This window comes from Pleurodeles waltl, chromosome 3_1 (genome assembly GCF_031143425.1).
Source record: "Pleurodeles waltl isolate 20211129_DDA chromosome 3_1, aPleWal1.hap1.20221129, whole genome shotgun sequence".
In the NCBI taxonomy this organism is placed as follows: domain Eukaryota; kingdom Metazoa; phylum Chordata; class Amphibia; order Caudata; family Salamandridae; genus Pleurodeles; species Pleurodeles waltl.
In genome coordinates, this window is record NC_090440.1 from 197,821,601 (window position 1) to 197,893,689 (window position 72,089).

Below are 72,089 nucleotides of genomic sequence, written 5' to 3' on the forward strand. Positions count from 1 at the left end.
CCAGGCAGCCTCAAGGGAAAGGTGCCTACCCCAGCTGCCAGAAAGACCAAGGAGCCTGCCCCAGCAGGCAAGAAGGGAAAGAAGCCTGCCCCAGCTACCGGGAGGACAGAGGAGCCTGCACCAGCAGACAAGAATGGAAAAGAGCCTGCCCCAGCAGCCAGGAAGACAAAGGAGCCAGCACCAGCAGGCAAGAAGGGAAAGGAGCCTGCCTCAGCTGCCAGGAAGAGCAGGGAGCCTGCACCAGCAGGCAAGAAGACCAAGGGGCCTGGGGCAGGAACTGTGACGAAGCCCCCACCACCAGCCATGGTTGTGCAGCCATCCGAGGTGTCAGGGGATGGGCAGGAGCCTCCCCACCCCCAGCAGCACCACCACCTCCTCTGAGCAGCCGTCCAAGGTTGCAGGGGATGAACAGGAGCCTCTCCCCCCAGCAGCACCACCACCTCCACTAAGCAGCCGTCCGAGTTTGCAGGGGATGGGCAGGAACCTCCCCCCACCAGCAGGAGCACCACCACTAAGCAGCCGTCACCGCCGGCGGGCGGCATGTAATCCTGCCTCCATGGGCTGCTGTGCGGCCTGCCCCCTTCAAACCCAGTGGCTATGACACCCACCTGAGAGACTGTGGCCTTGCACTCCCCAGGACCAATGCACGGGCATGTTGCCCCCTCCAGAACCAGTGGGCAAGTCACCCACATGCCCAACACTCCCCAGGATCAAGAGCACAGGACACGAGGCACCCTCCAGAACCAGTGGTAAGACACCCACATGCCCAACACTCCCCAGGATCAAGAGCACAGGGCACGAGCCCCCCTCCAGAACCAGTGGGCAAGACAACCCCATGAGAGACTGTGGCCTTGCACTCCCCAGGACCAAGCACAGGGCACAATGCCCCCTCCAGAGTAAGTGGGCAAGTCACCCACTTGAGAGACTGTGGCCTTGCACTCCCCAGGACCAATCACAGGGCACGTTGCCCCCTCCAGAGTAAGTGGGCAAGTCACCCACTCAAGAGACTGTGGCATTGCACTCCCCAGGACCAAGTACGGTGCATGTTGCCACCTCCAGAACCAGTGATCTTGTTCCATCTCCCGGCTGAGGTGCCCCCCCGGTCCCCCTGAGGTGCCTGTCTATTTACCAACTGATGCCCCTGCAGTGTTCTCTCCATTTTGAAGCAGGTGACGTGCGGCCTTGGATTTTGGCCTGTGGCCATGTGGCCTACGAACATTGTGGACTGGGCAATGTCCCTTTTTGTGTACATACGTATATATTTATAATCTTGCCTAACTTATTTTTCATGCTGTGTTGATCTCATTGCATTCACTTTTTTGAAATTGTTTTGTCCTTGCATTATTCATCTAAGTTACGGGGTAAAATGGTTTTTGTAATGCAGCTGATTGTGTGTATGGTGGGGGTGTGGGGTGCGTATGTGTGTCACTCTCTTTTTCCTCCCACCCTCCCTTGTGTGCTAGGTGGCTGTACTCACCGTTGTCGTCTTCGTCTGCGTTGTGTTCGTGATGGAACAGCACGTAGAAGATAATGGTGAAGACATGCAGTTCAGGCTCCATGGCGGCGTGGTTGTTCCCTGTGTCTCCAATGGTGAGTCTTTTCCCTTCTGAGCTCAGTTTCCGCCAGGCTTTTGATGTTGTTGGTACTGCCCCGGAAAAGGTGGCAGTTTTCATGGTCATATTATGATGGGCAGAACATTGACTTCCGCCTAGCTGTAGGTGGCTACCACCATGGTGCCTGTTGTTTCTGCCTGGGTGGTCGGTGTGGTACATTGGCTGTCTTTCAGAGATCTTTCCGCCATGGTCATAATTTGGCAGTAGGTACCGCCGGCTTGTTGGCGGTATTACCGCCACTTTATCACCAACCTCCAGGGTTGTAATGAGGGCCATAATGTTCTAACCTATACCTTGCAGCTTGCAAGCAGCTCTTTTATGACAGTTGATAGCTCAGCGTACTATATTAGAAGTGTAATATATGAACTACATATAATAAAAGGATCTCTGTGACAAAAGCAATAGCCCACTGAGCTATCTATGTATAATAAAAATCTTAGATCTGCATGGTACACGTTCTTGGCAACCAGTATATTAACCCTCTGTGCTACTTTATGGTGAATCAAAGCTGCCTCTAGACAAAACTCCAATCACTCTCCAGCAGATATATCAATCATCAGAGTTATCTTGGCATTGTTATTGTTGCCTGAAAATTACTGGACACACAAGGAACTCTGCAGCAGGTGCTCTTAAACCCTGAGAAATGTTTAAAAGCCAGCAAACCCTGAGCTCGGCGCCTGGTGTGGCAGCACCAGTGTACTGCCTTAAAGCCGGCCCTGGCACAGTGCTTCATTTGAGCTGGTGATTGCCAGTGGGGGCCACTGGTAGTCATTTCTCGGGACTGGCACTTATTTTTTCACAAAAGACTTACTGAAAGCAACAGAGGGAGAACATGCAAAGCAGAAAGATGGAGTAAGTTAAAACAATAAATACTGTTATAAAGTAAGAAGCAGAAGTCAGCGAGAGTGAGATGTGGGTAGGGACTGTCTGATATTGGATTAAGGAGGCGTGAGGTGGATTTATGACTATACAGCCTTAGTATTCGGTGCACAGACATTTAATTGCACCGGCCACTGGCTTCTGAGCAGACCTTCGGGTACCAATATTCATTCTTGTACAAATTAAGCACTGCCTTGCCACGTACTACGCAATGTTGGTTGGTCTAACACATTTTGTGCATAGATCGCAGCACCGCACAACAAATAATTGTATTGCATTGTATTTAGTTTACCTAGTGCACGATGATGAATAGTGAGGACGCTGTGTTACTTATCAATACAGCCAACGCTGATTGATCTCCTGAATGTGCCTCAGACAGTGTGAGCCAGACCCAGAGAAGAGGTGACTGTAGTTTCCGTGGAAACCATTTCTGGGTCCGGCTTGTTTGTGACAAAACAGTTTGGCTTCCCCGCGTCTTTACTCTTGTGCCTCATTGCATGGGATGTTGCAGTACGACTGACTGTCATGGGCATCTCTTTCAAATCCAGGCAAGATTATAACATCGTGCAGCCCAACACTCAGGCTCATTTTAATTTCTGGGTGACCATGTGTATTAGCGGCACAGTCAGTTGCCCTCTGCAGAGCAATCAACAGCTTTGGAGGTGTGCGATGCACCAACCAGTACCCAGGCAAGTACCAAGTAATGTCAGGAGCTAGGTAAATTCTCCCGTTTAAAATTGCCCCGGTTTCCATAGATGGTATTAGGGAAATATATACCCCGATTTTGTTTTTTCAAAATCTCCCACTTCTCAATTTGAAAATGTTGGCATGTATGTGAGAGTTGAGTTTAGCTCAGCCAGGGCACACCCAGCAGAGACTTGACTGTTAGCCTGCAAAGCCCCCACCCATGGAGCATTATGCAGCTGGGTCCTGCTGTTGATAATTTGTGACATATAGCAGTAAAGATACTGTGATACTGTAAGTAAATTTTAGTGGGGCGTGGCTTGGCTGCCAACGAACATGGCTGCCTAGGAGAGGAGCTCCACGCACCATAGCGAAGCGAGGGCTACGGAAGCGGACTTCGGTGATAAGGGGGCCACAGCGAGAGCTCCTTCAACACCCTGACCAGGACACCGGGCCGCAAGGGGCTATGTGGCCACGTGGTAGCACCGAAGGGACCATGGAGGAGGAGTGGCCTGTCCCGGCATCCGAGGCGTAAGCCTCAATTTTTACCGCGATGCCGGAGGGAAGCACTGGGGCGCGTTGCACAAGATGGCGGCTTGCCCCAACTGCTTGAGTACATCTCTGATGCCCCGCTCGGGAGAATTGAGGACCCCTCCCCTCCTATGGCTGCGCGGAGGACGAGGTGAAGGCCCCTGCAGATCCAGAGGGGCCCGGAGCGGGAAAGGCGACCTGGAGGGCATGCTGAGGTGTGGCATCCTGTGGGGGGTTTACCCCACTGGTAGAGGATGATGACTTGTGTTCCACCGGGGGGGAATAGGGACCGCTTCCCCCCCACAACAACACGGAGTGAGCGACTTGGACCCCTACAGCACTCAAGGGGCCCAGAGAGGTGCGAGGAGACCAGGTGGGAGCACTGGGGCACAGTGTGTGGCGGGGAGGCTTGCCTGGTCGTCAGGAGGGAGTGACCGGTGTCCCGCCCAGGAGAACTGGGGGCCCCTTCCTTTCATGGCCATCCGATTAGTGTGGTGAGGACTCTTGCTGCCCCGAGGGGCCCAGACAGAGGAAACGAGACCAGGAAGGCCCACGAGGAACTGCTGGGTGGGGAGGCCCCCCCGATCCAGGCCCCTTCACCGTTACTCAGGACTCTGATATCGATGCTGGGACCGGTAGCACGCACAGTGGAGTGGTGCGCCCGACCCGATGCTGGTCTTCTGCCCTCACCCTATACTACAGACGGCATGGAGGAGTGTGAACCCAGTGAGTGACATCTTCCCTCCTTCCATCAGACTACACGTCCTATGGAAACTTAGCCGAGCAGGCCGCGTTGTGGAAGAGCGCCAGCCAACTCGTATACCACCAAGCGACAAGGTGACATAGGCTTGAATGACACTGGTACGGACTGCCTCCCGGTCTGGGGCGACGGCCGTCCTCTTTGGGGCTGTACGGGCGGGCCTTTCCGCTGTTCTAATTAACGCCCCCCGGATGGTCCTTGATGGTGACAGAGCAGGCATCTTGGTGCACAGGTAGCAGGCATAACTTCACCTTCAACAGACTTTGGCCTGTTCTCCCTAGGATTCCTCATCATCGACGGCGATGCCCAGTGGAAAATCCTCAAGCAAGCACTCCCGTCAATTGCTCTTCTCCGAGGCCATAGCCCAGCCAAAGGTCATGGCTGCCCAGCAGTCCTCCTCCAACCCAGCGCCCGTCTCGGCGGACTCTCGACCATTAGATTCCTCTGACCGTATTTTGCAGGAGATCACGGCGGTCGGCCGGCGCCTGGAAGTGATGGACTTGAAGGTCACTGAGTTATCCGCGGCCTCCGCTTTCATCAGGATGGAAATAGCCTGCTTCAGTGAGAAAGTAGTAGATTTTGATCAACACCTCTCAACTGTAGAGGACCACATAGGGATGCTGCCAGGGCACAATGCTGAGCTACTTTCTCTGAGGGACAAGATCACTGACTTAGAGGACTGGAGTCGAAGAGACAATGTCCGCTTTTTTGGTATACCAGAAAAAAAGGAAGGCACCAATATTAACCTATTCCCTCAGAGTCTGCTGCCTGAGCTTACAGGTCTAACCGTCTCGCCACCACTCGAATTTCAAAGAGTACATAGAGTCGGCCCTCCTCGCTCCATATCCTCGGGCGGCCCGCCCGATCATTGCGTGCTTCCTTCGGCATGAGCAGGCTCGACAGGTCCTCTTGAAGGCGCGATCCCAGGGTCCATTCCTGTTGGAGGAGCAAGAGATCAGAGTGGCAGCGGATTTCTCCAAGGTCACCAATAAAAAGCAAAAGGCGTTCTTGGCTCTCCGGCCCCAACTTCGTAAGCTGGACATTAAATTTGGGCTATTCGAGCCAGCAAGAATGTGGATCACATACAACAGCAAGTCGAAGGATTTCCTGGAGCCCACGAGTCTTGGCTCATTCTTGGACGACATCACACAGTGCTCCATGGACTGTACTCCTGCACCCACGGGCCCGGATTCCCCGACGGGGGAGAAACTTCTCTGGCCCCCACTACCTTTGCACATCCTCCTGCTTTCTCGCAGAACAAAGGACGGGTATACGATCGACCAGCTAAAGTGCAGGAGGGGCAGGACCATGCACTGCAAGCAGTGATTGCACACACACAAGACCAGGGCAGAGACAAATCCCGATACCCCCTAAAACCGGTAACCGTTGACCACACCTGATGTTCTCACAGCGCTTTTGTGGTTCAATTAGAACTGGGGTCTTCAGGCGAGACCAGCGTCTGCGACGGACAGCTAAGTGAACTGGCTATGGACCTGTTCTGTGTTTCTTTAACTAATGGGGGAGGACGAGTGTGGGGGTTATACAATGTTATGGTATTAATGTTTCGGTGTGCTGGTGATGTTTTAATGTTTTAGTGTTACCTCTGGGGATTGCTGGGTTTACCTTCAGGTCATCTACTTGTAGGCCAAGGGGAACACATAATGAGGGTGGTTCCTTTGCCCTAACACGTTTCCTAGTTCAGAGATAAGTACACACCTTCCATTGCCTCGATCCGATAGATCCTTTAGACTCTTCTCCCCCGCGGTCGCGGCTCAGCTGGGTTCAGCCCTTTTAATTTGTTACTAGATGCATGACCGCACCATCTTCTCACCCCTTGACTCGTGTTGTGTGAGGTGGTGGCCGTCCCGCTCCGCCCACTCCCTCCCATTTATCCCATTATGTTCCCTGACTATCAATGAACCGTGTGCCCGGTGTCCCCCCCACCTCAAGGGGGTTTTGGAAATTGAATCACACACTTTTGCTTGTGTCCCCCCCGCCCCTCTGCATTAGCTCGGCGTGTGGACCATGTCGGAACCGATCCACGGTTTAACAGTACTTCCGGAGGCAAGGAACCTTTTCGTATCTTTCACAAGTATAGTCTTGAGATCTGTGCCTCCTCTTTTCTCTTTCTTACTCTGTATAATTTTTTCTTCCTCTTTCTTTCTTTTTGGCATCTGTTAGCTTTTGTTTTTGCTCTTCTTGCTCTCCTTCATCCTTTTTATCTACTGGATAGTTCTCCTCCTCTTCCCCGTATATCTTTCCTCCCCCTCCTTTGATAGATCCTTGTCGTTACACCCATCTCTGGTGTCTTAGATTGCCCTCCCTATAGTCTCCTCAGTGAGTATATTTCCTACCCAGAGATTCTGCATATCTTCACATAGCTGCGCCCTTAATACCTACCAATAAGCTCCACTACACCATTAAAGATTCTTTCCTGGAATGTCCACGGTGTGACCCTTTATACTAAATAACAGAAGATACTGTCCTATCTCAGATCCAAACATGCTGATATCGCTCTTTTGCAGGAAAATCATTTATCCTCCTTGGAATCAGACAAACTGTGTAGGGACTGAGTGGGTCGGGTGCTTCACAGTGGAGCGCCATCAGCACGAGAGGGCATACAGGGCACAAGGCATAAGTGCGGTGTGACGATTCTCATTCATCGCTCATTGCCGTTTAGACTCCTCAGGACCTGTAGCAACTTGGATGAACGCTATGTCCTTGCCAAGTTAGCACTGGGCTCCTCTACCGTATGTGTAGGATCTATCTATGCCCCAACAGGCTCTAAACGCTCCTTCTTCCTATCTCTCAATAGAATACTGACCGAGATTGGTGCCTCTCAATACCTCCTAGGGGGGATTGGAACCTTGAGCCTGATGCCATTCTAGATAGATCAACCGGCAATGACGTGGGTAATAATGCAGACAGATCCCTCATGGGGGACATCATTTCCGACCACGGCCTGCAGGATTGCTGGCGCCTTTCACACCCTACCGATCTTGAATACACTTTCTTGTCCCCAGTACACGGAACTCAATCCAGACTAGACTACTTCTTAGTTTCGCACCAGCTTTTACAAGCTGTCCATGAGTCTGAAATCCTTCCAGCAGCCCTGTCGGACCACTCTCCATTTTTTCTGTCCCTACGACTCGGGCAAGTCTCACCCGGTCGTACGCCGTCATGCCTTAATATCTCACGCTACCGTACCCCTGAGGGGAAAGAGAAGCTTAGTTCCCACATCACAGAATATCTTCACAATAATAAAGGCTCGGTGGCTTCGCCTCAACTGCTTTGGGCGGCAGCTAAGGCGACGATCAGGGGTCAACTCATGAGAGACACCGCCATTGCCAATGCTCAGAAACGTGACCAGCAGAAGGTTCTGGAGGACTGTATTCTGCAAACTAGGCGTGACTTTACCCGTTCCCCCTCCACACCCCTCCGACGATGACTGGAGCACGCTAAAATGGAACTTAACTCTTTCTACACTTCCCACGCGGAGTATGCTCTCCAACGACTTAAGGGCCGCCATTATGAGCATGGGGAGAGGGCAGGCCGTCTATTGGCCGCCCAACTCCGGCAAAGAGAGGCGACTCTGGCCATTCGGCTATTTACAACACACATGACTCACTTATTACGCACCCCCAAGAAATTGCCAATGAGTTTGGTCACTTTTATCGGACCCTTTATGTTCCAGAGGTGGCGGTGGATCAGAGTAAACTATCCGCCTTTTTGGATAAGGCAAATTTACTGCGACTTTCGGAGGAAGGACGGACTCTACTAACCGGTGGCATCAGTAAAGATGAAATCAGGCAGGCAATCGCTAATCTGCCATACCACAAGGCACCTGGTGAAGATAGATACCCAGCAGAATTTTATAAATGGGCGGGGGAGCAACTGGTGGACACCCTCTATGAGGCCTTCCGAGGGGCCTCGCAAACTGGTTCCTTACATCCGTTATCCAACAGGGCCTCTATTGTAGTATTACCCAAACTGGGCAAGGACCCCCTTCAGTGTGGCAGCTATATCCCTATCTCCCTCCTCAATGGAGATACTTGCGACACGTCTTAAGAAAGTCATACCCTCCCTGGTTCATCAAACGCAGGTTGGCTTTGTACCAGACCGATCTTCCAGAAACCACCTCCGCACACTATTTCATGCCATTTGTGCGCCACGGGATTCACGCGAGGAAGCACTAGCCCTCTCTTTGGATGCTGAGAAAGCATTTGATCACATAGAGTGGTGGTACCTCTTCGAAACACTGAAGCATTTTGGCCTCGGAACGGCTTTAGCCACATGGTGCGTCTGCTTTACGATTCTCCATCTGCACAGGTCAACTGCGGGGGGTTCCTATGTGACACGTTCCCTGTGAGCAGGGGAACCCAGCAGGGCTGCCCTCTATCACCCCTGCTGTTCCTTCTGGCAGTGGAACCCTTGGCGACCACGATTCGTGGCTCGGGGGACATCTCTGGGATACATGTCCCGGGTGGAGATTCTACAATTTATTTATACGCAGACAATATCCTACTCACCCTTACCGACCTGCCCAATTCCTTGCTGGCACTGCACACCATCCTCTCTGAGTTTGAGCTTCTGTCGGGATACAGGATTAACTGGGATAAGAGTGAAGCCTTTCCGCTTTCCCAAGTAACAGTGAGCTCATATCTCCTAGGTCTTTCGGTCAAATGGAAAAGATCGCATATTGGTTTATCCATGTGGGGCAGAGCCCAGGCGGTACAGATGGTGACCCTGCCACGTTTCCTATGTGTCCTAGGCATGATACCTCTATAGATCCCCCTGTCGACACTCTGGGAGATAGATTGCAGCATTCGGACCTTCGAATGGGGGGTCAATGCACCCAAAACTACCCAAAGCGGCATTGCTAGCAAGACGGGAGTGTGGGGAGCTGGGTCTCCCCTCCGTGGAACACTATGCGCTTGCGCTACACCTCTCGCAAGTAGTGTGCATGTTGCCGAAGGTACGTGATCCGCCTCCCCTGGGTGGGGATGGAGAGAACTCTCTTTCGTCCCTTATCGGGATTGCAGATACTCTATGATGCAATCCTTCCTTCCTTGCTCTCGGCCAACCCCATGGTCAAAGCCATGCGCAATACTTGGATTACTCAAAATCGCCCCTCGGATCCATGATGGAGCACCATTTTGGGGTAATGGAGGATTACTTATCGGGAAAAAAAATGTTGTCTGGGAAACTTGGCGCTCGAAAGGCCTAGGTCGATTGGATCAACTCTTGCACGGGGGCACCTTGAAATCCTTCTCAGAGCTGAGAGAGGAATTTGATCTACCTAGGCACCACATTTGGCGCTTTGCTCAGCTTCGCCACTGTTTGGAGGGGCGACTCGGTAGACCCCCATGGGATCTTCCTCAGTCTCCGATACTTCAATAGTTGGAGACTTGGGGATCTTTCCGGGGCGCTATATCCAGGCTCCATGCCCAACTAAACCGTCATCTCGTCTCCCTCCCACTTTTACTCTGCACTAAGGCAAAGTGGCAAACACGTCTTCAGACTGAATACGAATTGGAGTAATGGGCTGAGCTAATAGCAGCCAGAGACCGGGGGCTAGAGAGGCTTGCATGAAATTCAGCTTATTCAAATCACTGCATGATTGGTACTGGACTCCTCTGAGGTTGCGCTCGGCTGGTTTATTATCCCACGCCTCTTGCTGGAGATGCCCTCATGATCAATGTGATCTCCTCCATATTCTGCATGATTGTCCTGCGATACAGTCTTTTTGGCGGAAGGTGGGGCATACCCTCAGGGAGATACTTCCATTACCGGCCTCCCTGAACTCCACCCTCTTATTGTTACATGACACCAGTGACTTAAGTTGTCACACGACCACAACAACACCTACTACATACTGCGCTTGCCTCTGCTAAGGTGTGAATACTGAGGCACTGGCGATCGACTCAGGTCCCTCTTCACGGGAATGGATTACTGCTATGTACCAGGCAGCCTCACATCAGAAACTAATATATAGTCTCCAAGATCAACTGGAGGTTTTCCTCCAGACATGGGCACCCTTTTTTGCAGGTGCCGAGTGCATAGTAAGCTACATGCCCACACACCGAGTTATCTCCATGTCCTCCCATTAGGAGATGTTGACCCCATCTCTTTTGATTGCACGTGAGATTCCCGTGGACTGATGTGGAGGAGATGAGATGTGATTTTCTGCTATGTATCTCTGGGTTCCCAGCCTCTCCAGCTTCTACCACCCCTGCTACGATTCAGTCATTCCTCCACATTTGTTCAACCAGGACTCGCTGTAGATAATTTTCCCATGCCTCCCCTCCCCCTGATGCATCTACATATCCTCTCCCAACTCTCCCCCCGGCCGATTCACACATACATACATACTTATTTACTCATTTATTTGCTTACTTACTTTTGCTCTTGCCTCTTCACTTGCGCTTATTCTAGTTCTTGTTTCGGTCTCAGTCTGGTTTGCCGTTCTATGTTCTTCTCATAGTTCCATAATTATGCTTCATCTCTCCGTCTCTTGCTTTCTTTTCATGAATAAAGTGTCCCTAGCAGTGTCCTACCTCTTAGCTCTGGTTCCTCCAATACATCATCCAAGTTTCACCATTGAGCTGAAGAACAACATGACCGACATTCAGTATCCTAATGGTACCATGTCTCCTGATAACTGCTCTCATGCTTACCCCCAATACGTACTTTACTGTTTCAAACCCCAGGATTTAAGTGGGGGTGTCTTGGACACCTCATTACTCATCAGGGAGTACGTGGCAGTGTAATAAGTCAGGCAATCTCATTGCATATTCCCCTCTCTAAGACCCTCATTGCATGTTCCATGGCCTGCCTCCCCGGACCTACTGACTCGACTAATCCCTCCTTTGACCTCCTTCCCTCTCCACTGTCACATAAGTCTGTCTAGGGGGACTCTGGATGTGCATAAGCTGTGCACCATCTTCTTCAGGGCTCCCCAGCAATAACCCTACTTCACACAACTCCCATTCATGTTGTCCAGGGGGCTAGTCATAGTGGTATGGGGAGGTGGGAGATACTTTTTCACTGTACGGGGAGGGATTTAACAATGTGGTTTAGCAGTGTCCAAAATAACTAGCAACACTACATCCTGGGTTGGTGGCTTAGGTTGTTGATGTCATATCTGTTGTTCATTTGCATATGAATCTGACAAACATTTGGGTGATCTTAGCCTTTCACTCCCTTGACTTGGGTTGGGGAAGGAACGGGGTCTGAGTAAGGGACAGAGCTATATCACTTTTTGTATTTTTGGTGCGGATGAAGAACTGCATTGTTTTTCTGTTCTTGCTTTGTCTGGCTTTATGAATCTCTAATAAAGAATTACAGAACAAAACATTTTTTTAGTGCACCTGGGTCAATGAGAATTGAGGATCGCCAGCTTTTTTTCTGCTGAATGATATGTTTCTGTTTCACCCCATAGGAAAGTGTAGTATTAAGCAGTAATGCTGGGTAGGCCTCACTATGTAACACCCTCACAATACCCCAAAGATAGTCTCTCGGATAGTAATAAATTCTTATCTCGGTCCTGGTAGTGTGGTAAAGAGCAGTCAAGCTTTAAAAGAGGAACATGTGTTAAGCATTTCAGAGTACCAACATGGACAATAAGTAATTGACAAGACTCAAAAGAAATCCGACAACAAACTTATAAACATAGAACAGATTTTTATATCATTTTAGGCACCAAAACAAAGCAGATCGGTCATGTATAACTGGAGTTATGGATTTTAAAGCAGAAATAAAATCAGTGCATTTATAAGCTGTCAAATCTCACCATTGCGGTCCGTAGGAAAAGTCACTAATGACAATCACATGCAGCGTGACCTCAGAGGAGCTCACTGGTGGTTAAGTTTGTGTGGGTCCCAAAACCAATCTATGACAGTCAGTCCAATTTTACCTGGCTTGTGGGGCCTGTGTGTAAGGGTGTCCTGGCTGTCCTTGGTGCTGAACAGGGGAGCCGCTGGTGATCAAAAATTGTACTTCTGACACTTGGTCACTTGCAGGTCGAGTTCATGGGAACCCACTGGGGGTTAAGCTTGAGTGGGCCCTGGTCCTGGATTCACCAGGCAGAACACCTCCACTTAGCCTTGGCGTCTCAGGTACAGAGATGTGCTTGGCTATCCTTGGTGCTGAACAGGAGCTACGATTGCTGATTTTACAACTGAGGCAGTGCAGGTGAGGAAACGGATGGTAAGTCTCGACAACGGAGCCACAGGTGACGTCGGCTGAAAGTGTTGCAGAGTGCCCTAGAGTTGAAGCGTTGAGTAACGGTGGTGATGACCGATCTGTCCACCTACTAGCCTTGGCAGTGGTAGGCTGGAGGAGAAGCTATCTCCTTTTCTGGAGGTCCAGTGGAATAAGGTAGCTGACTGTAACTTGGCAGGGAGGTGAACTACACTTCCCACAATGCCTTGGACAACCTGTCTTTGGGGGATCACAGAGGGCCTGATGGCGAGTGCTTCTTCGGATCCAGTGAGTACTTTTTTACCTGAGGTGGGCAGGAGGCTAGTGCCACTAGTCCAAGGGAGTCCGTCCTCACCTGTGACTCACAAAGGATTCCCTCTTGCTGGAGGAATCAGTCTTTGGCCTAAGACGAGTCTCAGTGAAGCAGCTCCAGGGGGTTCTCACAGGTTCAGGTTTGTTAGTGCAGGTCCCTGGTGTCGTCGATGTGGGTCTCCTCTTGTTCTCTTGTTGCAAGTTGTTGCAGATCTACGGTTCTGGTGTCAGGGATTCTCCTTAAGTCCTACATTTAGGGCTGGTAGGGGTGTGGGTGCAAGTAGCCAATGGGCTACTAGCCCAAGCAGCTAATCTGCCCCTGAGGTGGCCACATTTGCTGGGTTTTGGCACCTTTTTCTAACCAGAACCCTCTATCTTTTCTCCTTCGAAGATGGTAGAAGTCGTCTTCAGTTGTATAGGCCATGCTGTCCACACTAGAGGTGTGGCTAGCCTTCGGGCATGTACACCTCTTGACTAACGAATTTCCTTCCTGCCTGGGTGCAAATGTGTTTGGAGGCAGGGGGATGGCTGTGTACTCCACGGGGGAAAGCCTTCTTGCATATCTGAGGTGTTTGAAGCTCACCGCCTTGATGTGTCACTTCACTAGTCTTCATGGGAGAGAGGGAGGTGTGACCTTCCCATCCAGGCCATTGTCCTGACTCCTGGCAGTGTGCGCACCTCTGCCCAGGAGGTCACAATCCTGTCTTGGTGGCAGTAGCTGTGAGGTGGCAGCCAGGTCACAGGAAAACAGGGGTAACTCGATGGGAAACCTCTAAGATTGCTTTCTGGGTGCATGCCAAATTGACCTCAACACAAGATTTGTGTCAGGGGTGAGAAGGCAAGTTGTTTGATACCAAACATGACCCATTTTGGCAGTATCATAATGGAGCTAGCAACCTTGGGTTTGCCCGGGTGCCTCCCCACATTATCCTATGGACCACTGGTGGCCTTCAGTGGAAGAGGTCACTATAGGACATATAAGCTTGCACTTATATGTCCACACCTTTAATATGATGCACCCTACGTCCTGGGCTTTTGAGGCCTTGCTTATGAGTGACAAACATGCATTAATGGCAGTGCATCAGCTGTGTCACATATGGTGTGGATGCAGTTGAGTTCAAGCAGATTAGACTGCTCTTGCAGTCTGCATTGGCAGGCCTGCTGTCATAGTTTGCTTGGATCATGCAGGGTGGCACAAACAGTGCTTCAGACCCTGGTGACCACTTTAACACTCATGCCCTGAATTCCACTGGTACGATATACTAGAGATTTACAAGGGGGTTAAAGTACTTGCCAATTGGGGGTACCAATTCACAGTTACCAATATAGGGAGAAAGCACTGGCACTGGTGCCTGGTTAGCAGGCTCCAGTGTACTTTCAGAGTCATTACCAACAGCATCTAGAGCAAAAAGTTGGGTGGGGGGCTGACCATCCAAAATGTTTTTTTCCTACAGCCCCGCTTTCTGTTTTTAATTTAAAACATTATTAGATAGCACTCCCTTAGTTTGAATCCACTGCCAAAGTGCAAGTGCATCTGCACTGGTTAGAGAGGGATCCTTATAGTTTTATAGGCGTAGCATTTCTAAAGTGTTATTTTCCGTGCAACATGTTAGTCAGTGACCCTTGTATAGCACCTGTTGCGAGGTGTGTCCTCTCTAGGTGGTCTGGATAAGATTGTGCAAGTTATGGAAGGTGTGGAAGATGGGGCACGGTTGAACTTTGGAACTGAAGCTGAACTCAGTAAGAGTTTCTCATAGTGCCTGTCAGTGGGTTATACAGGTGTTCACTACGGCTGTGCAATATTTGTGCAGTTACGCAACATTTCTGCAGAATTATATGACATTATGCATAGTTACTAGGCCTGGGAGTAACAATCATAAATTTACCAGTAGTTTATTGATAGCAGAAAATATGATTTATGATCAAAAATGTTTTTCCAGGTAATATTGTAGATATAACTGTATGTGAGTTAGCCACAAATGTTCCACCATTACCTTCACAAAAATGTTATAGAATAAATAGCTACTTGGTGGATTTATTAGTGTGAACATTTCAGAAGATTGCCACCTACAGCAGACAGCAACCGGGGGTGGGGTAGCTAGGTCAATAATATTGTGGGGTGTGAGCCTAAAGTCTTTCAACTAGTATCAGGGTGTACCCACCTAAAGAAACAGGCTGGTGGGAAGGTTAAGTGGTGGGGTGGTTTAGGATGAGTAGGGTTAAGGACATTCGTTCAGAGTTATTAAAAAAAGTAAGAAACATTCCTAGAATCATTAATATATACATAAAATCATAAGCTGGTAAAAACAAAACCATACTATACAACCATGAAGCTCAGCTATACAGTATATGAAATAGATACTTTCCAATAAAGTGACCACTTCACAATGCCATGTTTACAAAGTGTCATATTGCAATGCCACATCCACATGAAATACACTGGTATGTTTGCATTTGAGTCATCCACTGTGCCACCTTCCACACTATATTGTGCGCTTGGGTCACTGAACTTTGAATTTTTAAAATGGGTGCTATAAAGTAGGTCCCAATTCAAATAAGCATTTAGCAAAGCAAATAGGTCTTGCCTTTTGGACCATTTGGCTTTGCCAATGGTTTAAGCCATGTTGTACAGCGTCTTGATCCTGTGCAGCATGGCTAAAGAAGAAAAAAAAAAAATAAGATGCTGTTGGCCAAAATATTTAGTAGGAACAAGCACATGTGCACGCTTACCCTACAAAATGATGGAGGCATTTTTTTTATTTTTGTTTTCCCAATCCGAGTTTGATTTGTAAACAAAAAGAAAAAGTAGTACAAGAGAGTTTTTGAAAGTGGGTAAAAGATGGTTGAAGCAATATGGATTGCAGAAGCAACATGGAAGATGGTGGATAGGCAGAAGCAACATGGAAAATTTGAGGTGGAAACAACACAGATAGCAGGCGGGAGCGACACAAGAGAGAGAGCAATGCAGAGCATAGGGGTACAAAAAAAGCATACAGGTGGGAGAACGCAGTGTGGAGTTGGGTGGAAGAAGCACATAGGCAAGAATGTAGCGTGGGAGAACATGATTGAGCACATTGTGGAGGAGGGCAACAGAGATGCACTGCCCTGTTTGATCCTACAGTGTACACTTTAATGTGTGTTCTGGGTGCAGACCTTGTCAGTCCACCCTTCTACAAATAATGTTCAGCCCCTAGGGCAGCTGCAAACCATGTCTGCCCTCGTGGCTTTACATAAGTGAAAGGCGGCCCAGCTGTTTGAAGCAACTGATCTGAATTTCACAGTACAGGGTGTAAATGGCACTGAGATCACTCACTGCATCCACCTGCGGGGGCCCTTGTGGGGGGCACAAGGGAATCCATTTCCCACACTGTCGGGGTCATCTTGGAGGGTGCATTGAGTGTGCACCACCTCTTTGTGAGCCTTCTGATGGCCTCTTTTCCTCTGCGCCCGCGGTCATAAAAAGCATAGGCGCAGAGGCAAAGTTTTTCTACTCTTTAGCATGCGGCATGGCCTCATATTATTAAGGAAATGTCCCCATTTTATTTTCTCTAGTGCTATATGTGTACTGGCGTCATAAAAGGAGCAACGCAAATGTCTACGTGAGGAGCACATAGTGTGAGCATCCACTCCTGTTGCACCCCGTGAGGCACTGTGCACACTATGGCCACAGTAGTTCCTTCTGTTGGAAAGATGTCACCATCACAGCTGTTTAGTCACAATCTGTTAAGCACACTTAGGTCCTGATTTAGATCTTGTTGGTGCTACCGCCAAACTGCTGCAGCGGTGGGCCAGAGAAGACCAACAAGTCAATGGTGTTCTGCTCGCCCTATATTTAGATGTATTGTGAGCCGCCGACTGCCATGACAAAGTGCTCTTCCTAACCATCAGGTAGGCAGGTTCCTGCCGTCCGTATTTAGATGTTACACTCCTGCAGGTGGTGTACAGGCGGTGGTTTGCTGATGGAGGGAGAACATCGCAGGACCCAATGGATATCGGAAATGGCAGTGGCTGTGGAACAGAAGTAAGTCACACACACGCACCGTACCCTTGCCATATGTGTCCCCAATGAATCACACACGACACAACCCACCACATACACACTGTTATCCATTGCCAGTCCACCACAACACAACATGTACTTGTGACATGTAATGCACATTGACATACATCCATGACACAACATACACACACTTTTGATGCTGCACCCACATACGACACAACCACAACAACCAATACAACTACACACTCATCTACACAAACACACTCACACAATATCACCACTACACACATCACAACAATGACTGCCATACAACACTCGCCTGAATGTTGCACACTGCAACACAACACATAACACAACATACACCTCAACATCAATGCCAAATACAAGTGGCACACATACTGACACAACCACATCACCCACTTCAGCTTCCTCCACCTCTACCACTCAATTGCATTGCACGCACTCATACACATACTGAGTCACACACACAACTCAAAGCACAACATGACAGGTGCAGGTCCCCTTGCAATGTGCACACATGGACACAGTTCCTGGCGGAGTCAGCGGGACAAAGTCTATGGCCCCGGCAACATCTAAATCAGGTGGGTGGACCGCCAAGCCGGCGGACTGTGTTTCCATTAAAAAAGTGTTTGCGGACCCGTTACAAGCCCTCCATCTTCTGTGGTGGTTGCCAAATAGAAGTTCAATCCTGCCAAGTTTGCTTGGCTGAGGAGTGAATAGTTACTTCAGTTTAGGTTTCCTTTGAGTTCTGGTACTTATAGTCTTCTTCATCTCATTAATGAACCAGGACTATTTGACCCAAATTGGAGAAAAAAAATGACAATAGCAGCGAGTCAAACACAGACTTGGGAAGCTTGCCAACTATGGGGAAATACAGTGCATGAATATATATATATATATATATATATATATATATATATATATATGAATTCACTTCAAAAAACAAAGGTTACAGGGACGTTACAATTAGGCTCATATTTTAAACATACCAAACCATAGATATTCACCTGTCAGAGTTAGAGTTATCTCAAGTAACTATAACTCATGTCTTAAGGTAACTGTAACTCGCGCACCCATGCACATTTTTTTCCTCAAAAATGTTACTTTAACTATCACATTGATATTAGCAATGATGTTATCAAAGATGTCATGAGTGCTGTAATTTGTGGGGTAATTAGGAGTGCTTGGTGAGGGCATGAGTTATAGTTACCTTCAGGCGTGTGCAGCAGCGGATGGCCACAGCCTGTCTCTCTGGGTGTGAGAATAGGTCTGAGAGGGTGTATCCGGGTGTGAGAGTGGCTGTGAGAGTGTCTGTCTGGGTTTCAGAGTGGGTGCATCAGTGCCTTAGTGGGTGGGTCAGTGTCTGTGTGAGTGGGATCGTGAGGGTTTCAGTGTGTCTGTGACTGGGTGTGTGAGATTCTGAGTAGGTCTGTGAGTGGGTGTGTGTCTGAGTGGGTCTATGAGTGGGTGTGTAAAGGTCTGAGTGGGTGTGAGAGTGGGACAGAGATTGAAAAAGAGAAAATGAGAGAAAGAGCATGAGAGGGAGAGATAGAGAGTTTTTAGGCTTTGGTGAATGATATAATTAGAATGAGATCTTTATGGACACGTTGAAAAGAAAAATGTATTTGTCAGTTAAAAACAGTGAGATCACCTTTCATTATAAACCTTAAACCTTTGAAGTTAAAAATAAATTACAGTAGGGAAATGACTACAGACACACCTGTACTAGAACCCTCAACTTTCATTGTGAGGGTCTGTGACCTTAACTATTATGCCACAGGTGACTCTTTCCTGTGCTGAAAGTCATTGCATTGAGAGACCATTGCAATAACAATCTCTCTCCCTTCCTTTCATCTCACTATGGAAAGGAAGAGAGAGAGTGACAGGACTGCGGGGGATCTTCAAGCCCCCTGTTGTCCCAGCTGGCTCCCCACGTCCTGTGGGAGCCAGCATTGCTCCCACAAGCAGGGAGATGCTTTAAAAAACACCTCCCTGCTTGTGTGAGCAATCTTTTCATCTGTTTCTCTGCATGCATTTTAGCGTGCAGGGAAACAGATGAAAACTCTGCTTTCTGACAGCGTGGGCTGTTTGACAGCTCCTGCTGTCAGAAAGCAGACTTTGTTTGCTTTTGCTTGGTGGGAGCTATGTCCCTGGAGGGGTGACGTTCCCCAAGGCTATCTGCGGCTCCTTGAGGGGGCTGCATGGCCCCCTCCAACAACCTTTGCCCTGGAGAGATGATGGTCCTTGGAGTTGTGGAGGAGCTGCGTAGCCCCCACACACTGTATATCTGCAAAGCTTCAGGGAGGTGGTGATCCCCGGGGCTGCGGAGGGCCATGTGGCCCCCATCAATTTAGTTTAAAACCCCGGTGAGGTGGCGGTACCTGGAACTGTGGGGGGCCTCGGTTGCCCCGTGCACTAAATTTGATGCGATCCCTGGGGAGGTGGCAGTCCCCAGTGCAACGGGAGAGCTGCATGGCCCCCCAACATTGAAGTGGATGAAAGCACCGGGGAGGTGGCAGTCCCCAAGGCTGCAGGGAGGTTGGGCAACCCCCAGTATTGAATTAATTAAAAGCATTGGGGAGGTGGCGGTCCCTGGGGCAGTGGGGCGGCTCCCCGCATTAAAATGGCAAGGCCCCCAGAACTGGCCCACACAGAGGCTGTTTATAAAACAAGCGCGGGAGCCTGCGCTTTTAAAAAAAAGAATTGCCGGATCTACCGTGAATCGCTGCACAATATTTTTAAAAAAATCATTTTTGTCTGGGGGGGTCCCTATCCTGGCCTCATTCATTTTTTTAATTCTTTTTTTCAGGGACTTGGCTGAAGCCGAGCCCCAACATGGCTGTCAACACTTCCTTGTTGAAATGTTGGCAGCCAATCAGATCTCAGCACAAGGTCGGGAGGGTTTGCGGAGCATTTGCATCCCTATATGTAAAAATGTTGATTTTCTTTATTATCTCAAAAAATACTAAATGGATTTTCACCAAATAACAAAAAGGCCTCTTTCCGGGCAATAGCTACATTTCTGCCAAATTTGGTGTAATTCTGTCCAGTGGTTCGGGTGCTATCACTGTTCAAAGTTCCTATAAAAAAATGAATGGGGAAAAAGCGTTTTGGGACCTCCCCCTTTTCCTTGGCCCTTGCTTGACAGCTCACCCCGAAGCTTTCCAGACAGCGGCCAGGTTTGGGCTAGCAAATCAGGGCCTTGCTTTCTCCCCTTTTCCTCAAATCAGATCTCCAACCCTAAATATCTATATTTTTTAACCTTAAATAACTCCAAAACTACTAAACAGAATTTCACCAAATTATAAAAAAACACGTTTTCTGGGCCAAGATTTACCTTCTTGCCAAATTTGGTGTAAATCCATTCAGCAGTAGTCGTGTTAATAAATTCAGAAAATCCCACAGGCATGGAATGGGGCAAAAGTGTTTTGGGACCTCCCCTTTTTCTTAGCCCCTGCTTCATGAATCACTTTGAAATTTTCAACACAGCAGCTGAACTGACAGTTGCATTCGTTTTTAAAATTTTAAGAAGATTCGTCAAACGGCGCCAAAAGTTATTGGCAGAACAAAAAGCACTCCGCCTATGGCAAAAGTAGGTCTTATCTATAACTACCTACTGGCAAAAGATAATTTTTTCTGTGTGTTTGTGTGTGTGTGTGCGCATGCGCGCATTCAGGCACATTAAATAGACTAAATACTATTTTATATAGATTAAAACCTTTGACCTGATATTAGAACTCTCTGACTCATGCTGTAATAAAGTGAGGAAACTAGTACCACTGGGCAAACACCAATCATTTACAGAGCTTTGGTATCCTGCATCATGAAGAATCTAGCTCTACTAAAAAAACACATTTTTATTTCACGTCTTTGATTCTTGGTTAAAACAGTACCTATAGCCAGAGGCCTGAAATTATTAATTGTACTTTAATGTTTAGACTCCACGGTCTGTCTTTACATCAGGTGCCTGAGGTCACAGTGGTGATAGTGTGCATGACACAGGCCCAGCTGAGACCCATTCAAAATCAGTCCTCTGCCCTGACGCTGTGGACCCTGCCAGGAATTTAGAAGCTTGCCTTCAACAATGTTAGCGCTTACCTTGCTGCAACAAGCTTCAAATAGTAAATGAAAAACAGGACCCTATTTTAGTGAATCAGGATGTGACCCAACTGCAAATATATTAGGAGGGGTGTTCCACTTCATACACCCCAACTATAAACATGCCCAACAGTGGCATGAAGAAACTTGAGGGAGGCCCTCTGCAAAGAACATGGAGGGAGCCCCTTCCAGGCTCAAACAGGAGCTCTCAGGCCAGGGTACTGTGCTGAGGGGCGCCTCTGGAGCTCAGGCCTCCCCCCCATGCATCTCAGGGGCTGCTGGGGCCTTTGTTATGCCACATATGCCCGACAGCAACTTTCCTCACCCTACACTCAGCCAGACCAGTCCAACCATGGCTCCACTCACTTTACTACAGATCGGCCATTCATACACATTGCTTGATTTGTAAAACAATGAGGCTCTCAGTATGACTTCGGCAGTCCCACAAGCCACAAGACCGCCAGTGATGGCGGTCATCCAACCGCCATATTATGACTGCTGGCGGCTCTCCGCCATAATTTGGGCGGAGAGCCGCCAGCAGCCATACTGGCTGTTGGCAGTGCAGTGGAGGTTGCTCTGCTGGCACCGCCATGTCGACACAACACCGCCAAGCCTATTACGACTTAGTAGTAGGCATGGCAGTGTTGTGTTGGCGGAGTGCTGGCGGCAGAGCAAACGCCGTGGACCCGTTCCCTCCCAGACGACCACCAGGTAAGGTGATCGACCGACAGGGGAGGGGGAAAAGGGGTGTTGAATGTTGTGTCTGTGAATGGGGGTGTGTGTTTGTGTGAGTGTGTATGCAAGTGTATGTTTGCGTGTATGCGTGGGTCGGGGTGTTGTGGCCGTGTGTGCATGTGTGTGTGAATGAGTGTGCGTGTATGTGTGCATGTTTGTATGTATGTGTGATGTGTGTCTGCGTGAATGTACGGGGTGGGGGGTTTGGAATAGGGATCGGGGTGGGGGGTGTCAGGACTTGGGGGTGGGGGCTTCAGATGGGGTCGGGGTGGGGGGGATGCTACATGGAGGTGGGGTTGGGGAGTCCTGCAGTGGCGACAGGAATGAGCATTCCTGGCGCCAGTATCGTTAACACCAGGGATTCCGTGGAGGGGCTGCCACCACGGAATCCCTGGCAGTAAGGATGCATAAAATACAGCGGGTGGTGTTAGGTGGACAGCCGGGTCGAGGTGGTCTACCTTCGGCCAGGCAGTCCTACCAATACAGCCAGTTCACTGCCATTGTCAAAATGTGGCAGTCCTGCACTGCCATGCTGTCAGTGGTCTGGCCGCCACCACCGGCGCGGCGGTGCAGGACTGCCAGGGTCATAATGACCCCCTAAATGTCGAACCCAAAGCTTTGTTCAGAAGCACGCTGCTGGTGGTATTGAATGTCGATGTGCCAAATGCAAAGGTTGCTTAGCCTTGATTCAATCTCATGCCTCTTTAATCCACAACCAGACACTTCTTGCTCCTTTATCTCCCTCTCCCAGGTTCATTTTTCATCCCTTTTTTCAACTTCCCCCTGTCTCTTTTTCCATTGTGTGTTTTTTTATTTTTTTCTCTCTTAATCTGGGCCAAACTGATGATAAAAAATGAGTGCCAGTGGGCCCGTTTCGCAACTGCAGGCTCAAATTAAGCAATGCATGCCTATGTGCTGCTTCTGAATTCAGCCAGCACAACTCCACACTTTACTGGTGTGTCCATTTTAGACACCAGTACATCCCTTGGTTTACCCTTGCACCTCTTTTTTTTGTGAACCCCTAAATGCCACAGCACATTTTGACAGCCTGCTGATGACAGAACCAGGTCGGAGAAGGGGTGCTATCCATCCTAAGTGCACAGGATGCACTATCAGCAATGGTTAGTGAGGATGGTGTCTATGTGGACGTGGATGTGGATGTAAGATAAAAAAGGGGCAGATTTGTGATTTTTCACTTTACTAAAGAAATGATTGGACTTTGAAACTGTTCTGGGAACATCAGGTAATATAGGATGTTATTAGATGTCTTATGCGGTCACCATCTCCGAGTAATAAAAGCAAAAGGAGAGCTTACAATGACCAAGCATTGGCAAAGCCAATAGGTCTTTTCTATACAAGAGCTATTGGATTTGGCAATGTGTTTTTGCCATGCTGTACACCAGTGTGGCTTCTGTTCAACATGGCTAAATGTTAATGGTGAGGAGTGTCATAGAATGGAGTGGGGGAGTAGGGTGTTGTCAATTGAATTTTTTGGACTGTCGTAGAGTGGAGAATCGGAAGTAGTGTATCATAGAGTTGAGTAGAGGGGAACAGAGTTCAATGGTTCAGTGGCAGAGAGTGTCGTTGAGTGGAGTGGGGTAGAATAGGGTGGAGTGGGTGGGAGCGGACTGAGGTGGTGACCTAGATTTGACTGGAGTGGAGTGGAGTGAATTGGAGTGAGGTAGAGTGGGGTGGATGGCACTGGGATAGAGTGGGGTGGATTGAGTGGAATGGGGTGGATTGGTGTGGCGTCGATTGAATTGGAGTGGAGTGGATTGAAATTGGGTGAGGTGGATTACATTAGGGTGGATTGGAGTGGGGTGGATTGCACTGGGGTGGGGTGGATTGGAGTGGGATGGTGTGGGGTGGATGGATTGGATTGGATTGGAGTGGGGTTGACTGAACTGGAATGAGGTGGGGTGGATTGGATTGGGGTAGAGTGGAGTGGATTGGAGTAAAGTGTGTTGGAGTGGAGTAGGGGTAGATTGGAGTGAACGGGAGTGGGGTGGATTGGATTGTATTGAGGTGGATTGAAATGGGGTGGGTTGGGATGGGGTGGATTGGATTGGGGTGTGGTGTGGTGGGCTGGAATGGTATGGATTGGATTGAGGTGGAGTGGAGTGGGGTCGATTGGATTGGGATAGTATGGGGAGGATTGGGGTGAAATGGATTGTGCTGGGGTGGATTGGGCTGGGGTGAATGGGGATTGGAGTGGGGTGGATTGGAGTGGGGTAGGCTGGATGGATTAGATTGGGGTGCTGTGGACTGAACTGGGATGGGAGGGGGTGGACTTGATTGGGTTAGAGTGAGGTAGATTGGAGTGGAGTGCTGTGGATTGGAGTGGAGTGGGATGATTTGGAGTGAAGTCAGGTAGATTGGAGTGAGGTAGGTGGATTGGAGTGGAGTGGATTGAAATGGGATGGGGTGGATTGGGGTGTGGTGGACTGGAGTGGGGTCAATTGGAGTGAGGTAGGGGGGTTTGGAGTGGGGTGGGGTGATTGGTTTGTGTGGGATAGGATGGATTGGGGTGGGTTGGACAGGATTGGGCTGGTTTGGTGGATTGCATTGAGCTGGGGTGGATTACATTTGGTGGAGTGGACAGGATTAGCATGGGGTGAATTGGATAGTATAGGGGTGGATTGGAGTGGGGTGGACTGGAGTGGGGTGGGGTGGATTGGAGTTGAGTGTAATGGAATGGGGTAGATTGGATTGGGGTGGACCAGCACAGGGTGGATCATACTGGGATGGATGGATTGGAGTGAGGTGGATTGGATTGAGTGGGATGGATTGGATTGAGTTGCATGGATTGAGTGTGGTGGATTAGGGTGGGGTGGGGTAAATTGGATTGAGTGGGGTGGATTGGATTGGTGTGGATTGGATAGGGGTGGAGTGGAATGGATTGTGGTAGGGTGGATTTGAGTGGGGTGGATGATGGTGGATTAGACAGGAGTGGTTGGATGGGATTGGAGTGGAGTGGAATGGATTGGAATGGGGTGAATTGAATTGGAGTGGGTGGGTTGGACTGGAATAAGATATGTTGGATTCAAGTGGGGTGAATTGGATTGGTGTGGGGTGGATTGATTGGAGTGGAGTGGAGTGGATTAAGGTGGGCTGGATAGGACTGGAGTGGAGTAGATTAAAGTGGATTGAATTGGAGTGGGATGGATTGTGGTGGTGGGGTGGATTGGATTGGAGTGAGGTGGATTGGGTTGAGATGGACTTGATTGGCGTGGTGTGGAGTGGATTGGAGTGATATGGTTTCGATTTGAGTGAGTGTGTTGGCTTGGATTGGATTGAATTGGTGTGGGGTGGGTTGGATTGGAGTGGGGTGGAATGGACTGGAGCTGGGTGGGTTGGGCTGGGGTGGATTGAAGTAGGACGGGATTAATTGAAGTAGGGTTGGGTTGAGTGAATTTGAGTGGGCTAGATTGGAGTGGAGTGGGTGGCATTGCACTGGAGTAGGCTTTATTGGATTGAAGTGGAATGGATTGGGGTTGTGTGGGGTGGGGTGGCAGGATTGGATTGGGGTGAGGTGAGGTGTATTGGATTGGAGTGGGCTAAAATTGGACTGGGCTGGATTTTGGTGGATTGGATTGGTGTGGATTGGATTGGATTGGTGTGTGGTGGATTGTATTGGAATGGACTGGATTGTGGTGGATTGGAGTGGGGTGAAATGGGATGGAGTGATGTGGATTGGGGCAGGGTGAGGATTGTCTTGGGTTACAGTGAGAAGGATTGAAGTGGAGCAGGTTGTTTTAGAATGGAGTGGGGCAGATTGTTTTGTATTGGAGTGGGGCAGATTGAAGTGGGGCAGATTGTTTTGGATTGGAGTGAGGCAGATTAGATTGGGGCAAAAACAAAAGAAAACATGAGTGCAAAATGAGAAAGGACGACTTGGCAAAATAAAAGAAAGTTAGCTTTAGGAAATAAAAATTTGCAATTTAATTTGCCCTGTTGTGCACGTTTTTACCAGTCACACGCCTTTTGTTTGCAGGGCAGTAGAAGTTAAAAAGAACAAAATAGTACCTCAGTAATGTCTGGAGCAGTGATTAAGTGAAATCAATCAGTGATTGGTCCTACCCTCCCCCCTTCTAGATCACCCTAAAAAGTAATCTCATAAATCACAGACTCTTTAAGCACACCTTATAACACTGATCTCTGTTTCCCTTATAGCTTATTGAACTTCGGCTGCTTCAATAAAATCTGAAAAATGTAAATGCAAAAACTTGGATGGTGGTCTGCTGTTCTTATGTTTGTAGTAAATCATAGTGGGTCGCAAATTGCGGCCTGCCTAGTTTATATTCATTAGGCAGGTCATTCTGTGAATGGTGATTTAGTGACCTGACCTATTAGTAGATAGCTTGTGTCACAAAATAAAAGTCTGTGTGCAAACGCCTATGCGTAATTTGCAACCTCTTTTGTGAAATGACTGAACATCTGGCCCTCAGTACTTTAATGGCTTATTCCATGTGAAAAATACATGCTGTTGGTAGACACAGGAGAAGGTGGGCATTCAATTTTTCTTGGGTGACTTCAGCGAATCACAAAGCAATCAACACAAGACACATTCAACATATTGCAGACCTAAGTCATTAGTTTACAAATGGAGAAGATATCTCTAGCCATCAAATGCATACTGGAGAGTAATAGCAACATATGCTTTGTAAGATACCTGCTTGCCATGTGATCACTATCTCTGCAGAAGGTACAAAATCAACTGACTTTCTGCTTTCTAAATTTGGTGAACAAATTTTGCTTTTTTACTGGCCGAAATCTTACTAGCAAGCAATGAATGTTAATATGCATATTAGGGGGTGTCTCTTGTAGATTTTCTACTACTTACTGTGATCCTGCACAGATTTTTTGGGAAGTGTATGAATTGATTAAATGTATTGAATAATTTCTAATGTGGTAAAAAGGTCATACTTGTTAACTTAGGCTCTCTGACATCATCATAAAACATGGAGCTAAATGCCCAGTGGGTTGTAAATTTCACCAGACCTATTGATAACTCTGCTGGACAATAATACTTTGTTATCCATAGTGCAGTTAAGTGCCACATGCTACATTTATTTTCCTATTCATTAATTTCGAAATTCATTAATTAAAGTTTCACATATGTTAATTGAGCTCTATTTACTTTTGTTTTTGTTACAATAAAAGGCAGAATTAAGAAAATCGTTGAAGGATTTGTGGACATTTCACTGCTCGACATTTGCCGACCTTCTCTCTCTGTCAGTGTTTGCCCCAGTCTGCATGTTTTTTTTCTGACCTCCCCCATTCCAACTCTTTGTGGCCTGACTTGACAGCGCAAAATGTTGCCAGACAATTATATGAGCATCATTGGAGAAGGGCTTTGGCTCCTCCCACATGTTGGGAGCCAGATGTATAAGTTTCGATTGGACAGAAGATGTATCCTACCACCAAAAAAGTGCATTCCCTCCTTACAGCTATGATCATTTTATTTGTACAGCTGCCAGTGGTTAAACACTCAGGGGCACAAACATAACATTGTAATACTTTTATAGTGTCTTAGATCACTATATAATTTATAGTGTTTTTCTCTGGCAGCAACACAAATGGGAGGTGGGTAGTCCTAAAACTACATGGATTTTCAGATCTGGCTTAACAATGCATTCATAAGCATAATGTTTGTTTTTTGATGCTGTTTCATTCTTCCGTATGTTTTTGGAATAATGGCTACAGCTTGAATGTGAATGACCGCGCACCACATTTGAAAGAGGGCTTTTTCAATCCGTATTGTTCTCTTTAAATTGGGTTTGGCCCCAATACCTCTTTTTATTGAATACATTGTTGCCCCTCCCTCCCATCCCTGATATAACCCTGTTGTTTTAACCTCTTAGCTGCTGGGCCTTTCCCCCCCAGTGCTGAGCCCTTTTTGGGCTATTTGGGGTAGTTTGCGCTTAGGCCTTCATAACTTTTTGTCCACATTAGCTATCCACGCCAAATTTGCGTGCTTTTTTCCCAACACCCTAGGGATTCTAATGGTACCCAGAGTTTGTGGTTTCCCCTGGAGGAGACCAATCAATTAGCCAAAATACAGTGACAATTTCGTTTTTTTTAAAAAAATTGGAAAAAAGGGCTGCCGAAGAAGGCTTGTGGTTTTTTTCCCTGAAAATGGCATCAACAAAGGGTTTCTGGTGCTAAAATCACCATCTTCCCACCTTTCAGGAATGGGCAGACTTGAATCAGAAAACCACATTTTTCAACACAATTTTGGCATTTTACTGGGACATACCCCATTTTTACTATATTTGGTGCTTTCAGCCTCCTTCCAGTTAGTGACAGGAATGGGTGTGAAACCAATGCTGGATCCCGGAAAGCTAAACATTTCTGAAAAGTAGCCAAAATTCTGAATTCAGCAAGGGGTCATTTGTGTAGATCCTACAAGGTTTTCCTACAGAAAATAACATCTGAAATAAACAAATATTGAAAGTGAGCAATTTTTCTCCGCGTTTTACTCTGTAACTTTTTCCTGCAATGTCAGATTTTTTAAAACAATATACCGTTAAGTGTGCTGGACTCTTCCGGTTGCGAGGATATATAGGGCTTGTAGGTTCATCAGGATCCCTAGGTACCCACAGCCAATAAATGAGGTGCACCTTGCAATGGGTTTTCATTCTATACCGGGTATACAGCAAATTAATTTGCTGAAATATACAGAGTGAAAAATAGGTACCAAGAAAACCTTTGTGTTTCCAAAATGGGCATAAGATAAGGTGTTGAGAAGCAGTGGTTCTTTGCACATCTCTGAATTCCGGGGTGCCCATACTAGCATGTGAATTACAGGCCATTTCTCAATTAGACGTCTTTTTTACACACTGCCTTACATTTGGAAGGAAAAAATGTAGAGAAAAACAAGGGACAAAAACACTTGTTTTGTTATTCTGTGTTCCCCCAAGTCTCCTGATAAAAATGGTACCTCACTTGCATGGGTAGGCCTAATGCTCGCGACAGGAAACGCATCATGGACACATTACATTTTTACATTGACATCTGACATGTTTTTTGCAAAGTGCCTATCTGTAGATTTTGGCCTCTAGCTCAGCCAGCTCCTAGGGAAACCTACCAAACCTGTGCATTTTTGAAAACTAGAGACCTAGGGGAATCTAAGATGGGGTGACTTGTGGGGCTCTGACAAGGTTCTGTTACCCAGAATCCTTTGCAAACCTCAAAATGTCGCTAAAAAAACACATTTTCCTCACATTTCGGTGACAGAAAGTTCTGGAATCTGAGAGGAGCCACAAATTTCCTTCCACCCAGCGTTTCCCTAAGTCTCCCGATAAAATTGATACCTCACTTGTGTGGGTAGGCCTAGCGCCCGCAACAGGAAATGCCCCAAAACACAACGTGGACACATCCCATTTTTTGACAGAAAACAGAGGTGTTTTTTGCAAAGTGCCTACCTGTAGATTTTGGCCTCTAGCTCCGCCGGCACCTAGGGAAACCTACCAAACCTGTGCATTTTTGAAAACTAGAAACCTAGGGGAATTCAAGATGGGGTGACTTGTGGGGCTCTGACCAGGTTCTGATACCCAGAATCCTTTGCAAACCTCAAAATGTGGCTAAAAAAACACTTTTTCCTCACATTTCGGTTACAGAAAGTTCTGGAATCTGAGAGGAGCCACAAATTTCCTCCACCCAGCGTTGCCCCAAGTCTCCCAATAAAAATGGTACCTCACTTGTGTGGGTAGGCCTGGTGCCCGCGACAGGAATAGATCACACAACGGTCAATGTTGGTCCTTACATTAGGCAGCTGTTGACCCTGGGGTGATCCATTCCTGACACAGGCACTATGTGTAGGCACTCAAGTGGGGTAGTGTTTTTATCAGGACAGGTGAGGAATCACTGGGTGGTAGGAATTTTGTGGATCCCAGCATATTCCTGTAGTTTGTGTGACAAATGCGAGAAAAATAGAGTTTTTATTCAACATTTCAGCTTTGCAGAGTATTCTGGGTAAGAAAACTTTCCACACAAGTCACACCTCTATGGACTCCCCCGAATGTCTAGTTTCCAGAAATGTTTGGGTTTAGTATGTTTCTCTATATGGCCGCCGAACCCAGGACCAAAAACACAGGTGCCTGTCTTACAAAACCAGTTTGTTTTGTGATAGATAATTTTGATGTCTCCACAATACGATTTGGGCGGTGGAATTTGGGGCTGAAGTAAATTGGGGAGCTCCCAAGAGAGCACTCTCTCTCTCTGCTTGCCGCCACATTCACCTGCTCTCTGGGTTGGGCTAACCCACTATTACCCCGTTTCACAGACTGTGCTTGCGAAGGGACAGCAGGACTGTCCTCATCACCTCCCTCATAATTTACTGGAAGAGGGGTTATCGAATGGGACTCCTCCGACTGAAAAATCACTCCCAGAGTCTGCGCCATTATCCTATCCCTCAGATGCTGTCTCAGTATCTGATGTCTCAGTCTCTGATCCTATGTCAGAGCTGTCCTCTATAACCCGAGTGACGGCAGCAGTCATCCATCAAGTTGCCATCTCTGCTATTGGCTAAACTGTTGCTCTAAAACACTAGCCTATGTAGACAGTCACAAAATCGATGGTGTGTGTGAGATACGTGCAACAGTAGAGGCCACCTTACCTGCGCTTGTTCCCTCAATTAGCACGTTCTTTCAAGACACTCAAAAAACACCTTGTCACATACCATTCGTCACAGTCTTTGGCACCTCCTGCGCCCAGTCCAACAATCATTATTGGTGCTCCCACTCCCTCCTCCTCGGATTCCCTCATTACCTCCCAGCAAAAGTGCCCTTCATCTCTTCATAGCCGCCCCCCAGCCCGCACATACATTTCATTTGTATTATAGCACAGGTAATGGCTGACTTTACTAATGTACTCAGCTCTTTACATAAAATACAGATTTGCTCTTTGCAGTAGGCATATAAACCTTCTGCACTTCTTTATGGCACTAAAACTGCCACTATACAAAAGTCTGACTTTTTTGTAGCAGAAACATAATCACAATACTTACTTGACTTTTTCATTGCTGCCTAAAAGCTACAGTTGAAATGCGTCAGTTGAAGTATGTGCATTGCTTTGAATACGCAAGTTGCAACTGCAAGACAACTGGTGGCAAATATATATATAAATATATATGTGTATATATATATATATATATATATATATATATATATATATATATAGATCACTTTTATATGTGGGTCTGGTTTTCCTGGGGGCCGATCGCAGCCCCCAGGGAAACCACACATGTACTGACAAAAGTGATTTATATATATATATATATATATATATAGATCTATCTCTCTATATATATATATCTACATGGATATATCTATAGATAGATCTATATATACATATAGATCTATATATATATATATATATATATATATATATATATTAGTAGTTGTATGGTTTCCTTGGGGGCCAAAATGGCCCCCAGGGAAACCCTACAACAACTAAAAAAAATATTGCCCCCACAGGGGGTCGCCCTGCCCACAGGCGACTCCCTGTCCATTTCTTTTTATTTATTTATTTTTTTAAATAAAATTTAGCCCCTGGGGGGGCGCGATTGCGCCCCCCCATGGGACACCTACCTTTTTTTTTTAAAAAATATGCCCCCGGGGGGGGCGGCCCGTTTTCCAAGGGGGCCGACCCCCCCAAGTGAAATCCCTTGTGTCTAGTGGTGTTTCCTGGCCCCCGATCGCAGCTGTGCTGCGATCGGGGGCCAGGAAACACTTTCAGGAAGGCCTCGTAAGAAAGGGGAGAGTCTCCCCTTTCTTACGAGGCCTTCCCCAATGTGGGGAAGGCCGTTTGGGGACGTTTTCCCCATTGGAGCAGGAAGCTCCGATGGGGAAATCCACAAAGTGTTACAAAGGGGAGGGTAGGGGGCAGGGGGCGGCACGAAAAAGCTTCAGTGTCTCCCGGGGTTTAAAAAAAATTAAAAAATCCTCGGGTGCGACACACCCGAGGATTTATTAACCCCCTCCCTGGTGTCGGCCACTGGTCGTGACCCGCACCAGGGAGGTAGTGCGGGCGTCGGCCACTGGACGTGACCCGCACCCAAAGGGTTAAGGTCTCGCCTACACAGCGCATGCACTGTGCTTGTGAGGTGTATTGTTTACAATAAAGGGCTTGGAGCCTGCCTTTGCTTCCCATTCTTTGGCTGCATTGTCCTTCTTCTTTGTTGGCATCTGATTGACCAGAGCATGTCATGCGTCACTTCCGGTTTAGAATCCGACACATGGACAAAGCACAGATTAATTCCTGTTGATTAATGTCCGTCCGCTGCTCATGCTTTCATTGAGGTACTATTTCTTTACCTCCCAGGTTTCTCTTTCATCTTTTCCGTATTACTGCCTCGAGTGTCACTGCCTTTCTCCTGCTCACATCACTTCTTGTACCGGAAGCTAAGCTGTTTATTGTTTAAAGCACTCTACAAGTGCGTGTTTTCTCCAGCTAACTCCCTGGTGTGCTTCTCTCCCCTCTTCAGCACATGTTGATCTCTCACCAGTGATCTTTTTTTAATACATATTTTACCTCTATTTAACTTGTTCCTTTCATCTTTTCTGCACACTCCATTGCTTGTTTCAGAAAGAATTGCAGCGGAGAAAAGGCGACTTTAACTTTTTTCTGCTTTCTAGATTCTGGTTATAGCGGTTCACGATTTGCTGCCAGGAGTGCTTTCCAAGAACTCTGCCTGTGTGTCTACAGCATTAGAAACCACAACTTTAGAAGCAGGTGACGTACTTTTTACTATCTCATCTCCCTGTTTCAGAACTCTCCCCCCCTCTTGTAGCTGAGGCTTCTCTCCCATCTGTCTCCCTTCATTTTAACCCTAGTGTCTAGACGTGGTCATACACTGGCATCAGTGGCAGCAACTACTAACTTCATTTTATTCAACATTTCGGTTGACTCAAATGTAAACTGATAACATGATAACGCATGAATAAAGCTTACTTTATGTTTTAGTTTGTGTTAGCTATAGAAGGCAGTCATTACACTTTTTACCTCTATTTATCTTGTTCCTTGAACCTTTTCTGCTTTTTTGGAAAGTATTGCTGCAGAGAAAAGGGGACTTTAACTTATTTCTGGTTTCTAGATTCCCTCCTATGGTTCTAGCGGATCACCATTTGCTGCCAGGAGTGCCTCTCAATGACTTTGCTGTGTGTCTACAGCAGTAGAAACCACAACTTTAGAAGCAGTTGACATACTTCCATTTTAGTTTGAACCATGAGTAGAACCTCTATAAGACGTAGCATGACCTTCTTTTTTCCTTCCAATGTTCCCTAACATTATATCCCTTGCCTTGTTTCCCACGTGGAGCGTTGTGGGATCAGTTCCTCCTCCGGCTCGATAACAAAGGTAGCTGAATATTGAGGGCAAGTATAGCAAGAAATCATAGAACAAGAGTTTGCTCGAGTTAGAGCTATTAGCATTGTAAATTCCTAACTGGACTTTTCTTGCCACTTAAATTGAAAATGCAAAGCAAATCAGTTGACATAAGCGAGTCGATTCAAAGTGCCATGGCTGCCATGGCATGAGCAATAAAGAGAGACACAAAAATAAAAAGAAGTTTGCTCACAGTCAAACGTATCAGCAATCGTGCAATTATCCATGTAACAGGGGCAGTCTGCAAGGCGGTAACAAACCCACCCCAAGGAGGGACAAACGTCAAGCATTTACCAATGATAACAAAGGATTTTTAAAAGGCAAGCCCAAGAATAAGTGATAACGATGGGTGTGCGGAGGGCATGGTTAAAAGCCCACATAGCTTACAATAGGTCAAAGCGCTTGAGAGCTCGACCTAAAAATGTGCAGTGTTTGTTCCAGAAATGTTAATGTATGCAGATTTAGATATGACGTAATAATCATGCAACGTGCATGTGAATTTTTTATTCACATGAAACACCCAATCTGCAAGCACCATTTTTTGTTGATTCACTGTGAACTGCTTCCGTGTTTGGAGTGGAGTTGTAAATTAAGTTAAGTGTGTTTTTCGGCTCTACACAGTCCTGCTTCACAGCGTTAAACAGCATTAGTCGTGTGAAGCCTGGTAAATGTAATATAAAATTCAGAAAGCAGGCTCTGGTGGCTGCTGTATTCACCAAGCCTCTGCCTCTTATTATTGTCCCACATGCTATTTCTCTGAATGCATCATACTGGGGGAATTCGTCATGGCTGCACGCAGCAGCGCAGCAGAGTTCAATAAACAAAGTTAACTCCCTGGCTATTATGTTATGCATTTTTCTGGTACAGAGGTTTCTGTTGCTCTAAGGCAACTTTCTAACACGATGTGTAGAAGTGTTCCAATGTCACCTGGATCAATTCTTCACTTTTTTGTTTAAAAAGAACATCCATCTTCCATTTCTGCTTATTTTTCTGTATTTAACTATTCCACCACTTTTTCTTAACCTTAATTAAAGTTCACACAATTAAAGTGACCTCATTTGGAGAGTGCCCCCTTTGCACGGCCATACAGCAGTCCAGCTTTATTTATTATTTTTTTTTTTTATGTGTTAGTTTTTTTTAAAATCCCGTTCGCTTACGCAATTTGGCGAAGTGCCCATTGGATTTCCGAGAATGACAGCAGATATTTCTCCCAGTCTTTTCTCCCACTGCTCAGTGTTTGCTGTTGAAACAATTCAGGGCCGATACTAACCCTTCTCAGCTACGTAAGGGTTGCATGCCCTTGAAAATGTTTGGCAACACTGCAAGCTAGGCCTCAGGTTTGTTATGAGCTGATACCAACTTAAATCACCTCTCAAAAATTTGGCGAGTCACCTTTGCAAGGCCACTAATGTGTAAACAAAGCTGAATAAGGTCTTTCATCCTTTTAAAGTGTTTATTCTGGTGACATTCTTAGTTGGGTGAGGGACCTGCCTCCACAAAAACTCCAGAAACATACATTTATATCTGTGCACATGTACCTGTTGTGGGAAGCTGGCTCTGTATATACTATACCAAAGTATGGTATAGTATGCACAGAGTCGAGTGGATCCACAGAGGCCAAAGTAGATGATACCAATGCTCTTTTTTGTGGTAGTGTGGGCGAGCAATTAGTCTTATCAGAGGGTAGTGCTAAGCATTTGTTGTGCACACAGTCTAGAAATGAGACACAGACTTAATGACTAACTCCAGACCAATGTTTATGTATAAAAAATATACTTTGATACTTTTATTCTGGAACCAAAAGGATCTTTGTTGCAGGTTAGTACAGATTGCATCACTTTCAAGTATCAAATGCACCTTTGTTGTAAATTGACAGTGAATATAGGTTTAGTTGAGCAATACTTTTAAATAACAAAAGTAGACTCAGCGCAAAAATCATTGAAAGCAATGCAGTCCTATGGGGGGAAATACAAGCTCAGTTTACAGCTAAGTACTCGACTTATGGTCTCAGTCTTCGGGGGTGTGGGTGTCCACAGGGCAAAGTTCAAGGGGACACCAAGAATGCACCACCAGCAACACAGGGCCAGCCAGTTGCAGAGGTCAAAGATGGTGTTGTGCGCCCAATGGAAACCAATGGAGACTGGGGGCACTTAGAAAGAAACTGTTTGCAGGTAAGTACCTGTGGATTCAGGCACAGGCCCCAGGGGTTCAGATCAGCACCAGGGAGACCACAGACTAGCACCAAACATACACCCTCAGAGGCACAAGGGCAGCAGAGTGCAGGGTGCAAACACAGTATCGGGCACCCAATGCAATTCAGTGAGGATCTCCGGTTTAAAAAAAGAGGCTGCAGGCTTGGTCCAGGGAGTTGGAAGGAGTGGACCAGTGTCTGGGCAGGTAACTTGGGATGTCACTGGACATCAGTGGACTGTCGGCTGGATTCCCCAAGGCCAGGGGGCTGTGGTTGCAGGGGTGCCTTTACTGGAGCCGGTCGTGGTCATGGCTGTCCTCTTGGTTAAGGCTGCAGGCACCATTGTGTTGGTCAGGAGGGGTCAACCCACGGTGGATTTGAGGTCGGAATCACTGGGGGACCTTCTCTAGACCAGTGGGTCACCTGGACTCGGGCAGTGGGTGTAGTATGCAGAGTGGGTTGGACTTGCAGTTCCGGAGGGCACTCGAGTCCTTGGTGGAGGTTTCTTTGTGGACAAAGCCGCTGTCCTCAGGAGTCCTTTGTCTTTAGATAAGACAGGTAGTCCTCTGAGGGTTTGTAGAGGTCACTGGGCCTGCAGGGTGAGTCGTCTTTTGTTGCAGGAGTCTTGAAGCTGCAGGCAGGCTGGTAGGGTTGGGGCCAAGTCAGTTGTCATCTGGAGTCTTTACTGCAGCTCTTCAGTCCTTCTTATTCTTTAGATCGCCAAGAATCTGAAGAGTAAAGTTCAGGGGTGCCCTTAAATACTAAATTTAGGGGCATCACAGAGGTTGGAGGGCCGCACTACACCCTTCCTGTGCCTCCCTGTTCCCTTTGGGGGGGGGCACATTCCTAACCCTATTGGCTATCATCCCTCAAAGCAAGATGGAGGATTCTGAACAAAGGGGTTTGACTCAGCTCTGGGCACCCTAGGGGTGGTCCCAGCTGGGTGGACAGTCCTTCTCGTGGCTACTAATTTTCCACCAGACCTGCTGTCAAAAGTAGAGCTTTTTCGGGGGCTTGGGCATCTCCACTGGCTGGAGGGTCAACCTGACAAAGGGCTGGAGCTTTTGAGGCTCATCGCCAAGTGTTACTGTTCCTGCGAGGGGGAGGTGTGAAGCAGCTCCACCCAGAGCAGGCTTTGTCCCTGACTCCCGAGAACACAAAGGCTCTCACCTCATGGGGTCAGAAATTTGTCTGAGGTGGCAGGCTGTCAGGCACCGGTCAGCAACACACTAGAGAGTTGGTCAGATTTCAGGGGGGCATCTCTGAGATACCCTCTGTGGGCATTTTCAATAAATCCAACACTGGCATCAGTGTGGGTTTATTGAGCTGAGAAGTTTGATACCGAACTCCTTAGCTTTCAGTAGAGTTCGTAGTGACCAACTCCCAGCTCATGTACTCAATATGGCTTCACTTCACTTACAATGTCTAAGAGTGGACTTAAACACCGTAGGGGCACATTGCTCATGCAGCTGTGCCCTCAGCTGTGGTATAGTGCACCCTGCCTCAGAGCTATAAGGCCTGCTAGAGGGGTGACCTACCTATGTCACAGATAGTGTTTTCTAGGTATGGCACCCAGGGAGGGGTGCCATGTTGACTTTACCTTTTTCTCCACACCAACACACACAATCTGCAATTGAGTGCACATGTGTTTGGTGAGGGGTCCCTGAGGGTGGCATAATACATGCTGCAGCCCTTAGCCACCCTCTCTGGCCACAGGACCCTTGGTACCACTGGTACCTTTTACAAAGGACTTACCTGTGTGCTAGAGGTGTGCCAATTGGGGAAGCAATGGTACAGTTTAGGGAAAAAACATAGGTGCTGTGGCCTGGTTAGCAGGACCTCATCACACACTTAGTAAAGCATCAGATACCAGGCAAAAGTTGTGAAGGGTGACCATTCCAAAAGGGGCACTTTCCTTCACTTGTTTAAATTCTTAAATAAAAAAAACACAAGCAGTTGCACTCTTCAGTCTTCCTCATCTTTCAATTTAAAGAGACCTGAGTTTGGGTAACCAATGAATAGTCCACTTTTGTGATTTCAAAAAAATCTTTTTACATATTAAATATATTTGTCCCTTAAATCAAAATATTACAACTAGGAACATGTTTATATACAAATCAGTTTGATACCTGTCAGGAAAACTATTGCCAGTGTTGTTAAGTTCTTCCCTCAGCAAAAACGATTCCCTTTTTCCTTGTACCCACGTTGGTTGCGGCGGCGTCCTCACTCCTGGTAGCTCTTGCCGGGCCTGTTATTAGAACTAGCTTCTTCAGGTTTGACTGCCACTCTAGATGGTGCCCGCAAATCTTTGTGATGTCAGCGCTCTAGTGTTTCTACCTTAGTCTCGTGCTGAAGCTTCCCTCCAGCTGTTTCTCTCTGGGAGTTGTGCACTTCAGCTGTCATCCTGAGGAGAATGAGCAGTGTTCCTGAGGCGCTTCGTTTCATGGAGAATTCTTCCAGTTTTGAATAATTAATTATTTTTCTGTTACGGAGTGCACACCAGCTACTTTTTCCCTTCTGGAGAAGCTGAATTTCTCCCTTCTTCCAACAACTGGCTATCGGCTTTCTGAGGAGTATTCGTTTTGGCTTAACAGAACTTTAAGCAACTGCAGTAAGGAATCTTTTTGTATGATTTCCAGACTTGCAAATACATATATGTACATATATATTCAAAAACTCTTCGCCTTGCAGACTTACCAGTCTTAGAGACAAACCTCAGTGCTCAGACTAATTCCTAGAGACTGTGATTGAGAAAACTGAACCTTGAGAAGGAGTTTTCATTTCCTGTAAAATACATTAGTAGATTGTATATTTGTGAACCTTTGAACTGCTCTCCAGAGAACCTTGGATACCTATGACTCCTGGAGAAAAGAAGATATTAAGTTAACATTGTTCTCTTAGAGAGAGGCTAGTCTCTCAAAAGATCCAGGTGCTTCCTCTAAAGAAATCCCAATATGAAGAAAGGTGCAGGTTACAGAAGCACACACTGAATATCCCATCTTCAAGTGTGAAACACAGTCTGGAACTGGATCTGGAGGCGGTCTGTCTTTTTCTATTCTCATTCCCCTTTCCCCCTAGCGGATGCAGGGTCCAGATAATCAGTGTAGTCTGAGCACGCATCTGTTGGAGGGAGTTGGGTAAAAGGCATCTGCTCCTGTGGGAGTTTGATTTAATGGGTAATCTCCTGACAATACCTAAAACACATTGGCAAAGCCAATAGCTTTTTCATAGGCCAGACCTATTGGCTTTGAAATTGTTTGTTTTCTTTCTTTACTGGTATTGTTCCCCCCCCCCCTACTCTCTCCCTGCCTGTGGCATTTCGCAGCCTGCATATGCTTAATTGTATACGTAAGTGGTGCACTGGAGGTGGAGAAACGTCTGGTGACGCAGAGAACGCAGCACAACCGCTGCTTACCTTGCTTCTTGAAGGAGAGGCCCTGCATATCAATATTATGTTTAGGGCCGTACCACTCGTAGGGGCCCTGTCTTACTTTGGTCTCTGCTTTTACCCTGTTGGGGATTAGTGGAATGGTCGGCTCCTGACGTAAGAAACCGAGTGAATAAAGAGAGCTGTGAGTTTCACGCCACAGTTTAGTCAAACACCATAACCTGAGTGTGTGTATCATTATTCATCGAGGGGTAGGCCCCACAACAATATGGCGATGAGGAAGTCGCAAACCCATACCTGGGCACTGCCGACCATCGGTGTGTTTCTCTGCTGGTGAGTGGGACACTACGGCTGGCCAGCACCCAATCCTGTGTGCTGGAAGGTGAGGTGCATGCTCGGCTCCGTTGCTGCACCGAGGCATCGCTGCTTTCTCCACTGCTCGGGGCACAGCAGCCATTTCCCCGGAAAACCCTCCTGATGCTGGCCCACCTCATTGTGGCCCACCCCTTCAAAGGCCCGCTCTCCACTGTCTCTGGCGCACATCTCCGAGGACAGCGCGCACTACTGCAGGCTGGGCAGCATCACAGCTGGTAGGTCGCCACACGATGGTTCGAGGAGGGCGTGTGCACCTCTAGGCCTTGTGTTCGGCGTTTGAGATGCGTGTCTGCAGCAAAACAAAGTATGGAGCCAGCCTCTTGCTGAGGCTCAGGAAGGGAGTGCAGCACACGCCCAGGGCATCGCTGTAGGTCGTGAGGAAGACCGCACATGATAAGTGTTTCAAAGGGTGTTTTCCCAGGAGGGAGCTCACCCTTAATGACTTAGACCCTCATTATGACCCTGGCAGTGAGTGATAAAGTGGCGGTAATACCGCCAACAGGCTGGTGGTAAGTTCTGCCAAATTATGAGCATGGCAGTGAAAACTCCCATAGACAGCCAATGTACCACACCAACTGCCAGGGCGGAAACAACACTCACTACGGCAGTAGCCGCCAACAGCCAGACGGAAGACAAAGTACCGCCCACCATATTAAGACACAGCAAACCTCCACCTTTTCTGGGGTGGCACCAACGCCAACAAAAGCCTGGTGGAAACAGAGCTCAGAAGTGAAAGGACTCACCATTGAAGACAGAGGGAAGAACTACGCCACAATGGAACCCGAATTGTAAGTGTTTCCCATGATCTTCTATATAATGCTCCACCTGGAACACTAAAGCAGACCAAGACGACAACGGTGAGTACAGCCACCTAGCACACAAAGGAGGGTGGGAGGAAAACGGCAGTGACACACACACGTACTATACACACCCGACATACACACACCATACATACAACCAGCTGCACACGGCAATATAAAACACGGACCAGATTGCTGAAGTACTGACAATGTATTAGCAAAGCAAACCCCACCACACAAACCAAATATATTTACAGATGTACATAAAGGGCCAATGCCAAGTCAAAGTCATAAGGGCACACAAGGCCACAAGGCAAAGAACAAGGCCCAACCTGTATCCTGACACATCCATAGAGAACACTGCAGGGGCATCATTTTGCAAGTGAGAAGGCACCTGAAGGAGAAGGGGGGGCACCTCAGTGGAATACAAGAGCTTCCCCACTAGTTCCGGAGGTAGCTCAATGGCCATTGCTCTGTCCTGCGGAGTGCAAGGCCACAGTCTCTGGAGTTGGTGACTTCCCCACTGGTTCTGGAGGGGGCAACATGCCCATTGCTCTGTCCTGGGGAGTGCAAGGCCACAGTCTCTGGAGTGGGTGACTTTCCCACTGGTTCTGGAGGGGGCTACCCGCACAGCAGCCCCTGGAGTGTGGCCTACATGGCGTCCGCTGGTGGTGATGGCTGCACTGTGGTGGTGGATGGAGGAGCCTTCTGGGCAGCCTCTGGACTGTCTGATGACTGCACTGTGGTGGTGGATGGAGGAGCCTCCTGGGCAGCCTCTGCAATTTCTGATGGCTGCACTTGCTTTGCTGGCGGATGGGGCCCTGTGACAGCTGGTGGTGGTGGAGGTGTCAGCTTCGTCTCCCCCAGTACATTGGGCGTGGATCCCTTACCCTTCCTGGCAGGGGTCGATTGGCTCTTCCCCTCTCTGCCTGGTGGTGCAGGCTCCTTCCCTTTCTTTACAGGTGGTGCAGGCCCCTTTCCCTTCTTTCCAGGTGGTGCAGGCTCCTTCCCCTTCTTTACAGGTGGTACAGGCCCCTTCCCCTTCTTCCCTGGTGGTGCTGGCTCCTTCCCCTTCTTCTATGGAGGTGTGGTATCCTGACCACCACGAGTAGGTGGTGCTACCACTGTCCCCTTAGACTGTTTGGCTGCAGAGCTGTATCCTTTGAACCCTGCCCATATGGGCAGGACAGGGGGGAGGGGTAGGGAAGAGATCAAATTGGGAAAGGAAAAGCTTTTTAGGGACATTGGTGTGGGAGGAGAGAAGAGTAATGGAACTGTAGGATGAGGGAGTGGTTGTTGGAGGTGTATGTCTGCTGGACTTGAGTGCAGGTGCATGGGAAGTATGCTGATGTGAGGTGAATGGCTGTTGGGTGTGTGAATGCTTGCATTTGTGTCCTTTAGGAGGGGGGACAGACAGAGTGGGAGAGGACAGAGGGGACGCATGCATGGCTGTTGAGGAGGTGTCTGCCAGTGAGGTGTGTGTTCTGCTTGGTGTGGTGATGCTGGTAGTGGATGTTGATGTAGTGCATGCAGGTGTGAGTGTGGACATGACTGGGAGGGAGGTGGTGGATGAGGAGGAGGAGGAGGGGGAGACAGTGGAGGCAGTGGATGTTGTCGTATCTGCAACTGTATGGTGTTTGCATTAGTGCTTGTGGGATGAAGTGTGGTGCTTGTGTTTGCCTGTGCCACTCTTGGGTGTTGTCTTGTGTGCATGCTTATCTGGGATGGGTTGAGGTTGAGCAGAATGGGACTGGGAAGTGGTAGCTGGAGGGGGGACAGTAGTAACAGGGACAGTGGCTGCCATCAGAGAGGAGGCCAGAGCCTGAATCGATCTCTGTTGGGCCGCCAATCAACTGTGAATGCCCTCCAGGAATGTATTGCATTGCTGCATCTGGGATGCCAGCCCCTGGATGGCATTTACAATGGTTGACTGCCCTACAGAGATGGATCTCAGGAGGTCAATAGCCTCCTCACTCAGGCAGCAGGGCTCACTGGGGCGGGGCCTGAGGTGCCCGGGTGAAGGAGATGCCCACCCTCCTGGTTGAGCAGGCACAGGCAACTCGCTGAGGGGCTGCCGGGAGGGTGGTGCAGATACAGGTATGGGGGTGGCAGATGTATTCCAGCTGGGGTGGTCACATAGGTGTTCGCCACTACCCGGGAGCTCCCATCAGAGGAGGTATCAGAGTCTGTGTTGCCTCCTCCAGTCTCCGCCGTGGTGCTCCCCTCGCCCTCCATCCTATTGATTCCCTTGGCATCTGTGGACTCTGCCTCCAGGGTCCTGTGGGATGCAGCTCCCTCTGTTACTGATGCCCCTGCTCCTCTGCCAGATGATGCTAATGCACACAAGGACAGGATGACAAAACATGAAAGGGGGGAGACAAAGGATACACTTGGTCAATGACTGCACCAACACCACCATTGGAATGCACATCACCGTCACACACTGGAGGAAGGCGTAAGCACTATGCATTGCACTACCAGGGATATGGCTAGTCCCTAAGGCAAGATGAGGACCACACTCCGCCAACTGCAGCACACCAGGGTCCCACGATGACCTGCCTGAAATGGACTACTGACAAGCTGGGTTACCTGTATTTGCCATGCAACCATTACCCTAGAGATGACCCACGCTGCAATGTCTGGCCTGGCCTTAGGGGCACCCACTAACACACATCCACCACCTGTGGCTTCTGTGATTCTCTCAAGCGCCAATCCAGCTCAGGGTAGGCCACTGCCAGTATGCGGGCCATCAGGGGGGTCAAGTTCCGACGGGCGCCCCTTCCTCGTTGGGAGGCCATCCCCAGCTGGGCCTCCGCAGTCTTCCGTGCCCGGCGTCTCAGGTTCTCCCACCATTTCCGACAGTGAGTGCTCCGCCTGCCATAGACCCCAGGGTCCGCACGTCCTAGGTGATGGCACGCCATAATCCCTTGTTTTGATGAGCACTGACCTTCAGAGGTAATACATCCAGGAGAACTCCATTAAACACACAGTCCAGCCTGTCACACACATGGCCCACCATACCTGATTCCATCACCATTGGCACACATAGGCCATCTCACAACATGTACACCACCAACAGACAATCCCCCCAGCCCCCACCCACCCTTTCACAATGCCTTCACACACATCTCCAGGCATCCATGCCACATGCTTTGTGCCCAAAGTGTACTCAACTGTTGGTCTGGAGGCCCATACAGCTGTCAGTACTGGGGTAGGACCCCATCCACCAGGGGCACCAGCACTTATTTTTGAAGGCTGGTGCTTATTTTTCTGTCTCAGGCATTTACTGCAAGCAAAAGACTCATCTGGGAAAGATGAAGGAAGAGAAAAACGAAAAGCACCACAAAGGGAGAAAGCAGAAAGCTGCGAGAGTGAGCTGAAGGGGCAGGGAGTGGTTGTAAATGAATTAATGAGGCCCGACATGGCTTCAAGATTACGCTGCCTCAGTATTCCGTGCTTGCACATTTAATTGCAGCAGCAGCACATTTAAGAGGAAGGCTTTGACCATCAGCACGTTTTTCTTTTCAAATTAAGCACTTATGCTTGGTGAATATCGCTCCAACTCCTCCGAAGTGAAGGCTGGGGCCTTTTCCCCGGTCACACGGGCCATAGTAGGTTCCGGACACAGGTCACAGCAGCACACGCAGTGTAGGTCTTCTCCTGTTGACGGTCAGGAATCAAGTGAGGATTGAGTTAGAAAATGGCAGTCACGTCCGCAGTGGTGTACACCGTCACCACCGTCGTACGTCCTCATAGACCACTGTACTCCATAGGGCCCAATATTATCCAATGAGGAATTGCACGGCGGTGCAAGCCCGCCTACCGCCACGATGCCCAACGTCGGCAGGATTACCTCACTTCCACCTGTTCCTCCATACAGGCCAGGCAGTCGCCATTTGAAGGGGGGGGCGGGCCTATTGACAGTTACTGCATCACAGGTTAAATACGCATATACTTCCGCATTTACACTGTCCCAATACATAAGTGCACCATGTGAACTGATGTTGTGGTTTAGTTGTTCAAATTGTGACAGCCTACTATCTTGTGTGTCCCTTAGATACCTACTGCTGTGGATGAATAGGAGGTGGAGACAAACTCCTGTGTACAGACCCATGGTGGACTTAGCAACACTGGAGGACAGGCACATTATCCTCAGCTATAGACTGGACAGGGCCACAATCACAGAGCTGTGTGCCCAGTTGGAGCCTGACCTGATATCTGCTATCCATCATTCAACTGGGATCCCCCCTCTTGTGCAAGTGCTATCAGTGCTCCATTTCTGGTGACAGGTTCTTTCAGGAATGTCACAGCCAATGTTCTCAATAGTGCTGGCAAGAGTCTTGTCTGCACTGGTAAAACCCATGTGCAGCTACATAGATTTCCTCCAGGTGAAATATTTGGCCACTGTGAAGGCCGGAGTCTATGCAATGGGACATATCCCCAATTTTATTGGGGCGATTGACAGGACACATATTGTGTTAGTCTCCCCCCGCTCGAAAAAACATGTGTACAGGAATCGTAAGAGTTTCCACTCCATGAATGTGCAAATGGTGTGCCTGGTGGACCAGTACATCTCCCACATCAATGCTAAGTATCCTGGGTCAGTGCATGATGCCTTTGTCCTGAAGAATAGCAGCATCCCAAATGTGATGGCCAAAGTACAGAGGCATAGGGTGTGGCTAATAGGTGAGCCTTGGTCCCAACCCAGTGTATGTTAGTGTATGCCTTTGGTGTTAACCAAATAGGGTAGTGTGTGGCTAAATGTTGTCCCTCAATACCTGCAGGTGACTCTGGCTACCCAAACCTATCATGGCTGCTGACCCCTGTGAGGAATGCCAGGACAAGAGCTGAAGAACGTTATAATGAGGCACATGGGTGAGGCCTTCGGCCTCCTAAAGACCAGGTTCAGGGGCCTCCATCTGACAGGTGGATCCCTGTGCTACTCACCCAAGAAGGTCTGCCAGATAGTCGTGGCATGCTGCATGTTGCACAACCTGACCCTCAGATGCCATGTACCTTTTCTGCAGGAGGAAGAGACTGGAGATGCCCCTGTGACTGCAGTAGACCCTGATGACAGTGAGGATGAAGAGGCTGAAGATGAGGATGAGGACAACAGAACCACAGTTATCCATCAGTACTTCCAATGACACACAGGTGAGTCAGTGCAACTTCACATTTCAATGACTATTGGTGTATTCTGTGTGGCTGTGACATGATGGCATTACCCACTTTTTACCTCTACTTACTGTCACCTATGGATGATCATTTTACAGATGTTGGTTTAATGACAACTGTGTACTGATGTGCTGACTACAGCCAGCTACAGGTCATTATTTCTATGCTCTCACACTGTACAGTTCATTTGTAACAGTTTCCATTTATACTGTTCCTACACATGCGTACAAGTATTTGAGTTGTGTTCAAGGGTGTTTATTGTAGTGCTAAGAAATTGAGGGGAAAGTGCAATGGAATGGGGTGATGATGGAGGAAAGTCCAGGGAATTGTTCCAGTCTGTTTGTAGCACATGTGCAGTGTCCAGGGGGACATAGGAAGGGGAGCAAAGGCAGTTCAACGTGGACAAGGGGACAGGGTGGGACACAAGGGGGACAATCAGGAGAGTCTAATTTCCTGGCCGTGGTCTTGGCAATTGTCTTTGGCTTCTGTCTAAGTTGCAGGGTATGTTTGCGGGTGGTTCACCTTCTGCAGGGGGAGGGATGCTGATGGCCTGTGGGTCCTGTGGCAAGGCCTCCTGGCCACTAGCGGCAGCGGAAGTGGAGGGCTGTTCAGTTGACTGGCTAGTGGTAGGGGCCCGCTGATGTGCTGTTGCCTCCCTCATGATGTTGGCCATGTTTGCCAGCACCTCTACTATGGAGATCAGGGTGGTGTTGATGGTCTGTAAGTCCTCCCTTATCCCCTGATACTGTCCCTCCTGCAGCCGCATGTTCTCCTGAATGTTGTCAAGGATCTGGTCCATTATATCCTGGGAATGTTGGTAGTGTTCCAAGATCATGGAGAGTGCCTCCTGGAGAGTTGGTTCCCTGGTCCTGTCCTCCCCCTGGCGCACAGCAGTCCGCCCAGTGTCCGTGTTGGCCTGTGCCACTGTCCCCTGAATGGTGTGCCCACTGCCACTGACCTCAGGTCCCTGATTATCTTGGGGGCGAGGTGTGGCCAGGGGTCCCTATACCGGTGAGCACACTGCTGACTGACGTGTTCTGGGGTAAGAGGTGTGGCTACGCTGGGTGGGTGCTGTGGTGTTGGATCCTGATGGGGGAGGTTCTGTGGTGGACTGCGATTGTGCTTGGGTGACCGGCTGTCCAGTGGTTGCTGATGGGCCAGGTAGGTCCTCCAGACCCTGAAGTCCAGAGTTATTGTCATCACTGGAGGTATCTTCTGTTGGGGGGCTGGATAGTCGTGGCACCTCCGCTTCGCTGACATTGGCTGGGGTACCTGTGGGGATGTAAATGATGTATTATGCTACATGTGTATGACATATTGTACATCCCTGGCTTCCCCTCTATCATTGCTGTTGCCCTGCCACCTTTTGTTTGTGTATGGTGATGTATTATGGGAATGTTAGTTTCCCTATGCTGTGCATGCTTTAGTGATGGGTGTCCATGAAGGGCTGGGAAGGCTGTCCATGCATTGGTATAGCATGCAGGGCTTGGCATTGGGGTTAGTCATATGTGTAGGTGCAGTGTGTGTGGGATGGAATGGAGTGATGGGAGTGAAGGTGAGGGGGTGTGATGGCATGCAGTTATGGGGGGTAATAAGTGTTAAATGTTGACTTACCAGTGTTCAGTCTTCCGGGTACTCCAGTGAGTCCCTCAGGATGCAGTAATGCCAATAATTGCTCTTCTCATGGTGTGAGCTGTTGGGGAGGAGGTGGGGTTCCACCGCCAGTCCTCTGTATGGTGAGCTTGTGCCTTGCTGCTATGGAACGTACCTTCCCTTGTAGGTCGTTCCACCTCTTCCTGATGTTGTCCCTTGTTCTTGGATGCTGTCCTACGGTGTTCACCTTGTCCACGATTCTCCACCATAGCTCCATCTTCCTGGCAATGGAAATCTGTTGTACCTGTGCTCCATAGAGCTGTGGCTGTACCCTGACAATTTCCTCCACCATGACTCTTAACTCCTCCTCAGTGAAACGGGGGTGCCTTTGTGGTGCCATGGGTGTTGTTTGGTGTGTATTGGTGAGAGTGTGTTGAGTAATGTGGTGGCGTGTGTGATGTGGAGTGTGTGAGGGATGTATGGGTGTGAGTGGTGTGTGTGTCTAGTTGTCTCTGTGCGGTTCCTGTCAATCTCCTGGCAGTAATTGTTGTTGGTAATGGGGTGTGGGTAATGTGGGTGTGTGTTTTATAGTGCTGTGGGTGGGTGGGTGTGGTGTGTGTATGGGTGTCAGGTGTGTGTTTTTGGTACTGGCCAATTTAGTGTTGTTTTTTTATGTGGGTGCCCATTCTGGGCGTGGCGGTGTGTACCGCCAATGATTTACTGCCGTTGAATGTCCGCCGTGGTGATTCATGGGTCATAATGGGATGGGCATTGTTTTGTTGGCTTAATGGTATGGGTGTATGGTCCGCCACTTTATCACTGACCTTTGGTCTGTCGGATTTGTGTATGTGGCTGCATTCTGTTGGATTGGTGTGTGTGTGTCATAATATGGAAAACGGATATCCACCACCGCAGCGGTATGTTGCCAGCCGTCTGCATGGCGGTAAGCGAGATTTACCGCGAATGTCATAATGAGGGCCTTAATGTCACATACAAAACACGAAATAAGTGACTGCCCCCTATAAGAAAGAATAAAGAAAAGGGCCTATCCTGGACATTAAGGCAGGAGAGCAAGCTGGGTGAAAGCAAGAAATAAGCCACAACCTGAACAATACTAAAGGGGGATAACAAAATCAATTGGAGAAGTAAAAAAGAAGAATCTGGCCAAACAGGTCCCCCCACTGGCCATTGTTACCACAGAGAAAGGAGACTGTCACCATACCCTGTATCCTGGAGTATACAGGACACGGTCAATAGATGGACCTTACGGTCAGTCCAGCCACGGTTCCGCACCAATGTCACAATGGCGTCCATACCTGCTCTAGAACCGTCTGTAGCCGATGGCCCACCATTGGCTCAGGCAGCTTGCAGGAAAGGATGGCTTGAAAGACTGGAAACCTACTTTGCAGCCATTGCACTGGACAATGATTGACGTTGTCTTATGCTGTTGCTTTCAAGGGGTGCCATGAGCCACAAGATTAGAAAAAACATAGGAGAAGAGGGACCGCCTTTCACATATCAGACATTAAAGAGGGCTCTCACTGCCCACTTTGAACCCCTCTCCAACCCGGACTATGAGAGGTCCCTCCTCATCAGGCACGTCAACTGCCTGAGGAATCGGTGGTTATGTTCTATGCAAAACTATGTGAACTGGCCAGCACATGCACTCTCCCCAACGCACAGGATGAGATCAGGGCACAGTTCATTCAGGGGTGCCACTCAGTGAAGCTGAGTGAAGGCATTCTGGATGGCCCTGGCATGCTCATGGCAGAAATCATTACCATGGGGCGATCCAAGGAGCTTTCCAAGGTGCGAGCCGAACACATGGAAGCCGCATTGCAGAGGCAAATAAAGACTGAACCGGTAAATGTTGTGGCCACGACGTCCACGGACAAAAGGAAAGCTTGCCCTAAAACTAAGACCACGCCCAGGACCTGCTACACGTGTGGAGAAACTTATCCACACCAAGGACCCAGCCCAGGGGAAGAGTCATATATTTGCTACATTTGTGTTTATTGTGGCACTTGCATTTTTCACAATCCAAATGACTTTAGAGATGCAATATTTATTGCAGCAACCCCACTCTGAAAATTGATCCACCACTACTGGCCTGAATACTTCTGTTTCAGGGTTGGCCCAGTAGTTTTGTGGTCCGCCTCCGATATTTTAAATTACCACTTTTTATACACTTTGTGGTTTCTCAAATGTTTTGAGACAAAAACCATGCCGCAGGTAGAACTGAAGAGGAATTGAGTTCCATAATGTTTACTTTATCAATATTTTATACTTTTTGGGGTTGAGTAATCTCTTCCTTGTAAGAAAAGATTCGTATAGTTCTCGGTTTGTAGCCCTTCCTGAAGTTGACAAAGTTCGCTATGTTTTTTCAGTTTCACCCAGGCAAAGTTTTTTTTGCCAAACCGCTGTTTTAGTGGATCCAGTTCTTTATTGCCCGATACTGTTTTTCATAAATGTCAGATGTATATCAGGATGTTTTAATGATTTACCATTGTGGAAATGCTCTCTTTAGAAAAGGATAGCAAAGAATTGGGCTGCTCACCCCAGTGACCAGATACCTTGCAAACGAAGGCACCAGTGAGCAGGCATGTGTGCAGGCACCATTACATTATTTTGCCATTCAAGGACCTTTGCCTTCCCTCCCAGACATTATTTATGTTGGTGGGTTGATGACAGCCTCATCCAACACATATCCCATCCATCATCCCTAGGACACAGCAGTAGGATTCCCTTCCCACAACCTCATGACAATAGCAGCTTACACCTGGGGTCACCAACGCATGGCGAGCGTGGCAATTCTAGTGGTTTCTCAAGCAGGTACAAGGGAGGAATGTTGCCTAACCCCATATCTGGGCAGGTAATGCATCTAACTTTTCATATATTGTTCTACCACAACTCCATCTTGATAGGGGTGGAATATCATTTGCCCCCACCGCACATTTGTAAAATTGCAATAATAATAGCAGGCTAATCCTGATACTGTTATGATCAATTATTGGTGTAATGTTTCAGTTTTGAATAACATGCTGGGATAATATTAAGCATTTGTGACCTTTTGCTCCATACAAGTGTAGTATCTTTCTAATGTTTCTATAATTCAACATTTCGGTAACAATTTAAAATTTAATTTATCATAGAGAGGCAGAGGGATGCTCACGGTTGATAGAGCGTTCCTCCCTAATAATTTACCTGTATTTGGACGCTCTTCGGGTCGATGAATCTTTTGGCTAAGTGAGACTCTCTTCACCCGAGATCAATCAATTTAATCTAATCAATAATCAATAACGAACATAAGCAATACCCTGATCAACATAACACTTAACAATTAATCCAGAATACATTTCGGCGAACCATGATCTTTCGGCCATGAATAACCACACCAGTTTATTCAAAGTTAATGAATTTATTTCCCTATATTAACAAAGCTAGCACAATATAGATGTGTCTCAACACCAATTGATATATGTAAATGAACATTAATAGCTGTCCATAACGGCGGAAAAGATGCAATCTATGCAGTATTTGAATAACAATGCATTCGATAATAGCAACGCAAACCACTAAAACTATAATCTGTAATGAGCTAATTGAATACATTAGTCAGCATAACAAGGTCTCAAATTGCACCGTGCACCAATGATTCCTCATCTAACCTCGAATTAGCATCTGCATGTGGGACTTCATGCAAAAACAATTTAGTAACATTAATTTAGAAAACTCCTAGCTAGGGCTCTTATCAAAATCAGCAGTTGGTTACCTAAAAGAAACACAATGCAATTGTACAATTTCCTTTCATATTTACCAATTACAATCAGCATTCAAGGAAGTCTTCGTCTCACAGGTACCGGTTTTCGATCAGCATGGATACCGGTGTCGATGAGCATGGGACGGGGCAAAGGGGCAAAGTGGACGGGGCAATTTGCCTCACAGCGGCAAGATAAACTACTACTTCATGCAAAGGGGCAGTTCAAAGTTAAAGTCTCTAGGGCAAGAATTTCTTAAAGTCTCTTTTTCTCTCGATTAGAGAAAGCATCAAGGTCTCATTCAAAATGGCGTCGAACATCAATTGGCATCGTAGAAGATGGCAAAATGACGATGTCGGCAAGAAGGGCCATAATGGCTGCAATGTCCTGCAAAATGGCGGGTATCGGGCTAATGGCAAATGTCTAATGGCTAAAATGGCTATAATGTCCGATGGGTAATGGCTGCAAAATGGCTGGTAATGGCTGTAAAGGGTGCAAAATGGCTAAAATGGCTGCTTTCTTCTTGTGCACCTGGTTTAAATAGACAACAGTTCAAATCCAGTAGGGTCTTCCATTGGAGGGTTCATAGGTTGGCTTCAAATTGTCCAATCAAAAACTACAGTTCTCAAGCTTCTACCTAGGCATACATTATCCTTGGAGACGGGTACGTAAGTTGCAACATTTTATACCAATTAACTCACTTTCAGAGCTTCCATTGTCCGCACCTGCAGATTGACCTTGGAGCAAAGAAGAAGATGCCAGGCTGGCACGAAACCTTAAAGATAAGCATGTGAACGATCTCAGTGGAAAAGTACAGCTTCAAGCAGAAATACACGTTTATTAGCACATTGGAAAAACACGAGCATCTAAACCGTGAGACCAGGCAACTAGGCCGAAGCCTCCACTAAAGTAATGCTAAGCTAAAGCATTTCAAACAAGCAAATCATAGCACACGTTTACGATTATGTCAGATTCATGCAATTCTAATACATCACGATATATAAAGCACGCTTATAAATGTTGGCAAACTACTCTGAGGGCACATTTGTCCCCATACAATCTTTATTATTTCGATTAAAGTCACACTTGATTATTGCGGCACTACGATTAGGCGCTAATAAATGTAAAACCTTCATTTCTGAGTCATCACGGTGCAATATCCATCCCATCTCTTTACAACAGTTTTTCACTGAAACACAATGTACATGGACATTTTCCTGCAAAAATACTGAAACTGGATGCGTATGAAGTTTTTTTTAGATTTATATTTTTTTGCTACCTGTTTTTGACCATTATCGTGTATTCCTTATAACAAAAATCTCCATCTTTCTTTTCTGCTTTACTGCTCTTACCATTCACTGTACTTCCCATGCCTTTTTTTTAATAGTTATTTATTGGGTTCAAGTTCAAGTTTATTGATTTTTTTAAAGACCGTATGCACAGACATTCTCATAAAATGAACATTCATAAAGCAACAGCCCACACCTAAGGGATCCCTACAAAACAATTGCAACCATCAACTAAACAAAAGGCCTAAGCACAAGGGAGTGGCCAGAAAAATAAAATATACTCTATTTAGATCCGTACCTTGGATGTGATTGGGTGAGGGAAGCAAGTAAGCTCTACCCTTCCTAGAAGAGGTCTCATAATCCTTCCTTCTGACCATCTAGATCTAGCTCTCAATCCTTTAAGTCTTTCATCCATCCATCCATCTTTTATCTCTTCCACCCATCCATCTTTTTATCATCAGTCTTTCAACCACTCTTTCCCTCACACCGTTCATCCACCCTTTCTCTCTCAATTTTTTATCCACCCATCATTTCACTCTCCTTTTATCAAGGTTTCCATCCATCCATCCACCGTTCATCTAGCCTTTCGTCAATCAATCCATTCTTTTTTTACCCGGCCATGCAAATGCTTTTACCTCTACATCCATTCTTCCTAGTTGGGCTTCCCTCGTTTCAGTTGAAATTGCCTTCTCCCCTTGCCTCCATTTCAGCTTCACATGAGCCTTTTCTGTAGCAGAGGTATAATGCATATTAATGGCAAATTTCTCAAGAATAAAACTGGTGAAAGAGAAGGGGCATGGGATTGGTTTTGTGTGGGTTAAGAAGACCCTTCTTGTCTGGAAGTCTATACTTTGATGATTTTGTCCTCCGATATTGAGGAGTGTTAGAAACGTGAACCAAGTGCATGGTAAACCATACAGGAGAATGTGCTTAAAAGCCCTCCAGCAATATGATGGTGTGGAATACTAAACGGAGAAGCAGGCCCTGTACAAGCAAGTAATCCATACGAGGCGAGGTGCCATGCGCAGGCAACAATAAGAGGTTCTCTTATCAGCAGGATAAGAAATGCGATCAAACATCTACCAGAGGCATCAAATGTCTATCAGATTATAATCACTCATGGTATCACATATTAGAGCCCTGCACTTGTTTAGAATCCCTGTCCTTTCAGTTAGTGGGTCAATAACCAGGTTCCACTCACCACTGACAATAGTTTGTGTCTTACCAGAGTGAGTGAGGATTCTGGATACCTGTTTAAAAACCCTACCCTTACTAAATTTGAGGCATAAATCAATCCGAGCATTAGTATCAATCCAGGGGTCCTTAGTTTTTCAAAAACCAACCTCTTTTGGGTTTGGTCCATGATCTGAGGATGGTGTGGAAGGATCTTATGAATGAAGACCAACAACCCACATTTTCTGAAGCAGTTAGGGGCCTGAACCCTGTTCACAGGGTCTACAGGGAAGCTACTCACCCCTCAGTACTGTTTTAATGTATCAGCTTCCCAGTAAGTCTGTTTCCTTTAACAAGACCACGTTAACCTTCATATTGTTCAGATAGTGCTGGATATGTAACTAGTCAAGCCACTTATATTTATGGAATTTATATGCATAAGACGTGTAGGCGGGAGACGTACAGCCACCATACCGGACAATATAGTCAAAGAGGATGACTGACCAGTGGGTGGGCCCTGGCATGCAATGCACGTGTGGTAGGTAAAACTGGAGTAGGTGGTCTTCTATGAACTAAGCGGATAAAGTGGTAGTATAAAGGGTCCCTTTTTGCACCTACAATGGGCAGTGCAAGGCAATACCAGGGCACTAGGGCAGAGCATATGTGGTGGCACGTAGTTGTCAGAGGACTGCTTAGATTAGTCTCGACGACTCTCACAATAAACTACAGAACCTTTTAAGTGCAAGCTGAACTCCACTAATAAACAAACAGGAAAACCGCTGGAGCCCAGAAAAGTATGAAAATATATGTATTGCAAGACAGTCCAACACATACCCTTGGGAGCTTTGGATGAGAAGAGGGTAGAGCATGTAAATCATAACTCAAATGGCAACCTACAGTAGAGACAGCGTAACACAGCAGACAGAGGATACATAGCAAAAGTGCACAAGTAGGAGAACATCCTGCTGGAAAGCAAGGTGAGAACAGAACAGCAGTAAGTAAACGAGCAGTCTGGAGTCCCACATCCTGATTAAAAATTAGGGTAACTAAACAAGGTGTGCAAGGTCGGGATCCCAGTGAGGTGGAGCCTATAATGTTCCAAGAAGCCAAATATCTCATTGATACAGTACAAATAATATAGGAAAGTTCCAAATGTAAGCTGGGCGAGGTCCACCAGCTCCAATGAGCAATCGTTCATAGTGGAGGGATTTGTCCATGTTCTGAATGTGGAATTCCACCACTATGTTAGGGTCTCCTAGGACTGAACAGGTATGATGCAGACTGTGACCTAAGGGCGGCAGGTAGAATCATGCAAAAAGGCTCCGCTTCATGTTGGACACACTTTCCAGGACGTCACTAGCTTCAGAACGTCAACCAGTTATTTGGGCAATTTTGATGTTTTCCCATCATTTGTTGCAGGTGTGACTGTGAGATCCAGAAGCCCAAAATCGATATTACCCTGCCTCAGTCAAGCTCGCAATGCAAAGAACTTCCTCTTGACTGCAGTGTCGTGAGTGTACTCTGAGCTTGTGTGAACATAGTGATCTTAATGGACCTTCGTGGACGAAGGGACCCTCATGCCTCTAGGCCTTTTAAAGGATTAGGCAGCTATGCTGATGCCACACTAGGCAGGTGATAATAGGCCTTGGATTGATGATTATTTTCTTGAGACCCCGAGGACGAATTGTATTCCTTTTTGGACGTCAAGAGGTTCAGAGAAATGAATGGTCAACAGAAGCAGCACAAACTCCCTCAAGACTGCCATCAGGTCTCCTTTTCTCACTGCCTCTGGGACTGTTTAGTGACATATATTATCTCTTTGTGAGTAGTCTTTCAAACCTGTGAGCTTGCACTTAAGGTGCCAGATTTCTGAGCCCCAGTCTGATTGAGAGCTAAAGGTCCTCTAACTTCCTGTCATGCTTCTTTGCAACGAGGATTTGAATTCCATTGACATCTCATCTACATAGATAGGCACAGGACACGTAGGCATAGGGTGAATGGCCAGTCTGGCAGGAGGCAGAGAGAAAGCAAGCAACAGCAAGGAGTGCTTGCATGTGGAGAAGGCAATGTATCACTGTCAGCAGAGCTGCAGTGAGATCACTGGGCGCATTACCAGGAAACCAGTCTCCTCCTAGAGCCAGTACTCCTCCAGAAAACAAAAAACACCAGACGTGATCTGGCTGTGGTGACAGTAAAGGGGAGAGGCAAAGGCCTGAGGGGGTCCAACATTAAGGCCAACTCAGTTGTACGGGGTAATAGATCTAAGCACAAGACCAAAGGGCACTGCTGGGGAAACAAGGCAGCCAGCTGGGCAGGAGTATAGTCAATTCATTAGATATCCTCGTAACACCACTAATCCACACAGGTCCTCAAGAACTACAAAGTTTAGAAGGTGTTCACTTAAAGTCAAGGTTGACAGGTCCTCCAGGAAGTGCTGCAGTCTCTGGCGAGCTCAGCCCAAGTATACTGTACTGATGACAAGGCCTGCGTCACTGACAGATTCCTACATCCCCCCTTTTGAGGCTGCCAGTGTCTTGAGCGCGCAGCAGTAGCATCCTCATCTACACATCCTGTACCTGTTGTGGAGGGGCACTGCACTTCACAAGAAGAACCCAGCTGAAGTCTCTAATGGTGTTGTAGTTGAGGGAAGTGGGTCATAGGCCCTCAGTCACCACTAGTCTGTGACATTCCTGCGTGATCAATGTGGGATACAACTTCACTGAGAATGGCTTCTGCTTGCTCCCTAGACTGCTGAAGGAGAGCAGTAGTCCTCGCAGAAAGCACGTGGGCCCGAGGGTGTCTCTGGCAGCTGGAGGAATTCACTCACCAGCCATCCCTTCTTTGGCTGGTTCTGCCTCCTCTCTTTGTACCTTAACAAAGGTACAAATGGCCTCCTGTAACATCGTTCAAAACAACAAATAAGCTCACCCCGTACTACTGACTTCCAATCAGCTACTGTCTATGTCCGAAGGCCAGGTGGTGGATTCATCATTGTGAAAAGGGCTTCTGCGCATGTATGGCTAAGCAATTAAGTCATATTCCCTGAGTCATCCAGTGCCCTCCCCAACATTCCCAGAGAGAGAGAGAGGGCAGTTCCTTCCCCTCAATGGGCAACCTGCCTTAGGGGGAAATTACTCCTTACACTCAGGTTTATCATGCAATAGGCCACTCCATTTGAAAGCAAGCAGAGCTCATATTACACCTACATTCAACTTAGCTGTACATACTGGGGGTCAGATTTATCATTATGTTATGCAACGTAACGCTGCGCTGGTTTATGTGTGACTTGCAGGGGGCAGGAATGCACCATACCTATTAAGCTATGGTGCATTCCTGTCCTCTACAAGTGCGGTGGTGCAAGAATGCCTAATTCACAGGGAAGACTGTTTTTGTGCAGGAAGGGGCACTTCCCTGCATGAAAAGAAAACATAGAAGCATTTTCCTTTTTATGTGTGCTGCAGAATGAAGCACACTTAGAAAGAGGAAGCAGCGAGGAGAAATATATTTCTCCTTCTTGTCCCTCTACCGGTAAGGTGTACAAATCTGATGTATTTCCAGGTCTATCAGTGTTGGTAAATCTGGGAATCATCTGAATACATGAGTGGGTGCATGGGCAAACGCACACTCCATCCATCTAATGCCTTCCTGGCACAGTGTAACTCAAGAAAAGCAACTTCAGTAGGTGTTTTCTCAGCCCTCTCACCCAGCTTGAGCTCTGCTCTCCAGCAGTCTTCCAACATCTCCTTCTTCACCCAGCAAATAAATCATGCTTCTCAGCATGGATAAATGCTCATCATTATGTCTGAACAGCATGGACCATTTGTACCCAATGCCAACATTTCTCAGTACCCCTTTCCATATTTTCCTAGACAATAACTACCTCTCAAAAATATCTGTGCCCTCAAGTTTATCTAAAGTCACCCCATGTATTTTTGTCATTTTCTATAACGCTAACACTGTCAGTTGTTCCATGCAGTTCTCTCCCAAGTGAATCACCAACTTGTATGGCCTGGGCTTACTCAACATCTTGTTTGACCTGCGATTCTTCCCTCTCATTTTCCAGACAGTGGGTGCATTTGGCTCCAAAGTACTCTTCCAGTACAATGCCAGCTGACTACCATAATACAACTGCATAACCTCATCATTTTCTTCATGGTCCATACTATACTTTCCAAAACAAAATCCCATTACTTACCACATACCCTTAACCTACCTCACAGTACATGAAGCCCCACATTACTTTAATTTCCCTCTGTCCAGCTATTTTACAGAGTCCTCCCTCACCTTAAACTGTACCCCTCTTTTGCAGCCCTTCTCTTTAATGAATGTGTTCCAAAGCAATCTTCTACTCACCATCTGATTAGTAAACACCTCAACACTGCCAATACTTCTCTATCTGTCATGCTGTTACCATCCTTATGCCTGAATGTCCTACACCTGTCTTCCACCGCTCTCTTTGCCATCACCAACTATACTCAAATAATCCTGGACTGAGGAGAAACAGGGGCTCTCATCCTGCTTGACCTCTCCGTGGCCTTCAACACTGTCTCCCATAGCACCCTCATCAGAAAACTCCATCGGATTGGCACACAAGCTCTCAAATGGATCTGTTCCTTCTTCACAGGAAAAACACAAATGTTCAGGCTGCCACTTTTCACATCAGAGACTAAGAAATTGATATGCAGAGTCCCGCAGGGATTGCCCCTCAGGCCCACCCTTTTCAACATATACATGAAAATGCTCACCAGCATCATCCGATCACAAGACATCACCGTCATCTCCTATGCCAATGACATCCAATGCGTCATCTCACTGACGGACAAAACACCCACCACCAGAACCAACTACACAAACTGCATGAACATGGTTGCAGATTAGATGTGAACCAACTGCCCTCTTTGTGGAGCCATGGCCCATGGGGACTGCCACCTCCCAGGGCTGGCTCCTGCTATATTACGGGGTGCCCACCCTGGGACATAGCTGTTTGCTGTGACTGGGCTGTAGATTCTGTGAGGGGGTGAGTTATAGTTACCTTAGGGCGCAAGTTTTTGTTACTTGAAAGAACTTTAACTATAACTGCTGAATTGCTATGGTTTTGTACAAGTAAATTCAGAACCTAACTATAACGTCCCTCTAACCTTTGTATATATATATATATATATATATATATATATATTTCTTATTATTTTCTTCCTCCTAAGACCCTGTTCTCTTTCGTTTCGGGTCTTGATAAAAGACAGCGACACCACCAAATCTGTAGTCCAATTCTTGTTTATTTAGTTTGAATCATAAAGTGCTCGGTGCAAATAAATGAAAATGGTATATATATATATATATATATATATATATATATATATATATACATATATATATATATATATATATATATATATATATATATAAGCACCTCACCCAGGGGGTTGTAACTTATCTTGTGCTGTAAATTACCCGTAGTCTTCAGAAGTAATTTGTCTGTACTTCAATACCCACTCTCTCTCCTGTTCCCTGCCTTTTCACTCTTTGCATTACTCTATTACAGCCTCTAGGGATTCGTTCCTGTTTGTTATTATTCTCACTTACTTCCGTTTTTCTTTCTTACATTCATGTCATGTTTAAAAGAAAACACAACTAAATGCATGCACGAGAGAAATGATTTAGATGTAAGTGCATGCATCATTTAGCATAGAATAGCACTATGTTTGCTGATCTCCATGCATGCTATATAATCGTTCTATGATGATTAGAAACTCATAATCGCATTCTCAGCGTCAGATGAGAACTACAGAGCTCCGGGGCTGAAGGGAGATCTTTGTAAGCTTGCTGTATTATCCAACACATATCTATTAAACTAGCACCCTGCAAACAGCATTTGCCATGCCCAAGCACCATTTAAGCCAGCTCTGCTTTACGGAGTTTGTTGCTGAAATGCATCTCAACTCCGGCCTGTGTAAAGCACTCAGACTTAAAGTGAACACTGTGATCTGAAGCTGTCAAGGTGCCCACAGAAGATAGTTATTTAGGGCAGCCAAAGATCTGTGGTCACTTTCTACTGTAATCACACGTCAGCAGCAGAACACACATTAGAAATACTGACAGGTAATTGTAACGCTTAAGATTTCCTTCTCAATGTAAGCACAGTTCTGCTCCTGCATAAACAATGCGATTAAAATGCAGTCATTCAACGTGTTTGCATTTACCAATCCTGACACAAGTTGGTTCTGTGCAGAGGGGAGAGACCCAGATTTCTGGGCGTGGAAATTTCGGGAGGGTACCCAGTTATGTCTAGTGGCTCACTGTTCGTGTAACAGACCTGCCAATTCACAGGGTGCCACCGTGTGTCATACAATTTCGGCTTCCTTCACACGGCCACCTGGTGTGGAGTCAAAATCATACCATGGCATTGAAAACAAGCTGGAAAGAACTGCAAAGAGTGACTTCCGGCTTTTCTTTGGGGGTTGTTAGCAACCATTGTCCATTAAAGAGTGTGAGAACACCCCCAAAAAAAACCTGGGCCATCAGCAAAAGCCTCAATGACCATTTGTTTTTTTTTGTTTTTTGGGAGGGGTGGGACCATTTGTGGAGGGCAGAGTGCTTCTCAGGTAGCGCTTGGCATGATATTCCAGCCCTTCCAAGGCCACACCCTTCCTTCATACAATGAACTTTGTTTATAGGTTGTCAGGTATAGTGTAACCATGCATGCACAAAAGTACTATTCCAAGCCCTCTGTGCAATAGTGAAGACAACATGGAGAACAGCTCTATTGGTTGCAGAGATGGAGGCACTATGCAGGCCTGCAGATGGCAAGACAGCTGCTACCACAGCAATATTTTGGTTAGCAGGTGTTGTGATACAAACCTGGGTACATTTTGAATCTTATTTCCTGACTGAAGCGATATAGCTGTCACTTGCTCCCTGTGAGAAATCAGGTTGTTGGTTGAGGCAGGTGAAACCCTACTCAAGCAACAGCCACACTCCTTGTCAGAGTGAACCACAGAAAGTCACTAAATTAACCTGTGCTTATCCCACTGGTAGCTTGGTTGCTTTTCACAAAAGCAGTCAGGCAATGCGTAAAAGTATGTATTCAGCATCTAAACAGTAATAAAGTGAAAACATAAAATAAAAATAAATAAATCCCACACCAATTTAGAAAAGTAAATTATTTTACACCAAAATAACAAAAAACCAATCCAGTGGAACCAGTGTTATGATTCTTTTTAATTTAAAGTGTCAATAGCTCCTAAAAGATCAAAGCACCAACTGTGGACATTAAGTCACATTAGACCGGGGCAAAGTCGAACGTTGTGGCCGACCACGATGGGGAGTGGCTCAGATACACTAAGTGAATTGAAGATTTTTTCAAGGAAAATGTCTGAGAAGGTAAAGTTCAGCAGGGCAAGGCAGCTGCTGAACAGGACTTGCTACTGCGGAGAAGAACATAGTGGGAGCTAATGCAAAATCAGGTCACTTAGCGATGTACCTTGGCTCTCAGAGCCCTTTTTGCCAGAACATTTTCAAAGACCCTAGTTTTGGTTTTGGGCTTTGGGTCACCTTTAGCGCCACTCTGAAGGGTCTAGAACTGGAGGGACACCACTTAGAGGATTGCGACTCACTCAGGTTGGGCCCTGGCGTGGGATGAAGATGGTTAGAACCTTTTGTGTCCCTAAGGCTCAGGTTGGGAAGCCATGTCATTTATTATAATGTCATCAAAGTTAAGGTCACACATCACTTCCTGGGAAGATTCAGGGTCAAAGGTCATCTGATGTTGATTCCCATGACATTGTTAAGGTCAAAGGGTGCGTGATGTCACTTCTCCCACTCCTGACATTTTGGTGAATCAATATCCGAGAATTTTGGAATGGGGAATGATAAACTAATCGTGAATGGAGAAAGTGAAAATTACCGGAGCAAACGAGAGCGATTTGCAGATAATAACACAACATAAAACCTTCTTTTTTGCACTAACTTTCCACTGTGCCCTTCTCTGGAGGAGCACACGTTTTCTGAAACTGATTCTAGAAATCTGTGTTTCAGGTGTAGAGTAGCAGCATCCTATACATTGTTTTAATTAATCCCCAGGCCAATGAACGTGAAGTGAAGCAGACATGAAATGTTCGGAGAATCTTACAACCACTCCCTCCACCAGGATACACTGGACACATGGCTACAGTGATGGGGAGTGCAGTCTGTAAATAAGGGCAACGAATAAATATTTCATTTCCAGTGCACATCACAGTGGACCCTTGTTTTTACAATTAATGCGCTGTATCCGATGGAAGCTCGTTCCACTACCACCTGCACATTCCCAGCTCTGTGGACAAATGGAGCCCCGGAGCTGCTCATTAAACCCCTCATAGATGAATACATATTGAAAACGACAGGAGCTGGGAGGTGACATTTGTGAGATGACTGCGTTCACATAATGTCAGATTCCGCACACTTGGACTGCGGGCTAAATTGCTGTCCGTGTGAAAGCCACTGCTTGAAAAAACAATAAGGTCAGCCTGGCTTTAAACATATTTACAGTCCATAAAATATTAGTGCGGAGATTGGATTGCTTTTCATAACGGGAAGACCATAAAGCATGTGGCTCTAAGTTATGAAAATGTGATCGAGAGCTCTGCTGTCTGAGACATTTTCCTTTAAGACTTCTTCAACCTGAAACATCAATTGACCCTAAAAAACATTAGTCTTTCTGCCTTTGTATCAGGGTATTATATATCGATAGTGCAACAGGTGCAGTAGCACTAGGGCCCTGGCCATGAGGGATCTACGTCACTTAATTATTCGTTTTTTTTTTCAAAAGTAGATGATGGGAGGATCAAATTCCTTGCTAGATTGGGCCCTATAGGGCTCTTTTTACATCTCCTCATTTACCCTGAGAGATAGTGCTACTGTCCAACGATGTGAATGAATGTCATGGACCATTTAAGTGGTGAGAATAGTATTATTTTATGAAAACTGTCTCATCATTTTTCCTTTACAGCTTAATTCTTCTTTCCCTTGCTGCAAACACCCCTTAATCTTCCAGCCTCTTATTTTCTGTCAGCTCTTATTCTACTTTTGAAAACTCTTCCCTCTTAGCTTGTGACATCTCAAATTTTCACTTTTTCCCTTCAAGATCTACTTCTGATTCTCAGCACTCACACTAGAATGCCTGCAGTAGTGTTTTAAACTTGGGTATTCCAGAGGGTTATAAAAAGTGGCAGACACCGGACTTAGCCCAACCATGGACTTCAGAAAATACACTTTAAGCTGACTATACAGTTAGTTTGCTTGCTGTCCTCCATTGCATGAAAGTTTAGTAAATGTGGCCCGTATTTTCTACCCTCTTCCCAGAAGAGCCAGGTGGGCAGAACAAGCCTTTCACAGCTGCGTGGATTTCATTCCATGTTAATTTCGTTCCATGGTAAACACCAAGGCCCTTGCAAATTCAAATTCACATTTGTAGGAAATACAGTAATTTGACAGAGAGGATGTAAATCTTACTTAAAGCCAAATAGGAGCATGTCCAACTAATAATATGTTTCACCTTATGAACATCACATAATAAATGCCTGGTATGTGCCGCTACCGTTCTGGGTTGTGTATATCCTCTCTTTATCCACAACCATTTACTACAGAATATATATACCTGCTAATAGGATGAATGCCTCCAGTGTGGATAAAACAATTTTTAAAATGAAAAGCTGTATCAATGGACTCTAGTGAATCAATGAAATAATTATCTATAGTGATTATAAATATAATTTTATAAAGGTTTTCTATTTCAAGGAACAGAAGCTCCCACCCTGACCACACTGTGGTTACTCTGTCCCACTTGGAGGTGGAGGTAACAGCAGCATACCCGATGGCTGAGCCTCAACATGCTTCACCACTGGAAACGTTGAATCTGACATCCCACCAACCACTCGGCTTCCAGGTGGTTGTCGCCAAATCCTAATTTAGGCAGGATGATAGTCACTCATTTTCTCCATTCAGTTCCACAATGGAGGGTTGGCTGAGTGGGGACAAAAAACATGAAATCTGCTACCCACACTGCTCTACCTTGGTGCACCTGCCACACTAACAGATGCACTGAAGGCAGTGAGAACTCTGCCGGGTAGGCAAGGATCTCAAAATATAGAGGGATGTCCTCTGCTGACCTGCCGGGCTGTCTGTAAACATGGAGGTGAACCCTAAATTGTTCTGAACATCATGACTTTGCAATTTTTGCATTTTAATATAATGACAGTTTGTATTAGTGTGCCGTACTGTGTTGTTTGTATGATGGGTACATGATAGAAGGGAATCTGTCAATCTTTAAGAGGTGGGTGGGATCATGTTATGTGATTATTCATTGCAAGCAACTCGCTGCATGGACAGTGTAAATTGGTCTGCATGCAGAGTTAATTGTGTGGGAAGCCATCATGTGAAGCATTTGACAGTTGACAGGCGAAGGAAATGTTAGAAGTTGCAGAGAGAGAGAGAGAGAGATGGAAAAATATGGAAGATTTACTCACATATCAGAATTCTTTAAAGAGTTCTAATTTGAGGCCCCTCTGTCTGAGAGGGGTCCCAAACACCTAATGGATGCAATAGATGAAGGAGGTAAACAAATTTGAATAATCAACCTGAAACTAGATCCCCAAAATATAGGCTTTGCGTTAGCTACTAGTGTCAACTTAAATTTAAGTAACAATCCAAAATAATTTACCTGCGTCACAGTACAGACTACAAAAGGATAGTTATGAAGTATGATTGAATTTTTTTTATAGAGGAGAATGTGGATACACCAGGAAATAGGAGTTAAAATGTTTCATCAGACATACCTGAAACAAGAGAACAAACAGATCCTTACGCACAACTAAAGATCCTACAGAGTACATATATCGCTATAAGGAGTACACAGGTTGTACCTACAGCAAACAAGCAGTTCTCTTCTGATAGGAGACCCATGAACAACCCTTACAGGGTGCAATGGAACCAAAAAGGACTCATAACGTTGTGAATGTATACCAGAACTGCCACACATATACCTGCCAAACGTGCAGATCTCAAAACCTTTTCCAGATGAGGGAGCTATATTTCTTTAAATTGTTACTTGTGGTTGTTTCTTAAGCACAAAGTGTACCCGAAAATAGTCTGTTGGTCCTAGAGAAGAAAACAACTGCTACATCACCAGATTGCTTATCTATAAAGTCAAAAAAGCTGTTTAACTTGATCAGAGATATGTTCATGTTTATTTGAATTTAAGCAAGATCCTGGCTGCATTGTTGGCATGATTTGGAGTCGTCGAATGAACTCCTCCATCAATTCTGGTTTTCCTTTGGATCCCTGCGAACCTCACATTCTCAATACAGTCTATAATTAGATCAAAACTAAGGGTTTGTAATTAACTTCTTACATCTATCATCATGGAAGTGTTGAGTGTGTCTTTTAAAAGCAATATTAATATGAAAAGCTTGCAATATATTGTGTAATGAAGCTGCATAGTAAATGTGTTAATGTAGAAAATAATGCACACGTTTGAAATGTGCCCACGGGGAGTGGCTACCAATGTATACGAATACTAATGAAACATATTAATGGTGAATTAATTATGTACTAATGTTTTGAATTTGTATTAGCATATCATAATTAGAGTCATGTATTAGGAGTTTGCTTATTAAGCATTAGGCCTTAATTTAACGAGGGTCTGGGCCTAGCTGCCTAGTCTCATATTAAACTGTGTATTTTCTAATGTGCAATGTGCTGTTTTCCTGAAGGATACAAAACTGTACTTTTCCAGAAGCTAGATATGTGTGTAGCCGTAGTAAATTCTTTCTCATGAGAACCGACTTGCTCAAGGAGACATTCTTGCTAAATGCAACAGTGTAATTCGTAACAGGTGCAAGGCTGCCTGGAGTAGGAGAAAACAATAGAGCTACTGACTGGAGCGTAAAGTGTAACTTTTCTTACCTGACATTCCACCCGATGAAGACGTCAATAACATGGGCCAATCAACGACATGAGAACTGTGGTTTGAGGAAAATTCTGGTGAAGTGCGTGAAGAATTATTGGACAGAGATAACGATGCACCAATTATTATCCAATGAGGAATTAGGAGTAAATTAGACAGTTTTGATTTAACCTCATGACCCAAGAAGAAATCAGCCATTATTGGACATTCCACTCCAAGCCATTCTTTGCCATTCTACTGAGCCATTTAGGCCACTATTCTTTTGAGACTTTGGCGTTTGTTCTTCCTGATGCTCTAAATCATCCTTTACTTATTCCTTACCTGATACTTACTTCTCCTCCATATGAGGGACGTTCTTGTTTCTTAGCTATACTGAGACTTTGCCCTGTCCTATCTTTGCTGATGATGAAAACGACTGATGTCCTGAGGATGAAGACTGATGCTGTTTGCTGACCCGTTGGATGGGTAACTATCTGATGAAAAAATTGTAATTGTCTGTTTGCCTTTTCTTTCTAGGTACCAACTACTCTTTTGATATAGGCCATAGTTGGATGTTTTCAAAATATGTGTTTGCTAAATTTCTTTGCATGTAGCCCAACATGCTGATGCTAATTTGAGGTTAATTAAGGTGTTCACAAATATTCTACGCAAATAAACAAATGACTGAGTTCTTGCTTTGTTGAATCATGCACTACGGAGACATTGCTAAGTTGCTTCTTATTAATGATCTGTTAATACTGAATGAATATTCTCTATGCATTGATTCATTGTGTTTCTAATTGCAAATCTGAAGAGTTACCAATGAGATGAATTGCTAATGAGATTAACAGACATGACTTTAGATTGTAACCAATAGGGAAATAAACATCCTAACTAAATTGGTGTGGTTATTCATGACTGAAAGGTCATGGTGTGTTCACTTTATTGACTTGCATTATAGGTTATTGATTAGCTTAATGATTCGTTATTACGATTGTTGTTAAGATATTGTTCTATTGGTTTGTGATGCCAAAAGACATCTTGTACTGGGAAGTCCCCGAACGTGGTCTAAAAGGTTCATCGACCTAGGTGTGTCACCTTGTAAGTATACTTATCAAGGCTCTGACGCGCTATCAGTTTCTGGTAGCAGAGGACGGTTTGGCTCTTTGGGGCCCCAGTATGGAAGATTACGGTTGATAACAGTCTTGGTAGCAGTGTGGACGGTTTGGCCCTTGTGGGCCCCAGGATGAGGGACAGCTGTTTGATAGGATTGATGGTTCAAAAGGTCTGGTAGAAATTGATCGGTGTGGTTTGGAAGTAAGCAAGGTGTATCAGAAAATTGGGTTTTTGGAAAATTGATCTTTTTTCAATGATGCAAATTGGAGAAATGATGTGCCCCTAAGTCCCAAATGACTTTCCCGGAATCTCAGAGCTTGCTGAAGGGAGTTTGAGTATGTTCTCAGCGTTCTAGTGATAGCGTGAGTGAAGTAGGGTTTGCGCTTGCACAGCTTATGCATATCGCAGGTGAATTGTGAGGTTTGTGAGGATTTTAGGTCAGATGATGATGTTTTAGTAGGTGTGTGCGTACTCCGCAGTATGAGAGTAGGGAAGTCGGCGAACTTCACATGAGTGTGGCGCTTTTTGCTAAAAAATTGTCCACGTGGTTGTTGATGATGTACGGACCTTGCGTGGTCTAAGACTCCGGAGTATATTGATAAGTGTATGAGACACTTGGTTTATGTTGCAATTTGTGTGGTTTAATAGGTCGATGGTGAAATCGACGAGTCGAGTATGAGTCAAAGTGAGTAAATGAAAACTTCGATGGAGGTTTGGTGAGTTCTAAAGTGCACTAGGACAATCCATTGACAAGTCGAGAGTAAAATTTGTGGGTCAAATTTTGCTTGCGAGTGCGGGATCTTAGAAGGAGAAAGTAGCGGCCAAGGCTAAGCGAAATCTCTGTAAAGTTCTGAAGCGATTGTGTTACCCTTTCCTGCAGTAAACCGGCAAATTTGAGTTTGTTTTTGTTGGTACTCGCAATATATTGCATTACTTTTGTGGAAATTGAGAGTGGGAAGACAAAGCGCAAGACTTTGTCAGCCGCAGTGTGTGTGATGTCATTGGAGCTGCGCTGGGATAGGTCGGTTAGTGAGAAGGATCGCGCACGGATTGGCAGCCGTCCGTGAGAGGCAATTGGTTGAGAAGGTAGGCGAAGAGAGTTCTGGGAATTAAATTCACTTCCTGATTCGATTGTGAACAAAATAAAAGACGCAAAAATGAAACTTTTCAAGGCTTTAAAGAGCGCTTTAAGGGGAGATGTATATATTACTGCGAGTGTAGGGGAAGTTACACTGCCGGAGGATACACCGGCATATGCTGTAATGGAGGAAAAGGGGGTCGCGCCATGTCTTTGGCTAAAGCAATGGTGCAAAGCTACAGAGAAAGAAGGGTGTTTGGCGTTTCCGGAGCACGGAACGTTCAATATAAGGATTTTGGAAAATTTGCGGAGGGTGCTAAATGAGCTAAAGCCACCTCCTAGGCCAGCACAGTTTGAGGCATTAGCAATCTAGGATCTGATGGCCATACGACAACAGCAACAGAAATTTGAGAGGAGAATGCGGAAGGCAGAAAAGACACTAGCGGAGGCTAGGTGGGATAGTGCACAGAGAGTCTGGAGGAGAGAAACAATAGACGGAGTCAGACTGTTTCCAGCCATAGCTCAAGAAGGCGAAGACAAAGGGGGGGAAAGCCACTTGTAAGACTGACAAAAGTCCTTCCAAAGACAAAGAGGCTAGGAAGCCCTGGTCAGAGTTAGATGACTCAGACGATGATGAATTCCTTAATCAATTACTGAATGACCGACCGCCACCTTATGCGATAGATGACAATATACCGAGTGCTAGTACATGTCCCACAGGTTCGACTCAAGAAAAGGTGACAACAAATCCGGTACAGGTTAGCCCTGTCTCAACACCAGTTCCGGTGCAGAGTAGTTTTAGCGTGTCCACTGCTCCAGGTATGCAATCTCAGCTGCAGCCACCGCAGGTTCAGAGACTTTACCCTGATGTCCCAATCTTAGAGACTACCACGAATCTGATGGTGCCGACGGAGCCGGCATACTCGAGACCAAAGCTGATTCAGACTGATCCCACTCCACCTTTACTGCTCCAGGTACAGCAACAGATGATTCCGAATTACACTTCGGTCACAGGACCGCAGTCAACTATGGCACCAGTAATGAACCAGAATATGGGAGCTAATACTCCACAGGTTTTGGGAAGTGGGCAGATGCCAGCCGCCACATCTTTGCCCATTACAGTTAGTCCACCAGTACCACTGTATGCGCAGGCGAAACCCAGTGTATGCGACCAAGGGATAATGACTCAAGAGATGACAAGAGGAGGGTTCGTAGGGAGCTCTCAAGGGATGACTCCAGTGGAACCGACATTCGAAGGATCTAGGTCTTTGTTAGACTTCAGTCGATTGGGGCTCCTCCAGAAGCAATGAGACAGACAGGTTCGAGACTGTTAACTCTGCAGATCTCGAGTGCAACTGCACCGCAGACACCTTTAGCGCAGGCTGGGAATATCTCACTACAGGGTTTGACAGCCCAACAGCTGAATGAATGGTTAGACAAGTTAAATGCTCTACAGACTACACCTGCAGCAGTAGGGAGAACGGAAGGAGAAGAGTACCTGAATTTTGTGAGGTTGGTCATGTAGGCAAATGAACTTGTTGAAGGGAGCATGGGAGTGAACAGGTTAGAATCATACATGGAAGCAGAGTTGAGATATCTGTGTCCAAAGATAACTAAAGATGTGAGCAGAGTGCACCAGAGGATGGCAAATTTGGCAGATAAATATGGAGTAGACTTAGAAAATACCAAACATCTGAAGAGGAGTTTCAGGTTAGACTTTGAGCCTAAGGATTTTCAATAAATGAGGTCTCCTGGGATGAAGGCACACCTCAAGGAAATACTGCAAAGTGCACAAGTTTGGGGAGCCTTAGAAAAGTGGGAAGATAGATGGGCGAAGAAAAGAGACAAGAGGAAAAGTGACTGCTTAGATCAGCCAGCAAAGACGTTACCAGATGCTGGTGCGGTAAAGATGTTATCAATGAGAGAAACAGCTGGAGGGGTTCTTGTCCATGTTCCGTGGAATAAAGGTGGCATTCTGTCATTTACGAATGATTTTCCCATGCTGAGGGAGAAGCCAATAGAGTGGTATCAGCAGATGGAAAGGTTTGTGAAACTTGCAAAATGTCTCTGGGAAGACCTGAATATCTCTTTGAGATCGTAGTTCCAGCTGATCTGTGGCTTGAGTGCAAGAGGGGTGTGGAACCCGCAAAGGACAGGATCACAGGAGCACCGTCTCCTGAGGTGATGAGGTACTACTATAAGGTGATTGAATTCTTGAAACAGAGAGTTTCCCTGAAGAATATTGACTGTCAAAAGATTGATCGGACGGCTCAGGAAGCCAAAGAGTCGATACACGCCTATGATAAGTTGTTGAAGGCGTTCAAGCACTACAGTGGTACAGAGGTTGTTGAGGTGAAGGACATGAATCACCTTGTGTTTAGGTTTGCTGAAGGGTTGAGGCCTGAGATTAGCCATATGATTAAGAATCACTTGATTTGTTGGCAAGCAAAGCCGATCGACGAGGTGTTGCAGTATGCGAAGTACTGTAGTGACGAGATTGAGTTAAAGCAGAGGAAGTTGAAGGAGAAAACGATGCTGATGCAAATAAAGGCAGCACAGTCAGGAATGCAGGGAGGTTGTCTACAACAAATGGTGCAACAGCCGCAAGGAAACAGGATGTTTCAGTCACAAGTGAGAGGCAGAGGTCGAGGAGGTTTTGTGAACAGACGTCCAGATTTGAACACTGTGGTAGTTCAAAACGATGTACAAGGAATGAAGAACATATACCTTGTCATGCTTGCGGGGTCATTGGACATTAGAAGCGGGGGTGCCCGATGATGGTGCAGGAGGATGTTGTTCAACAAAGCAATGATGTCAGTGCATTTCAAAATGTGAAAGGACCGAGGCTGAGAGGTCCTAATTAGAACTTTCAGTACAACATGAATCAGATGCAGGGTTTTCAACCCATGCAGCATGTGCAGATGCCACGTGTACAGCCGATATAGTTACAACAAAAGCAGCAGCAGGTTCCCATTGTACCTAGACAGCAAATGCAAGGGCCTTTAGCGCCAATGGAACAGCAACAGGTGATGCTTCCTCAACAGGTCACAGGTCAAAGAATGAGTCAAAATAACACAGTGCAACAGTTCCCATTGCGTGGTGAGAATGGAATAAACGACGAATGGTCGGATGAGAGTTTAGATAGCGAGGAGTGTAGGCTTGCCGCGTCCTTAGAGGTAGATCAGAAAGGGCCCTATGTTCAGGGGAAGGTAATGGGTCACAAGGTTTCATTCTTGGTTGACACAGGAGCTACACGCTCTACAGTCAGAAGTGCAGAGGTTCTGAAATTGTCCCTTTCAGGACGTACAGTCAAGGTAGTAGGAGTGGCAAATCATCTCCTGACAAACCCGATCACAGATCCGGTTCAGGTTGAGCTTGGCACTTTTCAGGGATTGCACAGGTTTGTGGTCTGGGATTCAAGTCCCATGTCCCTACTGGGGAGAGACCTATTGTGCAAGACAAGGTGTTTAATCACCTGTTCCAATGAGGGAATTGAGGTCCAGACAAATAGTGATGATGAAGGGGAAGAAGAGCAGGTTTCAGAGCCTGAGACGGAGACCACAGATGAGGAATATCCTCTGATATTCACAGTGGCTTATCTCCTGGCAGACTTGCAAGGAACAGTCCAAGAGAAGGTGTGGGACTTGACAGGGAACGAAGTAGGACTGATAAACGGAGTAGAACCAGTTAAAGTCAATGTGAAGCCAAATGCTGTGTTTCCCCAGGTACCGCAGTACCATATGGCGCAAGATATCCTTATAAAGGTGGCGCAATTAATTGCCAACTTTGTGAGACAAGGAGTTTTGAAAGAAGTGATGAGCAGTCCATGTAATTCACCTATAATGGGACTGAGAAAGCCTTGTGGAAAGGTTCGAATTGTCCAAGATTTGAGAAAGATCAATGACATAGTGGTGAAATGCTGCCCAGTGGTGCCAAATCCAGCTGTGATTATGTTCCAGGTTCCATGTGATGCAGAGTGGTTCACAGTAATTAATCTGTGACACGCGTTCTCTTCATGAGGACAGCTAATTTCTCTTCAGTTTTAAATTTCTGGACAAGGTTTAAAGTTGGTGTCGAATTCCTCAATGGTTTTCAGAATCACCTTCCATATTCAATCAAATACTGAAGAAGGAGTTGGAGTCATTGGAATTGTCTTTTCAATTGACTCTAGTGCAGTACATTGATGATTTGTTGATTGCTTCCAAAACGAGGGATGAATTCAAGTATGATTCGATTGCCTTACTGAATCACCTGGGAAAGAACGGACACAAGGTGTCCCCAAAGAAATTGCAATATTGCCAGAAAGAGGTGAAGTACTTGGGACATCTAATTGAGAAAGGGTCGAGGAAGTTATCCAGGGAAAGAATAACTGCACTATTACAGATGAATCCCCCAACAACACGGAGAGATGTTAGGAATGGTGGGTTACTGTCGTCACTGGATCCCGAATTTCTCCGTCATCTCCAAGCCATTGGTGAGACTGACAGACAAGGAAGAGCCAGATGTCATAGTGTTGACAGAGAAGGAAATGAAAGCGTTTACTGAATTAAGAGAGAGCATGTGCAGGGCTCCAGCTCTAGGTATGCCTGATTACACAACGCCTTTTGTTCTGTTTTGCCATGACTGTGATGCATGTTCTTTGTCTGTCCTGACACAGGTCGATGGAGGAGTAAACCGACCAGTAGCATATTTTTCATCTACTTTGGACCCAGTTGCAGCAGCCTTACCGGGTTGTGTGCGTGCAGTAGCAAGTTGGACAAAGCCTCACACAGTGTGAAGGAATAGTGATAGGACATCCTTTAACAGTCATGGACCCTCACACAGTTGAAATCCTGTTGACCCGTACTAAAACGCAGAACATGACAAATGCAAGACTGACTAAATATGAAACGATTATATTGGGGTCACCTAATGTAACGTTGAAAAGATGTACAATACTGAACCCGACAACTTTGCTTCCAAATGAAAACACAGAGGTTGAAAATGTCGAAGATGTAGAAAATGATTGTCTTG